At 47.0% G+C, this 71,455-nt stretch overlaps 2 long non-coding RNA genes across 2 annotated transcripts; one reads left to right on the top strand and one right to left on the bottom strand.

Annotated features, from left to right (window-relative positions):
- The first annotated feature begins 21,412 nt into the window (after positions 1-21,412).
- Positions 21,413-69,483, top strand: LOC117974501 (uncharacterized). The gene is made up of 6 exons (XR_008619882.2): positions 21,413-25,584; positions 35,963-36,067; positions 36,240-36,360; positions 37,322-37,450; positions 38,923-40,320; positions 68,049-69,483. It is a non-coding gene; the product is annotated as an uncharacterized LOC117974501 (long non-coding RNA).
- LOC129393181 (uncharacterized) lies at positions 24,980-31,896 on the bottom strand. The gene is made up of 4 exons (XR_008619883.1): positions 31,771-31,896; positions 29,259-29,405; positions 26,032-26,199; positions 24,980-25,852 (listed from the first exon to the last, which is right to left on the bottom strand). It is a non-coding gene; the product is annotated as an uncharacterized LOC129393181 (long non-coding RNA).
- Positions 69,484-71,455: the final 1,972 nt, after the last annotated feature.

Below are 71,455 nucleotides of genomic sequence, written 5' to 3'. Positions count from 1 at the left end.
TTAGGGTAGGGAGAGAGGGAAGTAGATCTAATTGTAAACAGGGGAATTTTTAGTCTAGAAGGGAAATAATACAGCTCGTGGAGGGTGGGGTAGAAAAATGCAGTGTGGCTGCCATCCTAAAGCCTTAGGTGACCCTGTTAGAAGCCATGTATTCACGGGGTCCGCCCATCAATACACAGTTACTCACCAGCTGCTATTGACTAAGGGCTATGTGCTAAGGGCAGGGGACTCGGGGCTCCTGACCTGAGCCCGGCGGGAAACCTGGAGACAGCACCCCACACTGCAGTTGCTCTCTCCTTTCAAAGGCAGGACTTCCAGGGTCTGGAGCCTCAAGGCCTCTGTGGAGGGGACAAAGGGCTCTTGAGGTCACTGGAGAGGCCAGAAGGCGGCTCATTAAGTGGCTGGCATCACTTTCCTGCAACCCCTGCCCTGTTCTAGGGGCACAGAGCGGGGACAGCAGCCTGGAATCTTGGAGAACCAAGAGGACACATGCTGGAATACAGGAACCCTTCAGAGGTGCATTGATTTTAAAAAGTAACACGCTCGCTCAGGATACCAACAAAGGGTCTTGTTTTTGAAACTCCTGCAAGTAGAGAAAAGAAGACCCACTAGAGCCAGCCAGTAAGTTACGAACAAATGATGAATGAAAACTATCATCTCCCGGGATCCCAGGTTCTCCCCGCTTTTTTTTTTTTTTTTTTTGCCTTTTCATCTTTTCTCCTTTTTTTCTAGCTTTTAATCTTTCTCTCTCTCTCCCACTTTTTTTTTTTGGCTCCTCAGGCCAGACCTTTTTGTCCCATTTATTTCTCTCTGCCCCAGAAAACAGACACTGTGTCACCCCGGCTGGTTTTTCTGCTGTTCTCAGATTACTTCACTCGAAGAACTTTGTGTGAGCTGCTTCTTCCCGTGTTTGCTGGAAAGTGGATCCTAATTCCTATCTGGGCTTTGCAGCTCAGAAGATTCTGGGTGCCCCGGCCCTGCAGCCCCGTGGTAGTGAGACAGACAGACCACCGAGATCCTTCTCTCTGCAGAGCCAGTATCTTCGCTCAGGCTGCTGTAAAGCAAAATACCACAAGCCGAGTGGCTTCAACAATGGAAATTTATTGTCTCTCAGTTCTGGAGGCCAGAAGTCCAAGGTCAAGGGGTCAGCAGCGCGGGGAGGAGAGGACCCGTTCTAGGCCTCTCTCCTCGGCTTGTAAATGGCCGTCTTCTCCCTTTGTCTCTTCTCATGGTCTTCCTTCTGTGCATGTCTTTGTGTCCAAATGTTCCCTTTTTTATAAGGACACCAGTCATGTTGGATCCAAGCCACTCTAATGACCTCATTTTAACTTGATTATCTCTTTACAGACCCTATCCACAAATAACCGCAGGTTCTGAGGGACTGGAGGTTAGCACTTCATCATATGGATTTAGGGGGAGGAGAAGACACAATTCAATCCGTAACAGCCAGTAAGACTTACAACTTTGGCTGGGTGCGGTGGCTCACGCCTGTAATCACAGCACTTTGGGAGGCTGAGGCAGGTGGATCATGAGGTGAGGAGTTCAAGACGGTGAAACCCCTTCTCTACTAAAAACACAAAAATTAGCTGGGTGTTGTGGCATGTGCATGTAATCCCAGCTACTCGGGAGGATGAGGCAGAGAATTGCTTGAACCCGGGAGGTGGAGGTTGCAGTGAGCCAAGATCACACCACTGCACTCCAGGCTGGGTGGCAGGGTGAGACTACGTCTTAAAAAGAAAAAAAACCTTAAAACTTCAGTGTTCCAATGGCTTACATGGAGGCTTGCCAAAAATAGAGATACAAGGCCGAGCGCAGTGGCTCACACCTCTAATCCCAGCACTTTGGAGACCAAGGTGGGGAAATCACTTGAGCCCAAGAGTTTGAGTTCAGCCTGGGCAACATAGCGAGACCCCATCTCTACAAAAAATACAAAAATCAGCCAGGTGTTGTGGTGCACAGCCATGGACCCAGCTACTCGAGCGGCTGAAGGATGGGAGGATTGCTTGAGCCCAGGAGGTTGAGGCTGCAGTGAGCCGAGATGGCACCACTGAACTCCAGCCTGGGCAACAGAGAGAGACTGTGTCTCAAAAACCAAACAAGGCCCGGTGTGTTGGCTCACGTGTGTAATCCCAACACTTTGGGAGGCTGAAGCAGGCAGATCACTTGAGGTCAGGAGTTCGAGACCAGCCTGGGCAACATGGTGAAACCCTGTCTCTACTGAAAGTACAAAAATTAGCTGGGTGTGGTGGCACACGCCTGTAGTCCCAGCTACTCAGGAGACTGAGGCATGAGAATCACTTGAAGCCGGGAGGTGGAGGCTGAGGCTGCAGTGAGCTGAGATGATGCCACTACACTCTAGCCTGGGCAACAGAGCAGAACCCTGTCTCAGAAAAACAAAACAAAACAAAAACTAGAGGTACCAGTGGCCCTCCCACAGATTCTGATTTAATAGGTCTGGGGTGGAGGCCAGGACTCTGATTTTTAAAAGCACCCTGGGATAAGTGTGATGGAACAACCCACCCGAACTGCTCTAAGGCAGTTCCCCCCAAACCCCCCATTTGATGCTGCGAATCACCACATGGCCTGTAGAAGGGCCTATAACACGAACGTTGTGCTTACACTCTCCTGCTGCAAAGAAAAGACGGGTCCTCTTGTGCCTAGCTTTTCCTTAGTCCCTGCTCAGATTTCCCTGCAGGGATCCTGGTGGCATCTGCAGGCCTCCAGGGGACCCTCCTGGCCAAACTGCTTGTCGGTCACTGGCTCGGTGGGTGGCAGGCAGGCAGCAGGACAGGTCAGCTTTTGGAGTCTGAGGCCTGGCTCTGCCATTTCATGGCTGATTAACTTTGGATGGATCACTTGGCCTCTGCAGGGCTGAGCTTTTTTGCCTTTGCAATATGGGACTTCCTTGTCTGTCTCAGAGGGCTGCCATAAGGACTGAATGAAATGATGTTTGTCAAAGGTGTGTGACATAGTGCCAGGTACTAAGAAGGGATAGGGTGAGTGGTGGCTCAAGCCACTCACTGGCTCCCAGCACTTTGGGAGGCCAAGGTGGGCAGATCACTTGAGGTCAGGAGTTGGAGACTAGCCTGGCCAACGTGGTGAAAATACAATCTCTACTAAAAATACAAAAATTAGCCAGGCGTGGTGGTGTGCCCATGTAATCCCAGCTACTCGGGAGGCTGAGGCAGGAGAATCGCTTGAACCCAGGAGGTGGAGGTTGCAGTGAGCCGAGATCGCACCACTGCACTCCAGCCTGGGCGACAGAGCGAGACTCTATCTTAAAAACAAGGAAAGCGTGGGGGATAGATATTAATTACTATTATTATCCTCCACTCCCGTCAGATGGCAAACCCAGGTTTAATGCACTCCTGCAACCTCAGTGCACCAAGGAGGAACAAGGAGAGACTCGATCCTAAAGGGAGCAGAGGCTGTCTGACTGTTCTGAGGATGAAGAGATAGCCTTGCCTTTGAATTCCGCAGTCACCGTGTGGGCAAGTGGGATCTGTCAGGCATGCTGTGGAAACCTAGATTCGAGTTGCATTACCCTGATGTCTGCCTTCTTGCTTTAAAGAAACCTGCCCACTCCGTCTCCAGAGTAGAAAATGGATGTGTTGCTGAATCGATGCTTTTTTTTTTTTCTTTCTCTCCCCAGGATGGTGTAATGGTTCCCAGGGCAGAGTCTGGAACCAGACTGCCTGGCTCTGAGAGTTCAGCACCCTCAGCTCCTAGCTGTGCTGCCTTTTGTAAGTCACTCAACTTCTCTGTGCCTTAGTTCTCTTCTTTGTAAAACAGGGAAATAATACTACCTACCTCACAGTGAAAATGACATGACTTTTTGATGAACGCAACCCAGAGAAGTGCCCAGCACAGAGTTAACTGTCTGTGTTAGCCTTTATCATTAGCTATAGTTTTATTATATTTCATTTCCCCTTTATGCCTCATCCTCAATTCCATTCCCTTTTTTCTCAAAATCACCCATTGTGCTTTGAATCCACGTCCATACTTGTCCTCTAACGTATGTAAATATATAGTGTTTGTTGTTTTGTGAATGCTTTCAAAAGATTTTTTTAGAAGATATTGTGCTAGCTGGGCGTGATAGCATGCACCTGTGGTCCTGGCTACTTGAGAGGCTGAGGTGGGAGGATCACTTGAGCCCAGGAGGTTGAGACTGCAGTGAGCCGTGATTGTGCCACTGTACTCTAGCTTGGGCAAGAGAGCAAGACCTTGTCTCAAAAAAAAAAAAAAAAGCATTATGCTATAACAAATCTTATTTTAGTTTTATATTCATTGCTATTAGGTGTTTGTTTGAGACGGAGTCTCGCTTTGTCACCCAGGCTGGAATGCAGTGGCACTATCTCAGTTCACTGCAACCTCCGCCTCCCGGGTTAAAGTGATTCTGCTGCCTCAGCCTCCCGAGTAGCTGGGATTACAGGCATGTGCCACCACGCCTGGCTAATTTTTGTGTTTTTAGTAGAGATGGGGTTTCACCATACTGGCCAGGCTGGTCTTGAACTCCTGGCCTCATGTCATCTGCCCACATTCTCTCCCAAAGGGCTGGGATTATAGGCATGAGCCACCACACCTGGCTGCTATTAGGTTTTTGCCTTCAAACATGTTGCTATAGATCATTCTAGTTCATTCCTTTTGTCACCTACATAGTATTCCGTTGCGTGCCCATACTACATTTTACTTACCCATTCCCCTAATGACGGACACATAGGTTACTCCAAACTCTGCTACCATGAATGGCACTACACAAGGATCATCCTTAGACAGGCCACCTGTGCCTGTGTGCAAAGCTCCTCTGGGGACAGATAACCTTTGCACCATCCTCACATTCGGTCATCAGCCATTGCCTCTTCCTATATCTCTTCCAAAATATTTAGTGACCCAGTCAATGTTATCCCAGAAAATACATGTGGAGATAAGATCTGAAGCCAACACTCCCTGTTTTCTTCATAACGTGTTATTTCATCTTGTGGCCTGTGAGTTTAATAAGTGGAAGAAGATAGTCACCACCTCACTGTGTCCTCACGTGCTCTTTCCTCTGTGTGTGCCCCTGGTGTCTGTGTGTGTCCAAATCTTCTCTTCTTACCAGGACACCAGTCAGACTGGATTAGGGCCCACCCTAACTGCCCCATTTTAACTTTCTCCCCTCTGTGAAGGCCCTGGCTCCAAATACAGCCACATTCTGATGTACTGGGGTTTAGGACTCTAACGTATGAATTTTGGGGAGACATAGTTCAATCCATAACAGCCTTTTGCTTTTTTTTTTGTTTTTTTTTTTTGAGACACAGTCTCACTCTGTCACCCAGGCGCTGGAGTTCAGTGGCACAATCTTGGCTCACTGCAACCTCCACCTCCCGGGTTCAAGTGAATCTCCTGCCTCAGCCTCCCGAGTAGCTGGGGTTACAGGCACCACCATCAGGCCCGGCTAATATTTGTATTGTTAGTAGACACAGGATCTCGCCATGTTGCCCAGGCTGGTCTCGAACTCCTGACTTCAGGTGATCAGTCCGCCTCAGCCTCCCAAAGTGCTGCGATTACAGGTGTGAGCCACTGCGCCCAGGCACGCCTCTTGCTTTTTATCCTCTTCCTGTCTGATCTCTCTGGGTTAGAGCTTGAACTGGTCTGCAAACAAAAGACTTCTAGAAGGTGAGTGATTAGGCCATGTGGTCCCTCCAGTTTCAGCGTGGGCTCCCGGGAACCCAACCGCATATCATCTGCTGCCCCGTGCCCCAGAGGCCAATGGCATGGTGGTTAAAATAGAACGAGCTCTGGAGTCCAACAATCTGAGTTAGTGTCTCCGATCCTGACATTTATTCACGTATGACCCTGGTGAGTTTATCTTGCTGAGCCTTTTTTTCCCATCAGCAAATTGAGATGATCGGCTACCTTGTACAGTTGTTTTAAAAATTAAATTAAGGAACTAGAAGAACAAGACTACTTCCCTGCTCAATGCCACTTTTGGACAGAGGCCTGGAGGGAAGACGACCACTGACTCTCAAGTTACTCTGACCCTTACAAAGAAGTACTTCTACATTGTAGCAGAATATCCTAGTCTGGCTGCATCTAATCCAGTAGTCACTAGGCCTGTTCTTGATTTATAGCAGGTACAGGAGCTTGACTGACATGGAGCAGGGAGGAAACAGAATGTGTGGCCTGCTCCACTGTGAAAGGCAATACTGTAAATTATGGGGGCCCTTAGGAAAATGTCACTTCCTCATTGTGGGTTTCCACGTATTACTTCTGAGAATTAATATTTGTCATTAGAGATGTGTTTGGGTAAAACCCTGATTTTCAATGCAAGCTGCACATTAAAATAACCTAGGAAATGTAAAGAAAAAGATACTGATGTTCAGACCTCACCACCAGATATTCTATTTGTTATTGTTGTCCTAGAGGTCAGGGTTTTGTTTTGTTTTGTTTTGTTTCGAGACAGGGTCACACTCTGTCACAGGCTGCAGTGCAGTGGTATGATCACAGCTCACTGAAGCCTTGACCTCCCTGGCTCAAGCAATCCTCCTGCCTTGGCATTCCAAAATGTTGAGATTACAGGCATGAGCCACCATGCCTGGCCTGAAGTCAGTTAAAAAAAAAAAAATCCCCTTGACTGGGCATGAAGGCTCATGCCTATAATCCCGGCATTTTGGGAGGCTGAGATGGCAGGATCAATTGAGCCCAGGAGTTCGAGACCAACCTGGGTAACATATCCAGACTCCATCTCTACATAACAACAATTTTCCTAGGTGATGGCACCGTGTAGCTAGGGCTAGAGAACCGTTCATCCTAAGTTCATACCAACAGCTTCCCATACATTCAGTAACTCAGCCAACAAATACTTATTGTGTGCCTACTGTGTGCCAGGCACAGTTCTGGGCTCTGGGATACAGCAGTGAAGATGTCAGGCAAAATCCCTGTCTTTATGGAGGACTTACTAGAATTTAAGAGGAGATCCTCAATAAACAAAACAAGTACATGACGTAGCATGTTATTTACTTTCCAAATGATGAGTGCTTACAAAAAAATTAAGTGGGAAAAGGAAATAAGGAGTGGGGTGGGGGCAGGTGTCACCCAGGTGCCAACTGAGCAGAGGCTAGCAGGTGAGATTAAGTCATGTCGCCATCTAGAGGAAGACAGGGAGTCCCAGGCAGAGGGCGCTGCCCATGCAAAGGCCCTGAGGTGAGCATGCATCCTGTGTGTTTGAGTGATGCAAGGAGGCCACTGCGGATAAAACAAGGGAGCAGGGGCAGCAGAGCAGAAGATGAGTTCATGATACTGTAGACTGCATTTTACTCTGAGGGAGATGAGAAGCCACTGGCAGATGTGGGCAGAGCAGTGAGAAGTTCTGACCTGCATTTTCAAAGGATTGCTCTGGCAGTTTTCTTGAAAATGAACTTAGGAGGGAAAAGGTGGAAGGAAGCAGGGAGACCAGTCAAGAGGCTGTTGCACATTTTGCTAAGGGAAATTAGCCAGAGGCAAAAGGGCAACTATTGCACGATTCCATTTATATGAGGTATGTACCCACAACAGGCCAATCCATGGAGACAGAAAGCAGAAGCATCTTACCAGGGCATGGGGAGGGGAGAATGGGAGGTTAATGTTTAATGGGTACAGAGTTTCTGTTTGAAAAGATGAGAAAGTACTAGAAATAGGAGTGATGTTTGCCCAACACTGTGAATGTACTTAATGCCACTGAACTGTATACTTCAAAATGGCTAAAATTGTAAATCTTATGTTATTTATTTTACTGCAGTAAAAAATTAAATTTAAAAAGGAGGACTGGGTATGGTGACTCATGCCTGTAATCGTAACACTTTGGGAGGCCAAGGTGAGTGATCACTTGAGGTCAGGAGTTCGAGACCAGCCTTGCCAACATGGCAAAGCCCTGACTCTACTAAAAATTAAAAAAAAATGAGCCGGCCGTGGTGACAGGCACCTGTAATCCCAGCTACTCAAGAAGTCGAGGCAGGAGAATTGCTTGAACCTGGGGGGCAGAGGTTGCAGATCGATCCACTGCACTCCAGCCTAGGAGACAGAGTAAGACTCAAAAAAAAAAAAAAAAAAAAAAAAAAAAGAGGCTATTGTAACTACCCAAGTGAGAGATTATGGAGGCTTGGAACAGGATGTTGGCAAGAAGCCGGAGGTGGTGGGGGTGGTGGATATGGTAAGGGTGCTGCTATGTTTTGCAGGCAGCACACACAGAATTTGCTGATGCGTTTGGAGGCAGGGTGTGGGGAGAGGAGTCAAGTTCAAGGCCGAGGTTTTGGACCTGAACAACCAGAAGGATGAAGGGTACATTCACTGAGAAAAGTAAGGCTGGGAGTACAGCAGGTGTCATTGGTGGGGAGATGAGGAGTCTGGTCTTGGTCGTGGTAAGCTTGCGATGTCAAGTTGACCATCCACAAGGACAGGCTGGAGTGGCAACTGAGCCCTGGGTAGAGGCTGGCTGGCTGGAGATGTTCTTTGGGGAGTGACCTGTGTGTGGATGGTGTTCAAGGCATAAAAGGACTCTCAAGCGTTAGGCTCTGGGGACAGACCTAAGATACAGGGAGGAGAGAAATTAGCAAGGACAGAAGGATGGGGTAGAGAGAGAAAGGTGAAGGCAGAGAGCGTAGTAGCCTGGGAGTCAATTGTAGAAAGTGTTTCAGGCTGGGCGGGGTGGATCATGCCTGTAATCCCAGCACTTTGGGAAGCCAAGGAGGGCAGATCACTTGAGGTCAGGAATTGGAGACCACCCTGGCCAGTATGGTGAAACCCTGTCTCTACTAAAAATATGAAAATTACCTGGACATGGTGGCATGTGCCTGTAGTCCCAGCTACTCGGGAGGCTGAGGCAGGAGAATCGCTTGAACCTGGGAGGCGGACGTTGCAGTAAGTCGAGATCATGCCACTGCACTCCAGCCTGGGCGACAGCCTGGGTGACAAAAAAAAAAAAAAAAGAAAGAAAGAAGGAAAGTGTTTCAAGGATCTATTGGGTGAAACACTGCGGATAGGCCAAGTGAGATGAAGACTGAGAGTTGACCATTGGTTCTGCAACCAAGAGGCTGTAGTTTAAATGACGTGCAGAGCAGGTGAGGGCAGAGCCTGGCTGGAGTGAGCGTAGGAGACAATTGTAAGAATAACGAAGTGTGTTGGGGCCCATACTCATGGAAAGATCCCAAAGGGGACAGGACCAAGTGTGACTGCGGCCACTCTGCACTGTTCTGGCTTGGAATGTCTTGCTGGAGCCTGGGGTATTATTAAAAATGGAGTAACTCCCATTTGAGGGAAGTATACTAGCTTGGGGGATGCTGAGCCCAGGAGAAGACCACTGTGCGTTGGTGGAGTAGGGAGGATTTTACCAAGAGAGGGAGAAAGGTCATACGCTGGAATCTGTGAGAAGTGGATCCTCTTGTAGAAAGGGTCCCTGCCAGTAGGCAACAAGCCAGAACTGCAGCCCAGGGGGACATGTTCATTTCCTCTTGCTCTGTAACAAATTACCACAGGTTTAGTGGCTTCAAACAACACTCATTTATAATTCTGTAGGTTAGAAGTCCAGACAGCTGGGCTGGGTAGGTGGCTGAGGGTCTCCCAGCCTGAAATCAAGGTGTTGACTCTGCTGGGCTTTGATCTGAAGGCTCTGGGGAGAAGCTACTTCTAGGCTCATGGCAATTCTTGGCAGAATTCAATTCTGTGCACTGTGTTCCTTCTCCTGTGGACTCTGCCATTCTCAAGCTAGCAGTGGCACATGCAAGCCTTCTTGCGCTTTGAATTTCTCTGATTTCCTCTTCTGCCTCTGCCTTATCTGGGTGGGCCAGTATAACACAACAACATAATATATTGGGCCCACCCAGATAATCCAGGATAATCTCCCTATTTGAAGTTCAACTGATTACATCTGCAAAGTCCCTTTTGCCCCATTAAAGTAACATGTTCGGGGCACCACAGCATATTGACAGTCCCAGAAATTAGGGCGTGGAATTTCCTTGGCGGGGGCCATACACCTGGCTACAACAACGGTATTCCTTAAAGACCCTCCCCCTGGATCACTGGACAAGGCATATTTTACAAACATACAATGTTCCTTTCATGTTGTCATTAGGCTTTGTTTGCTCCACTCCCCAGCGAAATCTAGTAACTCGTGTTGTGGATGACAAAGCTGAGCTCCCCGACATCTGTGTCAAGCTGCCTTTGTGGCCCAAGTCTTGTAGCAACCACGTGGTTCCGGGTGAGGCCGAGATTCTACCACCACCCTCCAGCTCCGGAAAGGGGTCATTGTTTTTCTGAGCCAATCAGGGTGGTCCCACTCTATCCACAGCCACACTGATTGGTTCAGAGATGAACATGTGACCAAAGATGGTCCAATCAGAGGCATGCTGAGGACTTCTGACTCAGATGGGAAAAGGCTATTCTTCTAGCTTAATCTACAAGACGCTAGTGGCCATCTTGTAACCAAAGAGGTGAGAGAGCCTTTGAAGGAAACCGATACCAGGAAAACAGGGACAAGAGATGGAAAGAAAGGTGAGTTCCTATCCCACTCTCCATGATGTGATTATTACGCATTGCATCCTTGTATCAAAAGCGCCTCATGTTGGCCTGGCGCTGTGGCTCACCCCTGTAATCCCAGCACTTTGGGAGGCCGACCGAGGCAGATTGATCACCTGAGGTCAGGAGTTTAAGACCAGCCTGGCCAACATGGCAAAACCCCATCTCTACAAAAATACAAAAATTAGCCGGGCATGATGGCGGGTGCCTGTAATCCCAGCTACTCGGGAGGCTGAGGTGGGAGAATGGCTTCAACCCGGGAGGTGGAGGTTGCAGTGAGTGGAGATCCGCCTCTGCACTCCAGCCTGGGCGACAGTGCGAGACTCTGTCTCAAACAAACAAACAAACCAAAAAACACCTCATGTACTCCAGAAATATACATACCTACAACGTACCCACAAAATTAAAATTTTTTTTAAAAAGCAAAAGGAGCAAAAACTTATAGTTGATGAAAAAATAGTTTTTCATCAATAAATAATACTTTTTTAAATGTGAAGATTAAAGACATTTTCACATTAGAAAACAAAAAAGATGGCCGAGCTTGGTCGCTCACGCCTGTAATCCCAGCACTTTGGGAGGCCAAGGTGGGCGGATCACGAGTTCAGGAGATTGAGACCATCCTGGCTAACACAGTGAAACCCCGTCTCTACTGAAAATACAAAAAATTAGCTGGGCGTGGTGGTGCGCGCCTGCAGTCCCAGCTACTTGGGAGGCTGACGCAGCAGAACGGCGTGAACCCGGGAGGCAGAGCTTGCAGTGAGCCTAGATCAAGCCACTGTACTCCAGCCTGAGTGACAGAGCGAGACTCCGTCTCAAAAAAAAAAAAAATGAGTTCCTAGTGGCATTGCTGAACGGCTGTATCAACTGTTGCCTAAAGCCCACTCCATCTGCAGGCTTTTCATTTATGTCAGCCAATACATTCCTCTTATTATTGAAGCCACTTTGAGTTCGATTTGCTCTTACTTGCCATCAAAATTACCCCAACAGACAGAACTTGTTTAACAAGGTGATGATTTTACAGAGCGGAGTCATGGATGAGGCCACAAAGACAGGTGTGGTCTGCCCTATTTCCATCTCCCCCTCTGCAAAGCCTTCTAAAAAAGCAGGCATATGGTACTAAGGGGACTTCAGCCCAGGGTTTCTCTGGATCATGGTCAACAGCAAAGCAAAGAGTGGCCCTGGCAGAGCAGGAGGAACAGCTGGTGTGAGGAGGAGCGGTAAGATAGGGACCTTGGGAATGGTTGTGGGATAACCTATCGCCCTTTCTCAAACACGCTGAAGAGAGGTGACATGTAAGAGAAGAGGAAAGACTGATGTCAGCAAATATATGCGAAGTGCTGAACAGTGACCGGCACATGGTAGCCCTCAATACAGAGTACCACTTTGTGACCAGGCCCTTCGAGGTGAGAATGAACCCCTGAGTGGGAGATGAATCACTAGAGGATAAATGTGTGTTTCTTCTCTTCTTTAGCAAAGGCTGTGCTTGAAAATAACCTTCACTCATTGTTATGGCCTGAATTGGGTCCCACCTAAAGTCATAGATTGAGGTCCTAACCCCCTAGCACCTCAGAATGTGACTTTATTTGGAGGTAGGGTCTTCACAGAGGTAATCAAGTTATACTGAGGTCATTAGGCCAGACCCTTGTTCAATATGACTGGTGTCCTTGTAAGAAGAGGAAATGTTTGCTGGGTACGGTGGCTCACACCTGTAGTCCCAGCACTTTGGGAGGCTGAGGCAGGAGGATTACTTAAGCTCAGAAGTTCAAGACCAGCCTGGGCAACATGGCAAGACTCCATCTCTACAAATAATAAAAAAATTAGCAGGGGCATGGTGGCATGAGCCTATAGTCCCAGCTATTCAGGAGGCTGAGGTGGGAGGATCACTTGTGCCCAGGAGAGATTGAATCTGCAGTGAGCCATGATCGTGCCACTGTACTCCAGTCCGGGTGACAGAACAAGAACCTGTCTCTTAAAAAGAGAGAGAGAGAAAAAAATGGGGCAGACAGAGAGACAGCAGGGGTATACATCCACAGAGCCCACAGAGGAAAGGCCACGTGAGGACACAGGGAGAAGGTGACGACCTGCAAGACAAAGAAGAAACCAAATCTGCCAACACCTTGATCGTGGACTTTTAGCTTCCAGAACTGTGAAAAGATAAATGTCTGTTATTTAAGCCCCCCATTCTGTGGCATTTTGTCACATCAGCCAGAGCAGACTGGGACACCTGGGTTGAATGGTGCCCCCTCCTAGAAGATCTGTCCACCAGCACCTGTGAATGGTCCCTGATTTGGAACAAGTGTCTTTGCAGATGTAATTACATTTAGGATCTCAAGATGAGAACATTCTGGGTGAACTGAGTGGGCCCTAAACTCAATGACAACTGTCCATATAAGACACAGAAGAGAAGAGGAGAAACAGAGAAGGCCAGGTGAAGAGGGAGGCTGAAACTGGAATGAGGAAGATTGCCAGTGGCCACCAGAAGCCAGGATAGAGGCAAGGGATGGAGCCTCCTCAGAGACCCCAGAAGGGGCCGGCCCTGCCCACATCTTGATTCCACACCTCTGGCCTTGAGAACTGCAAGAAAATTAATTTCTGTCGTTTTGGCCGAGTACAGTGGCTCACGCCTGTAATCCCAGCACTCTGCGAGGCCGAGGCGGGTGGATCACCTGAGGTCAGGAGCTCAAGACCAGCCTGGCCAACATGGTGAAACCCCTTCTCTACTAAAAATACAAAAATTAGCCAGGCATGGTGGCAGGTGCCTGTGATCCCAGCTACTCGGGAGGCTGAGGCAGGAGAATCACTTGAACCAGGGAGGCAGAAGTTGCAGTGAGCCAAGATCACGCCACTGCACTCCAGCCTGGGTGACAGAGTGAGACCCTGTCTCTAAAAAAATACAAAATAAAAATAAAGTGAGATGCGACCATATGCGCCCGTCGGAAGGAGCATCTCCTACTGGCTGCACAGGGCCGGACCTGCCTGGGTATGTCTGTGTCTGTGTCTGTGTCTGGCAGCTGCCTCTGAAAGTGGAGATTCTGTACATCTCTGTTTCTGTGACCACCTCTCAGACAAAGCCTTATTCCTACGCAGAAATTCTGCTGCTTAAAATAAAACAGTTATAATTTAAGCCAGAGATGGAGCGGTGGAATACAGTGGTGTCCCCTCCTGCAGCCCCCACCGCACGCGCCCTCCCTGAGAGCCCTGAGCCCTGAGCCCCACACATGCCACATGTGCAGAGCCGGGTGGCTCCCAGGGTGGCAGGTGGAGGAGCCACGGCTTGTTACAGGAGCACCTGCGGCAGCGAGTCAGCTGAGGAATTCCTTCCATCTCTGGCAGACGGGAGTGGGGTTGCCAAATAGCAGCTCTCCTTCTTTCCAGCCTTCCCTCCGGCTCCCAAAGTGTGACAGCCCCAGGTCTGTTCAGCAAATTCTTCCTTGGCTGTCTCTGCTCCCATTCCCAATTTGGGAATCCGCGATAAGCCTCTAGAAGCGGAGGCCCGGTGCCCAGAAAGGCTGGCGCCTACCCAGCCACACACAGGAGGAGGCTGAGAGCCTTCCTTGGAAAGTGGAAAGTCCAAATCAGGGCAGGGAGGCTGTGTTTTGCCACAGTAACGCCACACTGTAGAGGGGGCCGAGTTTTGAAATAACGATTTTCAAAGATTGTGCATAGTTGTCAGTTGACTCCCAAAGAAATACCCTACCATGCTTCTCCCCAGCCTGTGACCATCCTGAGGGGAGCTCTCTGGTTGGGGTGGCAAGGGAACCCCTGTCCCCGAGTCAGCCACTTTGGATGTCAGGGTGCTTGAAAAGCGTTTTGCCCATGCAGGGGCCACTCACACCTCACCGTGCTCTTCCACGGACTCGAGGGCACTCTTTCACTCTTTGTTTTTGTTTTTGATTTTTGAGATGGAGTCTTGCTCCGTTGCCCAGGCTGGAGTGCAGTGGCACAATCTCAGTTCACTGCAACGTCCGCCTCCTGGGTTCAAATGATTCTTCTGCCTCAGCCTCCCAAGTAGCTTGGATTACAGGCACCCACCACCCTGCCTGGCTAATTTTTGTATTTTTAGTAGAGATAGGGTTTCACCATTTTGGCCAGGTTGGCCTGGAAGTCCTGACCTCAAGTGATCTGCCCACCTCGGCCTCCCAAAGTGCTGGGATTACAGGCGTGAGCCACCGTGTCCAGCCACTCTTTGTTTATTTATGTTCAGACACAGGGTCTTGCTCTGTCGCCCAGACCGGAGTGCAGTGGTGCAGTCACGACTCACGGCAGCCTCAAACTCTCAGACTAGCTTCCCACCTCAGCCTTCTGAGTACCTGGGACTACAGGTGTGCACTGCCACACCCAGCTAACTTTCTAAATTTTTTGTAGAGATAAGGGTCTTGCTATGTTGCCCAGGCTGGTTTTGAATTCCCGACCCCAAGCAATCATCCCACCTGGGCCTCCCAAAGCACTAAGATTACAAGTGTGAGCCACTGCACCTGGCCCCCAAAGGTACTCTTCATATTCCTACTCCTAGATGCCAAAGTCAGGAGTTACTGTCTTGGGAAACGATTCTATCTGAGAGGAGATAGACTCCTGAGTGCCTGGAGAAGGGAATGGCAGAGAAATCAGGGAATGTGGGTTCCTTACAAGGTCACACGGAGGGGACGGCCAGTGAAGTCAGTCCTGTGGGTTGAGTGTGCGGCGAGAGATTAGCGGTCAGGGCGGAGGCTTCTAAAAGAAATAAAGGGACTTCTTATTCTCCAGTGTAAATTCCACTGAAACCTGGGCCTGTATCTTCTGGCTCTGGCTGAGGGCGAAGTCCAAGGCTATCTCCAGGCGGGTGAGGAAAGGCTGGTGAAGGAGTTGTGTGGATGGCTGAGCCGCTCGCTCCTCCAGAAACACGAGGCAACCCCACAGCCTGCTGCTGCCCACGTTCTACCAGGCAACGCTGGCTGCTGTATCCATGCGCCTGTATTTTCTCAAGAGTAAATAACGCCAGAGCACAGCTCTCTCTCTCCTCAAAGCCGAAATCATTCAGCGAAACATGGTCATGTCCAGCAAAGAAAATCACTGTCAGCGGCCAAACATGGAAACAAGTACAAGCCCACGTTAAAAATGTTGAAAATCGGTCTGGCGCGGTGGCTCACGCCTGTAATCCCAGCACTTTGGGAAGCCAAGGTGGGAGGATCCCGTGAGCCCAGGAGTTTGAGACCAGCGTGGGCAACATGGCGAAACCCCGTCTACAAAACTTACAGAATATTAGCTGGGTGTGGTGGCACATGCCTGTAGTTCCAGCTACTCGTGGGCTTGAGTCCAGGAGGTCGAGGCTGCAGTGAGCTATGTTTGTGCCACTGCACTCCAGCCTGGGTGACAAAACGAGATCCTGTCTAAAAAAAAAAAAAAAAAAAAAAAAAAAAAAAAAAAAAATTGAAAAGTGTTGTCGAAGAAAGAAACACGACTCTGGCATAACCCAAAGCAGCTCCGGACTCCGCTTTCATCACCTGCCTCCGATAAAGCAGGACTATATACAGGAAGGTTAAACCCCCACTCCAATAAAGGAAGGTTAATCCATAAAATCCCGAGATTTCTCACAAACTCTCTGGAACAAATGAGGCAGCCTCAGGAGATAGGAAATATCATAGGGTAAAAGCTCCGACATACCCCCAGGCTCTCAGGATCCTGGCCCTTTTCCAGAGTTCCACAAAATGTAAAGCAGTGACTGGAAGACTTGAGGCCTCCATATGGCAGGAAGAATGCCCTAATTAAGTAGAGTGAAATCTGGAACAAGACGTTTCACAAAGTCTCAGCCGAGAAGGCAGGACGCAGCTTCTCCAGCAAAGGCAACGCCAGCCTCCAGCTGAATCTCTCTCTGAGATTTCTTCCTGCCAAGTTACTAGGTACAGGAAAGTGGCTCTAACTTCAAAATCCCTGTCCCCAAACTGTCGTTCAGAAGGGTAAGCACAAAAGCAACAAGATAAGGAGTGAAGTATGTCAAGGAGAATCCAACCTCCCTCTAAGACAGAAACAGAAGGTTGGGACCCCACTGCAGACCTGCAGGCATAATAATGAGAAAAAGGGCCGGTGCCGTGGCTCCTGCCTGTAATCCCAGCACTTTGAGTGGCCAAGGCCGGTGGATCACTTGAGCCCAGGGGTTTGAGACCAGCCTGGCCAACATGGCAAAACTGTCTTGACTAAAAATACAAATATTAGCCAGATGTGGTGGCAGGCACCTATAATCCCACCTACTCAGAAGGCTGAGGCAGGAGAATCTCTTGAGCCCAGGAGGCGGAGGGTGCAGTGAGCCGAGATTGTGCCACTGCACTTCAGCCTGGGCAACAGAGTGAGACTCTGTTGAAAGGAAGGTAGGAAGGAAGGAAGGAAGGAAGGGAGGGAGGGAAGGAAGAAGGAAGGAAGAAAGAAACACCTGTGCTAGTGGCAGATGCAGACACCCGCCTGGAGGAAAACCTGACCCTGAAGTCACTTGCAGTGCCCTATGATGTGTCACGCTGCAACAGATACTGCTGACCCCCAGATCTCCTTGGACAGGCAGCATTGCTGCTGACAACTCAGCTGCCCACCTGCCTGGGAGGCTGGGAGGCGTCCCTGCCACAGGGGCATTCTGCAGCCAAGGATGGCTGAGGGCAGACGGCTGGCCCCTGGCCTGAAGGCGGGACCGACCCTATAACATGGCTCAGGCCCTAAGTGCTAAGCTGTGGGGTCTGCAACTTGGGGAACCACTTTGTGAGCAAGCTAGAGGAGGAAATAGAAAAGATTGTTCCTACAGCTCATCTATTTCTCGTTCTTTCCCCACCCAAGATAAAATATTTCAGAGGCCCTGGTGTGGCTGTCCAGGGAGGCATTTCTGCCCAGGAATTGGGTCTCACTGAGACTTTTCCTTGGCCTGCCCTCCAAGCAGCTGCAGGCAGTGGGCAGGTGGAACTGGTTCTCCAGGCAAGGCTGGTGATGAGACATCTTCCTGTGTGTTTACATGGCACAAGCCCAGAACACCTGCCGACGGGGCCACGTCGGATGCCTTCTGATGCCATTTTCTATCCCCAAATACTCCCGTTGACCCTATGTCTGGATTGTTTTTGGAGGGGAGACTTCTTTTCTGTGAGTCAGAGCCCTCCCCCTTCCAACCTAGAGCACTACTGAGGCCACATCGGAGAGCTGGCAGCGGTCGGGGTCACTCTTGTCCACTAGATAAGTAGTTGATCAAAAGGGTTTAAGGAGACGGATCCACGGCCTTGAACAGCGGTTTCTCCTGAGCAGCTTATCTACCCGCGGCACTGGGCCTGGTCTCACATGTGGCTCACATTGGGCCTCATTGTGACTTCATTCTGTATCTTTCTTCCCCATCAAAAAGTGAGGTTTTGCCCAGTGCCTCCCTTCCTTCTGACATCTGAAATTCCAGTTAGAGCGCATTCCACATCCTGAAGGCTTGGTCAACCAGCAAGACGCAGCTGCTACTCAGAGAGGCATGGCCACATTCCTCCTCAGTGTCTGGTTTCTAGGAGGACACAGGGCTGGGAGGACCTGTGGAAAGAAGGAAAGAGTGAGACAGTGACCAGGGAGGGAGGGCTGAGGAAGCTAAAGGTCGCTTCATCTGCTTTACAGTTTGGCCCTGGACTTTCATCCTGCTTTGGGCCAGATGTGGGAAAGAGGGTGACTAGAAACAGGGGTCCACAAGGACCCTCTGCTCCTCTTCCCCTGCATATGCCAAGTCTAAACCTCACTTTAAATATTAGATCAAAATAAGACGTCACTTCTCTGTGGAGTCTAAAATAGTCAAACGCATAGAAGCAGGGTGTCAAATGGTGGTCACCAGAGGGTGGGGCAATGGTTAAATGATACAAAGCTTCAGTTATGCAACATAAACAAGTTGTAGGGATTTACTATACAGTATAGTTCCTAGAGCTAACCCTCCTGTATTGCATACGTAAATGTGCAGAGGGTAGATCTTATGTTGCGTTCTTTTTTTTTTTTCGTTTTTTTTTTGAGATGGGGTCTCCCTCTGTCGCCAGGCTGAAGTGCAGTGGCACAATCTTGGCTCACTGCAACCTCTGCCTCCCGGGTTTAAGCGATTCTCCTGCCTCAGCCTCCTGAGTAGCTGGGACTACAGGCACCCACCACCACGTCCAGCTAATTTTTGTATTTTTAGTAGAGATGGGGTTTCACCGTGTTGGCCAGGGTGGTCTTGATCTCTTGACCTCATGATCCATCCGCCTCGGCCTTCCAAAGTGCTGGGATTACAGGCCTCAGCCACCACACCTGGCCCTGTGTTCTTTCTTTTTTGGAGACAGGGTCTTGCTTGGTTGCCCAGGCTGGAGTACAGTGGTGCAATCATAACTCACTGCAGTCTCAAACTCTTGGGCTGAAGCGATCCTCCCATCTCAGCCTCCCGAGTAGCAGGGACTACATGTGTGCACCACCAAGCCCAGCTAATTTTCATATTTTTTTTTTAGCAATAGGATATTGTCTAGGCAGGTCTCGAACTCCTGAGCTCAAGTGATCCTCCCACCTCGGCCTCCCAAAGCACTGAGATTACAGGCATGACCCACTGTGCCCAGCCTTGTGCTGTGTTTTTAACACAAACAGAGATGTGTGCACACACAAATAATAATAAACAGGGCAGGAGGAATCTTTGGGAGGTGATGGATGTGTTTATAGATTTGAGGTGGTAATGGTTTCACCATTGTATACTTTATCCCCAAACTCGTTGAAATGTAGACATTAAATATATACAGCTTTTTTTTTAACATGCCAACCATACTTCATAAAGTTGTTTTAAAAAATAAGATCAACCCAATGGTAAACGTGGTGAACCCAACCCCCGCCTCTCTAACTTGTTGAGCTACAAAAGAGGAAGAAGCCAGGAGCACAGCCGCTGTTGGCTCCGTGCCTAATGACTGAAGCCTTCTATGAGTTGGGTTTGTTATCATGTTTGGCTCCTGGACTGGATTGTTTTCTTTCCTTTTTAAGACGTTTGAAGTCCTTTGATGAGCTGGTGTTTATAGTTCATGTTCTTTCATGCCAAACGAGCACTTCTTATTATCTAGAATTACAAAAGCATTTGGTGTTTTCCAAGCTTAGGTGGCCAGCTTCAGAATCCAAGAAGGAATTACTTTATACCATACAGGGGGGTTGGAAAAAGTCAGATGTAAATCAGATTTCTGACAGTTTAGTAATATTTAAAATTTATTAGAGAAGACACTAAAAGGAAACTTCTGATGAATTTTCTTTGTTTTCTTGGTAAAATGAAATCATTCACATTCTGCCATGAGTATAATTGCCTCTATTCTAGGCAATTTCTGTATTGTAAATTGGGACTTTGTGTTGGTGATTTTAGAGTAAGGCATGCCTGTTACATAAATGCGTTCTTGCTTTGGATCCTCTGCACAGTTTTCGTGTCTTTTCCTTCGATTCTTTTTCCTTGGCCACTTTTATTTTAATTGAACAGTGACTCATAAAGCAAGTGCATTCGAAGCTAGACCAAGATATTCAGGGACTGTCCCAAGAAACCCGGGCTGGCAGCCTCCCCAGTTGTAGGGGAAGCCATCGGTTTCCATAACCAGTCCAACTGGCAAAAGGTATTCATAGTCTGCAGTGCTTTTTAACTCACTGGTGCGGTGAGAACGGGTTGTACATCCCTTTTTTGCCAGCCCTGAGCAAATGAAACAATCACTGTTCACAGCCTCATCCTACAGAGCATTCAGAAACCACTTCCCCTAGAGATCTTTAAAAATAGACCTGAAAACAGGCCTCTGCCGCCTTGAGGGCTTTGGGGTGGGTCCTGCCTCGAAGCCGAGGAGGCTCTGACGGAGCCGGGGGCTTCTCTATCCTGGACTGCAGTCTCGGAACTCTGCCTTCAAGATTCCATCAGATCCTGAGGGCAGCTGGAGTCACTGAATCCTGAATGACTTGGTGGGAGAAGCGATGACTCATGACTCGTAAGATTAGGCAGGACTTAAAGATGTGAGGCTGTTGGCTCATTGAGATGAAAGGTGGCCTTCTTCTCTCTCCTCTGAGAGGTTTCACGTGGGCCTCCGGTGCCCGGAAGAACAAGGTGCACCGGCTGTAGATCCGGCTTGCGTGCTGCTTGAGCAAATGGCCAGGCAGGGCCACTCCCGGGTCTCGGGGCCCAGCCCTCCCCACAGCCTTGTCCCGATGGTCACTAAGGATGTGCCTCTCCAGCAATCAGGCAGGCCTGGAATATCAAAGGCAGATTCTTTTTTTTTGGGGGGGGGGTGTTTCTTTAAAGTAATATGTACAGGATGTGCAGGTTTGTTACATAGGTAAATGTGTGTCATGGTGGTTTGCTGCACCTGTCAACCCATCACCTAGGTATGAAGCCTGCCATGCATTAGCTGTTTTCCCTAATGCTCTCCCCGTCCTTGCACTCCCTCAACAGGCCCCAGTGTGTGATGTTCCCCTCCCTGTGTCCATGTGTTCTCATTGTTCAGCTCCCACTTACAAGAGAACATGTGGTGTTTGGCTTCCTGTTCCTGAGTTGGTTTGCTGAGGATGATGGCTTCTAGCTTCATCCATGTCCCTGCAAAGGACATGATCTCGTTCCTTTTTATGGCTGGATAGTATACCGTGGTGTATATGTACTACAGTTTCTTTATCTAGTCTATCATTGACAGACATTTGGGTTGATTCTATGTCTTTGCTATCGTGAATAGTGCTGCAGTGAACCTATGTGTGCATGTCTCTGTGGCAATTCCTCAAAGACTGAGAACCGGAAATACCATTTGACCCAGCAGTGCCATTACTGGGTATATACCCCAAGGCAGATTCTTTTCCTTGTGTGATTCTGGGAGGCGCCAAGCAGAGGGGCTCTGATCGGAGGGTTCTAGAAGTGAGGCAGCTTCTGGATTTCCACGCAGGAGATGAACATGAAGGAAGGCTTACCAGGGACCCCATTCTGGAGCCAGGGGACATTTGGGGCCCTGGGATCCAACCTTCCACACCTTCCTAGCCCACCATGCCTCAGTGTTTATCTTCTACCATTCAGGTTCTCGTTTCCACGTTTCCAGGGCCCCACTGAGAAAGGCAGGGGCCACTCCCATAGCAAATTGACAATTAAAGGGGAACCGAAGTTCACATTCCTGTTCAGAGGTGGATGTCATTTCTGCTTCTCTGTGCATTGTCACCCACGAATGCATTTACTCAGCAAACACCTATTAAACAACTACTGTGTGTACAGCCCAGACTCTGCCTGGGCAGGTGGCTGGGAGTCCACACCCCGCCACTGGATGTGTGCGTGTGTGTGTGTGTGTCTATCTGTCTAAGAGAGAGAGAGAGGAGAGAGGAGGGGTGTGCAATAAATGCACCATTTTAATCTGGTTTTAGAGGCAGTGAGTGCTGCCTACAAATAGTGTGGGTTCAAGTAAGTCCCCCGGGCACATCCCTTCCTTGGCTGACAGTTGAAGTTGGAGGTCGCCATAGACACCGCTGCCTTTGGAAAGGAAGAAGCCCCTGAAGGACGCAGCATATTTAGAAGTTGCATGTGGAACACAGTGGGGCGCTGGGGATTCTTTAAGGATTTATTGTACAAATTTACCTACCTAGGTCCGTGGACATGTTTCTGTGTGTACACCGAGCTCTAAAGGAGTCTTTCTCAGTAGCAATAAATAGCAACACCTCCCTGTTTAGTCCCAGGGCCTCCGGGATCCCCTGGAAGCGGGGCCAGAGCCGGGGCTAAGGGAACAGAGCTCTGTCCTGGGAACGGAGCTTGTTCCATCTGGCTGTGACGTACGTTTTAATAACTCTGTTTCCTGCTGTCCTCAATCCAGTAGGTTAGGCTTCCCCCGTGGGCTGCCTGTCCTACATGGAAGCGCCTTCTACCTCGTTCTAGGCAGTATTTCAGGCTTAAATATCACCCTTCGCAAAGAATGTAAATGCTAGCGTGAGAGGGCGCAGAGTTAGACAGATTGTGGATTTAAGTAGTGATTATACCACTTCTCAGAAATGCCTGCACAATGATTAGTACCACATATATATCGTATGGGGGTGGCTTAAATCTCTTTGGAAGAGAGAGACATCAAATGCAGCGGCACTGGTTTTAAAGCAAGCTGAATTTAATGTCTAAGGGCCCATTCTATCACCAGGATGTCAGTGCTATTGTGACATGGATTGAACCATTTAACCCTAAAGTCATGGGCAGACACTTTTTCTATTTCTAGAATGATGGAAAAGGAGAAGGAGGAGAAGGAAGAGGAGGGAGAGGAGGAGAAGGAGGAGGAGGGAGAGGAGGAGAAGGAGGAGGAGGGAGAGGAGGAGAAGGAGGAGGAGGGAGAGGAGGAGAAGGAGGAGGAGGGAGAGGAGGAGAAGGAGGAGGAGGGAGAGGAGGAGAAGGAGGAGGAGGGAGAGGAGGAGAGGAGGAGGGGGAGGGGGATGAGGAAGAAGAAAGAAGAAGAAAAATCACACAAGGCCCTGTGACTGTTTTGCGAGGAGGAAAGAACTTCCCTTGGCCTCTTTATACCCTCTAGCTGAGCCCAGAAGAGACAGAGCTCTCCGGAATAGGGTCCTCTGTGCTGGCTCACATTTTGTTTAAAGTCCCACCCTAGCTGGGATTTCATTTGCAATGTATGTCGCCCCTAATGTGGTAATAAATGCCTCAAAGTCATAACACCTGTTCCCACGATATTTTTTCCCTCCGTTCTTTTTTTTTTTTTTTTTTTTGAGACAGAGTCTTGCTCTGTCGCCCAGGCTGGAGTGCAATGATGTGATCACAGCTCACTGCAACCTCTCCATGCTAGGCTCAAGCCACCCTCCCACCCCGGGCCTCACGAGTAGCTGGGACCACAGGCCCACATCACCACATCCATCTAGTTTTTTTGTATTTTTGCTAGAGACAGGATCTTGCTATATTGCCCAGGCTGGTCTCGGACTCCTGAGCTCAAGCAATCTACCCGCCTTGGCCTTCCAAAGTGCTGGGATTACTAGGCATGAGCCACCATGCCCAGCCTTCCCCGGTATTCTTTATTCTGCCTGGTGTCTGCTTTGGGAAGTTCACGGACTGATGGGACAAACATGCACAATCATACAAGGAAGCTGGGGGTGCCAGGAGGGCTGCACTAAGGCCCTGAGACCCCCCTACATCGGGGGTCTGCCCAGACCCTGCATGGCCTCCGACTGGGTGGGTAAATCCAATCTGGGGTTGGTATTAGGAAACCACTTGTTTGCAGGTATTATATGCCACATTCTCCAATATCAATTTTGTAAGAAATAGAGCTGATGCATTTGGTCTCCATCTGCCTAGATTCTTTGTCTCATTTCTCAATGGGCTCAGAACTTACAGCGGCAGGGTGCTCTTTTGGGGGCCATATTGAACTCCAGTAGTGACAGTTAGGTCAGCCCTAATGTCTGACAGTTAAAAGAAAAAGAATGTCAGGCCAATGCTATGTATCCAAAATGGTGGTCTCTGAAGTTGGGGAGCAGTGGGTGAACTTTCCTGGCACAGGGAACCGAAAACACAAGAGGCTTAGAAGTGGGAAGGCACAAGAGTGTCTGAAGACTGTGAAACCCTGAAGCTGCTGGAATACCAGGTGAGGAAAGAGGGGTTGAGAAGAAGCTAGAGAAATAGCCAGACCAATTCAAGCAGGGGTTGCAACGCTACAGAAAAGTGTGCATTGTATTCTAAATGCTATGGGAAGTCGCTGAAGGATCTTAAGCAGGGCAATGATGCGGGTTTATTCACTCCTTCAGAAGTCATTCTTTTTAGCTCTGTAGAGAATGGTCTGGCTGTGGCCCCTGAGAATAGATGAAGAGAGAAGACTCAGGAGACTTTTGCACTAGTCCAGGGCAAGTCTAGATGATGCTCACCTAGACCACGATAGAAGCAATAAACCACTGTAGGGAAAGCCTCAGATGGGAGAGATCACTGGGAGAGCGAAGCCCCGGAATCTGCTGATGAATTGGATGTCGGGGGAGAGGGAAGAATTGGGGATGAATCCTAAGTTCTGGCTTGATGAGTGGATGGGTGTTGACGCCATTTATAGGGCTGTGAAGACCGGGAGGAGCCTGGGGAAGACCTTTACATTTCAGGTGTTTTAAGACTTCTTGGAGGCAATGTCAGGTAAGCAGTTGGATACAGGAGCTGACTCTCAGAGGGTCTTGAGGAACCCTGGCATTGAGAGGCATGTGTGGGAGGACATCCACGCAGAGGGGACAAGCGACCACATCCATGTCATCCTGCCTGGACAGTTATTTGGCTAGAGGACACTAATGACACAGCTATCGTGTATTATTCAGCAGGGCTTGGGGCTGGATGATATAGACAGCTTCCTTTGGAAAATTCTGTCTAGCAAGCCTAGCATTATAAAGGATTATTGCATGATTTCATTTTGGGGAAATTTTCATAACTTCTAGGATATTTTTTCTTCTCTATACGATACGTAGTTGTCAGTCATTTTCTCATTGAGGGCAAAAGTCGCAAAAGGCTTTTTATTCATTATTATTAATGTCCTTTGAAAAAAGACCCTTTAATTAATGTTCCTATTGGGCACAGAGCTTTTTAAAGACACCATTCCCTCCCTAACACACACAGCTGTGTTTTATAGACTAATTGTCACCTAGCCAAGGGACCCCACAGGGATCTGCAGTTTGTCCCACCTCTGCCCTGCCACACTTCCCTGCAACGCTCCTAACTGCTGAATCCCATTCAGCCTCATGAAAGTGGTGGCCGATATTTAAAGTTCATTTCAGGAAGGCTTCATAATAACTGGGGAAAATAACATAATCTCGTTTTAAAACATTTCCTTCCTCTGTTCTGCTGATAGAATCAAACAATCCAGAGTTCCATCTGTCCTGTCACAGGTCCAGATTTTAGGATGTGGTTTTGAAGTTACTTGTTTTCTGTGTTTCAGGGCACCTCTGGTGGGATTCCCTCCCCTTCTGGATGGGTGCAGGCTGTACCACTTGTCCCTTGGATTTGCAATTCCAGGAGGAAAATAATGAGCCAGCACTGTGGGAAAATGTCACTCTGCCCCAGTGATCAGTCTCTAAGACTGGGGAGGGAAGTCAAGCTTGAAACGGCAGAGTGGATTTTCTCTTCAAGGAGCACTTTTAAAGGTAATAGAGGCCAGGTGCAGTGGTTCATGCCTGTAATTCCAGCACTTTGGGAGGCCGAGGCAGGTGGATCACTTGAGGTCAGGAGTTCGAGACCAGCCTTACCAACATGGCGAAAACCCAACTCTACTAAAAATACAAAAATTAGCCAGGCATGGTGGCAGGCATCTGTGATCCCAGCTACTCAGGAGGCTGAGGCAGGAGAATCGCTTGAACCTGGGAGGCAGAGGTTGCAGTAAGCCGAGATCACACCACTTCACTCCACTCCAGCCTGGGTGACAGAGCGAGACTTTGTCTCAAAATAAATAAATAAATAAATAAATACATAGATAGATAGATAAATGTAATAAGGAAACACACAAACATACAATAGAGCAACAACCACAATAAAAATCCAAATGCACATCTGTAAGTAACGTGCCAACATGCACTGCGGTTTGTCGGTCTTACCCCTCTGGTCCTCTGAACAACACAGGGCTTTTGTATGACATGATCTCAGTCCTGGGTGAAGGTGGAAAGGGATTGCTCCCTGCAGCTCTGTCAATTTCTCCTTTCCTGGTTTCCAACAAGCCCATCTCTTTCCCTCCTGCTTCCGGTGCAAGGGTAGGCAAACTTTTTCTGAAAGGAGCCAGATAGAAAATATTTTATTTTATTTTATTTTGAGACAGGGTCTCACTCTGTCACCCAGGCTGGAGTGCAGTGGCACAATCGTAGCTCACTGCAGCCTCAACCTTTGGGCGTGAGCCATCCTCTCACCTCAGTCCTCTGTGTAGCTGGGATTACAGGAATGCACCACCATGCCCAGCTAATTAAAAAAAATTTTTTTGGTCCAGCCTGGCCAACATGGCAAAACCCCATCTCTATTAAAAAATACAAGAATTAGCTGGGCATGATGGCATGCACCTGTAGTCCCTGCTACTTGGGAGGCTGAGGCAGGAGAATCACTTGAACCCAGGAGGTGGAGGCTGCATTGAGCTGAGATCGCACCACTGCACTCCAGCCTGGGTGACAGAGCAAGACTCTGTCTCAAAAAAAAAAAAAAAAAAAAAGAATGGCCAAGCATGGTGGCTCACGCCTGTAATCCCAGCACTTTGGGAGGCCCAGGCGGGCGGATCACAAGGTCACAAGGTCAAGAGATCAAGACCATCCTGGCCACCATGGTGAAACCCCACCTCAACTAAATATACAAAAATTAGCTGGGTGTGGTGGCACATGCCTGTAGTCCCAGCTACTCAAGAGGCTGAGGCAGGAGAATCGCTTGAACCCAGGAGGCAGAGGTTGCAGTGAGCTGAGATCGCGCCATTGCACTCCGTCCTGGCGACAGGGCAAGACTTTGTCTCAAAAAAAAAAAAAATTTTTTTTTTGTAGAGATGAAATCTTGCTGTGTTGCCTAGGCTGGTCTTGAACTCCTGGGCTCAAATGATCCTCCCTCCTCAGTCTCCCAAAGTGCTTAAGTTACAGGTGTGAGCCATGGCGCCCAGCCAGGAAATATTTTAGACTCTGTGGACCACACAGTCTCTTTCACGCTGACTCAACTCCGTCCTGCAGCCTGAAAGCAGCCACAGACAACATGTGAACAGCTGAGGGTGACTGCACTCCAGTGAAACTATTTCTGGATGTTGAAATTTGAATTTCAAATAATTTTCACATGTCATGAAGTAGTGTTCTTCTTTTGCTTTTTGTTTTTAACCATTTCAAAATGTAAAAACATTCTAAGCCCATGTGTTGCACAAAACCGGGCAGCAGGCAGGATGGACCTGGCTCATGGGCTGCGGTTTCCCGACCCTAATTTTTTTTTTTTTTTTTTTTTTTTGAGACAGAGTCTCACTCTGTCGCCCAGGCTGGAGTGCAGTGGCGCAATCTCAGCTCCCTGCAATCCTGCTTCCTGGGTTCAAGCAATTCTCCTGTCTCAGCCTCTTGAGTAGCTGGGATTACAGGCGCGCGCCACCACACCTGGTTAATTTTTGTATTTTTAGTAGAAACAGGGTTTCACCATGTTGGCCAGGCTAGTGTCAAACTCCTGGCCTCAAGTGATCCTCCTGTCTCGACCTCCCAAAGTGTTGGGATTACAGGCATGAGCCACCGCGCCTGGCCCTGACTCTTCTTAGTTTGTGGCTTTCGTGCGAATTTCCCCCTAGCAACTGGGTTCTCGTGGCTTCATCTTTGCCACCTGATCAAAATCCCGTCTCTACCAGAGTCTGGCTCTGTAGCCCAGGCTGGAGTGGGGTGGTGCGATCTCTGCTCACTGCAGCCTCCGCCTCCCGGGTTCACGCAGGGATGTGAGGGCTAGTTTCTATCTGAGTGTGATAGAAAAGGGGGAAGGACCCTTCTCATTCCTATTTTTTTATTCTTCATTGATTTCCTCCACTGCTTCTGCGCTCATCTCCTCTGCTAGATGGTTCCATTTTCTTTTATGTTCCCCATCTTCCCTGTGAGCTCTAAATGCCCTTACAAGGTGTCTCATGAGACCTCACGGTTAGCCAGGCTTTGTGGCTCAGGCCTGTAATACCAGCACTTTGGGAGGCCAAGGCAGGAGGATTGCTTGAGGCAGGAGTTCAAGTCCAGCCTGGGCAACATAGTGAGACCTCATCTCTACAAAAATTAAAAAAAATAGCCAGGTGTGGTGGTGCACACCTCTGGCCCCAGCTATCTGGGAGGCAGAGGCAGAAAGATCCCTTGAGCCCAGGGGTTTGAGGCTGCAGTGAGCCATGACTGTGCCACTGCACTGCAGTCTAGGCAACAGAGTGAGATTCTGTCTCTAAAAAACAAACAAAAGAACTCACACTTTTGTTCCCGCCATGTCTCAAACCCATGGTGGCCAAATGCAACCCAAACTGTCTGTGGGATACAAGTTTTACAGGTTTGCAGCAAAATGAGATAAATGGGGATGATGGAGGAAGTTTTCCATAAGGCTAAATTTACTGTCTTTGAAGGAGGACCTTTTATTCTAAGATGATGCCTTTTATACCTTTTGGGAATTACAGTGTCTGGTTCTTTGTGAAAGCAGATGGTGGTAATTCACAAACAAAAAGTTACTCGTGCAAATTGCTTTTTTTCTTTTGATAATTTTACTAAATTTTGAAATCCAAAAGACTGAGAACATCATTATGATTTTGACTCCCAAGTCTGCATTTCCAACCCTAACTTCTCTCCTGGGTTCCAGACCCATAGATCTTAACTACCCAGTGGACATCTTACCTGGATACGCGGTAAGCACTTCCAATGCAGCATAGCTAACTTGAAATATTTTATTTTCCTGGTCCTCCTTCATCTCATCTCTCCTTCCCACCCCTCCTTGAAATAAACCCAGATTTCCCTCTTCTTCCTGAATCTCCCAGCAAGGTCCAGAACATTGCTCTGCCCTTAATCACTCAGGCTAGAACCATGGAGTTTTATTTCACTCTTTCTGCTTTCTCTCTATGTCTGATCCGTTGCTGGGTTCTGTTGATTTGACCTCAGATAAGTCTATTGTATTTGTTCTCTCCACTGTATCTCCACCACCTCTTCCTCTTTCAGTGTTTAATGGTTTCTTCCCAAGTGCTCTCTGCTCTATCAGCTTTCTCTCCAGTGGCCAATCCACTATCATCAGTAGTCATTGTATTAGTCTGTTCTCACACTGCTATAAAGAAATACCTGAGACTGGGTAGTTTATAAGAAGAGAGGTTTAATTGGCTCACGGTTCTGCAGGCTGTACAGGAAGCATGGCAGCATCTGCTTCTGGTGAGGCCTCAGGAAGCTTCCAATCATGGTGGAAGGAAAATGAGGAGCCAGCACTTCACATGGCCGGAACAGGAGGAAGAGAGCGAGGCAGGAGGTGCCACACGCTTTTAAACAAGCAGATCTCATGAAAACTCATTCGCTATCACCAAGACAATCCCCAAGAGGGTGGCACTAGGACATTCATGAGAAATCTGCCCTCACGATCCAATTACCTCCCACCAGGCCCCACCTCCAGCATTGGGGATTACATTTCAACATGAGATTTGATGGGGGGACACAGATCCAAACCATATCAGTCATCTTCCTAAAAGAGACTTGGTATGTCAATCACCTGCTCAAAGAAACCATCAAATTCGATAGAATGGAGCTATGGTTTCCTTATCCTAGTACTCAAGGCCCTCTGTGATTCTCCCCCAGCCACCTTGCTATGCTCATTTTAGATTCCTTCTCCCCTGACGTTCCCTAATCCTATCATTCAAGATAGTTTCATCATTGAATATCCTTGGCTGCCATCTTTCTTCCTTAGCTAATGCATTTCTCTTATTTAGAATTCCCTTACTCTCTCCAAGTAACTGAATCCTTCTCCATCTTCAAGACCTAACCTAAATGTCACTTCTATGCAATGTTCCTTGAATTTGTACAGACCTGTCTCTTCCCCGAACAACAATCAAAGCAATCTTTTCCCAATACTAAGTGGAGTATTTCTTGCCTTGTCTTGAAGCCCTGTACTGGCTACCCGTTGCTCTTATAATAAAGATAAACACTCTTAGCATTGCCTGCAAGGCCCTGGTACATCTGCCTACATTGCACTTTCCAACCTCATTCCTCACCACCCCTGTGATGGTTAATTTTTTGTGTCAACTTGACTGGGCCTGGATATTTGATCAAATATGATTTCTGGTGTGTCTGCAAGGGTATTTTTGCATGAGATTAATTTTTTTTTTTTTTTTTTTTTTTTTTTTTTTTGAGGCAGAGTCTTGCTCTGTCTCCCAGGCTGGAGTGCAGTGGTGGGATCTCGGCACATTGCAACCTCCGCCTCCTGGGTTCAAGTGATTCTCCTGCCTCAGCCTCCCAAGTAGCTAGGATTACAGGCACCTGCCACCATGCCTGGTTATTTTTTGTATTTTTAGTAGAGACAGGGTTTCACCGTGTTAGCCAGGCTGGTCTTTAACTCTTGGCCTCATGTGATCCACCCACCTCAGCCTCCCAAGTGCTGGGATTACAGGCATGAGCTACCGTGCCTGGCCTGAAATTACTTTTTTAATGCCTGTCTCTTTCCAGACTCTAAACTTCTTGAGGGCAGGGTCCTTGACTGTCTTTTTCCTCCCTGTAGCCTCAGCACACAGCAAAGGGCCATGAATGTGATTCAAGGATTTTTGCTCCTTAGTTCAGCTTAATCTGGGTTCTTGTCTCACAGCCAGGAAAAAGTAGGCACGCGGACACATTGAAGGGTGAGGAGGGCCGAATTGATTAAGCAAAAGAAAAGCTCTCAGTTAAAGGAAGGGTCCTGCCTGCAGGCTTCTGCCTCACAAATTGAATGCCAGGCTGCCACCCATGAGTCCAAAAGGCCAGGCTCCTCCCCTGCCTAAGGGGAATTCCTCGTGGGTCCACCCCATTCTTCCAGTAGGCAGGTGGGCCCTTAGTCTGAGCCACTCCACATTGGTTTATTTCCCTTACTGCGCAGGTGTGAAGGGATGGAATTTTTGACTGTGGGCTTGTTTAGATAAGCCCCCTGTGCACAATGACCTGGGCGGGTCGGGGGTTCTCTGGGGACCCTTCCCTATTGGCCTGGCCATTTGGCTGGCTCCTGCTTCTATCAAATGGGGGAACGAATGAGTGACTAGATTCCGATGCTTGTGGCTGGAATGACACTGAAGGGATTCTGTTCTGCAGAAGATAACCAAATCGGCAGGGTAAGAAGAGACGTCAACTGCCTGCCTGCTGTAATCTGTGTTAAGAAATGTCAATCCTGAAGAAAAAGATGTTTTTCATCTGTTCCTTCCAGTTAAAAAAAAAATCACTGTTGCTCTATCACAGCTAAGATAACATTCAATCTAATTAAGGCGACAAGGTGTTTCCGGTTGGGTAATCTTGCTCATCGTGGTTCCTAAAGTGTGTGCCCAGCCGGATGGTAATAAATGACTAAGAATCAGGGCAGATAAAATCCTAATTTTTGTTTCTTCATGTCTATTTGTCTCCCACTTTCCATAATGACTTCCATATGGTGATAAACATGATTTATAGCTGTGTTTTTTAGTTAATATGTGCGAATTGTGGCTCTCTGACACGTCTCCTTGTTTTTACTTTGCAATCTTTCATAGGAAGCGTGTTGTTCTCTGGCACTGAGCACCCCCCAAACGCTGGGCAAAATGAGGCTGAATTCACAGCCGCTGAGTTTCCCACAGGCCAACCACACCATTGCTCCAAAAGACCTTGAAGTTCCCTCCTTCCACCTCCTCCACCTCTTACCTTCCTTCTTCCTCTCACACGCTGACTTGGCCAGTTTCCATCAGAGGTTTGGAATGGGATATTTCTCTCATTCAGCTACAGCGTAAGAAGTTCTGTTTGCAGTATTACAAAGGACACCAGATGAACTTAACTGCAGAAGTGGGCCCCCAGATAGGAGGCTTTGTTCCTTCCTGTAGCCTCAGCACACAGCACAGGGCCACATAGGAGGCCATCGACTTGTTGACAAATGTATCTTGTGGGTCTTCCTGAGATCTGTGCTATGGTAGATGCTAGAGAGCTACAGAGGCTCAGCATCGTCTGGCTGTCTCTAATGAATGAATATTTAGTGGATACTTGTCATGTGCAATGCAGAAAACAGCCGAGGGAGCTGGAAAACTCATCCATTGAAGTGGGGCATATTGGGAAGAAAGGGAGAACGGAAGGAAGAAAGGAAGAAAGGAAGGAAGGAGGGAGGAAGGGAGGGAAGGAAGGAGGAAGGCAGAGAAGCCAGGTAGGAAACTTGCTGTTCTTTGGTGTGAGCATGGTGTTCACATTGACAAATTGTAAAGAAAACACGAAACCCTCACAGGACCCTTTTCTGCTTGTGGTCCCTGTGCCTGGCTGCCCAGATGTCTCGGGGAGCACTGTTCCCCCAATATCTTCAGTGCCTACTCCCTTACCTTCTTCAGGTCTTTCCTCAAATATTACCTCTTCCATTAAGCCTCTCTGATTATGCTATTTAAAGTTGCAATCCGGCTGGGCGTGGTGGCTCACGCCTGTGATCCGAAAACTTAGGGAGGCCGAGGCGGGCAGATCGCTTGAGGCCAGGAGTTCAAGACCAGTCTGACCAACATGGTGAAATACTGTCCCTACTAAAAATGCAAAAATCAGCCAGGCTTGGTGGTGTGCACCTGTAGTCCCAGCTCCTCGGGAGACTGAGGCAGGAGAATGGCTTGAGCCCGGGAGGCAGAGGTTGCAGTGAGCCAAGATTGTGCCACTGCACTCCACCCTGGACGACAGAGCGAGACTCCATCTAAAAAAAAAAAAAAAAAAAAAAAAAAAGTGCAATCCCCACCCCAAAACCTTTCCTGCTTTGCATTTGCAAATCCTCTTTGACCTTCCCAACTCTTTCTTCTTTTATAGACTTAACATCTTCCCACATACCACAGGCACACCTAGTTGTTTTTTTTTTGTTTTGATTTTTTTTTTTTTTTTGAGACAGAGTCTCGCTCTGTCACCCAGGCTGGAGTGCAGTGGCGCGATCTTGACTCACTGCAACCTCTGCCTCCCGGGTTCAAGCAATTCTCCTGCCTCAGCCTCCCTAGTACCTGGGACTACAGGCACACGCCACCACGCCCGGCTAATTTTTTGTATTTTAGTAGAGATGGGGTTTCACCGTGTTGCCCAGGCTGGTCGCGAACTCCTGAGATTAGGCAATCCACCCACCTCAGCCTCCCAAAGTGCTGGGATTACAGGCGTGAGCCACCATGCCTGGCCAGGCCCACCTCGTTTTATTGTGCATCCCTTTATTGTGCTTTGCAGATATTGCACTTTTTACAAAATGGAAGGTTTGTGGCAGTCCTGCATGGGGCAAGCCTGTTGGTGCTGTTTTTCCAAGACCCATGTGCTCACTTCGTGTCCCTGTGTCCCATTTTGGTAATTGTCACGGTATTTTAAGCTTTTTCGTTATTGTTATATCTCTGATGGTGGTCTGTGATCTTCGCTGTTACTATAGTAATTGTTTCGGGGCACCAAGAATTGTGCTCATAAAATGGGGAACTTAATCGATAAATGTTGTGTGTGTTCTGACTGTTCCACTGATGGCCACTCCCTGTCTCTCTCCCTCTCCTTACACCTGCCTATTCCTGAGATACAGAAATATCGAATCAGGCCAATTAGTGCCCTACGATGCCTCTAAGTGTTCAAGCGAAAGGAAGAGCGTTGTACATGTCTCACTTTAAATCGCAAGCTGGACATGATGAAGCGTAGTGAGGAAGGCATGTCCAAAGCCAAGACAGGCTGAAAGCTAGGCCTCTTGAACCAGTTAGCTGAGTTATGAATGAAAAAAAGTTCTTGGGGCTGGGTGTGATGGCTCACGCCTGTAACCCCAGCACTTTGGGAGGCCGAGGTGGCCTTGAGGCCAGGAGTTTGAGACCAGCCTGGCCAACATAGTGAAACCCCCATTTCTACTGAAAATACAAAAATTAGCTGGGTATGGTGGCACGTGCCTATAGTCCCAGCTACTCAGGAGGCTGAGGCAGGAAAATCACTTGAATCTGGGAGGCAGAGGCTGCAGTGAACCGAGATTGTACCACTGCACTCCAGTCTGGGCGACAGAGTAAGACTCCGTCTCAAAAAAAAAAAAAAGTGCTTGAAGGAAATTAAAAGTGCTACTCCAGTGAACCCATGAATGATCAGAAAGCAAAACAACCTTATTGCCGATTATGGAGAAATTGGTAATCAGTTGGTAGCTGTCAACATCGAGCCACAGCCCTCCACCAGCTGAAAGAGTTGCTGAAGGCTTAGATGATGGTTAGCTTTTTTTTGTTTGTTTTTTAGCAATAAGGTATTTTAAAAACTAACTTAGTAGGTACATTGTTTTTTAAACATAATACTATTGCACACTTAATAGACTCTGGTAAAACATCAACATAATTCTTATATGCACTGGGAAACCAAAAAAATTGAGTGGCTTGCTTTATCGTGATAATTCACTATTGCAGTGGCCTAGAACTGCAATATCTCCGAGGTCTGCTTGTATATAATACACTTATTTATTGTGGATATGAGTTAGGTTTGCTCCCATCCCCACTAGAGTGTAAGCTCTGCAAAGTTTATCTGTCTTATTCGCTGATGTATCTTAAGTGCCTAGAACAGTGCCTGGCATGTGATAGATGCCATTTGCATTCAAGTGGCAGGAGTTTGGATGATTGCGGTCTGGACTTCCGATGCCGAAACCAGGGAATGAATGGAGGAAGTGAGACTCTGGATGAAACAGGAGCAGGTCAAATTTAGACAACGGAAGGCCATAGGGATCCATACCCCCGGTGGGGTGCCCCACAGGCAGAGGCGCAAATAAAACGTCGGTGAGAAGCCCAGCCCGTGGGTCCTGGAGAACTAGGATGAAGTGGGAGGGAGGGGCGGGAGGCTGAGAACCGGGAAAGCTGGGCAGGGGCGTGCGGACTCTTTGTGGTGAGCCTCGAAGAGACTTAGGAGTGGCAAGATAAAAGCTTTGTTTTAGAAGAGCTACGCGGCTGCCAAATATAGGCTGGACTGCAAAGCGGAGTCACGGAAAGCCAGAGACATCTGCTGGGAAGTTGTTAGCCAGTGGCCAGGGAAGGTCTGAACAAGGCGATCATAAAAGATCATCTAAAACAGATTTTGGAAGAAGAAACAGATTTTTTTCTAATTTTTTATTATGAAAAGTTTCAAGCATACAAAAATATGTAATAATTATCACCATACATATACATATGTGTGTATATACATATTTGTATGTGGATTCAACAGCTCCAACAACTGAATTTTAATTGGATTTTATGTCATTTACCAAGAACCTACAAATGGTGGGTCACAGTAGGTACATTCTAATACAGAAAACATTTTTCCAATTGTTACAAGACCTAGGATTCAACGTCGCATCATATTTTCTTATTATAATTTCAATAGAGTCAAGACTATAATAGCATTTTAAGCATTCTAGGTCCTTGAATATGAACCTCTGTGCAAAGTCACCATTCATTAAATTACTGGTGAAGGGAATGGGATGCTGTTTGGCTTAGTGTGCCTGTGATTGTAATTTTTGTCAGCAAAATAGGTTTTGTTGGTTGCTGTTTTTTGAGATGGGGTCTCTGCTTGTCACCCAAGCTGGAGTGCAATGGCACAATCTCAGCTCACTGTATCCTCGACCTCCCAGGCTCAAGGGATCCTTCTACTGCAGCCTCCTGAATAGCTGGGAACACAGGCATGCACCACCATGCTGGCTGATTTTGTTTATTTTTTGCAGAGACCAGGTCTCGCTGTATTGCCTAGGCTGTTCTTCAGTGCCTGAGCTCAAGCGATCCTCCCACCTCAGCCTCCCGAAGTGCTGGGATTACAGGCAGGAGACGCTGAACCTGGCCATAGCCACTGTGCTCGGCCAAGCAAAATAGTTTTTAAACATTCATGTTCGCTGCAGAGAGATGAAAAAATATTGTTTTGTTCCCCTCTACAGAAAACAAAGGCTTCTGTGATCAATATTTTATGTCAAACATCCTGTGAGAATGAAGGGCCCTTCTATGCTTCACCATTTTAACCTCTCATTTGGAAAAGCAAAAAGGTGAGAGAGTGAACTGTGAAAGCGAAACTGCTGAGGAAAATGATACTCAGCCTGACATGTTGTTACTTCTTATTTCCAGCTTTCTTCCTTTCCCTAGTCTTCTGGTTTGTTTGTTTGTTTGTTTGTTTGTTTTCTCAGCCTGACCCAGTGTTACTTTCTATGTCAATTCTAGGCCTGAGAGAAGCTGCGTTCGCAAAATCTCTCCTGGATGACTTGTTCAGAAGCCAATTCAGTAAATTCAAACTGTTCCAGAGTCCCCTTTTGAAAACCACAGATGCCGTGGACCCACTAAGGTTGAGCTGTGCTGCGGTGAAGTGTTTTGTGTTCTTTGTGTAATGAAACTCCCCAGATAAAGGACTTGGAATTGAGCTTTTGAACTACAGATGGTCGTGTTCCAGTGAGGGTCCTGGCTACTTAGTTCCCAGAATCCTTGACCCTGGGCCTGTGAATTCCTCATTCTGAGAGGGTCTGGATGATGTTAGTGGATACTACGCTGTTTCCAAGTAGATAGCTGGAGCCTCCAGCTGATAGACCCAAGGGTCAAATGGTCTGGAAGTGGAGTGCGTGAGGGAGAGGACTGGCCCATTCTTTGGGAAGAAGTTCCATCCTTCCCCACTTACAATCCCTCAGTCATTCTATCTATTTATTTGTCTGGCTCATGAGAGGACAGATGTTCTTGTTCCTTTTTCCCATTCTTTTAAAATTCATTTTTAATTGAACGTTTAACACATGAATACACTCTCGTAAAAAAAAAATTCATTGCAGATAAAGACAAAAATCTCCCTTGATTCTTGCTGTGGTCTGAAACTGTCCCCCAAGGTTCTTATGTAGAAACTTTTTTTTTGGGGGGGGGGACAAGGTCTTGCTCTGTTGTCCAGGCTGGAATGCAGTGGCTCAATCATGGCTTAGTACAGCCTTGAACTCCTGGGCTCAAGCGATCCTCCCACCTTAGCCTCCAAAGTAGCTGGGACCACGGGCATGCACCACCTGGTGCCTGGGTAATTTTTAAAATTTTCTGTAGAGACAGGGTCTCCCTATGTTGCCCAGGCTGGTCTCAGCAGTCCTCCTGCCTCAGCCTCCCAAAGTGCTGGGATTACAGGTGTGAGCCACTGTGCTCATGTCTTATGTAGAAACTTACTAGCCAATGTGATAGTATTAAAAGTTGGGGCCTTTAGGAGGTGATTCGATCATTTAGGGCCCTTATAAAAGGGTGTGAAGGAGTGGATTCATTCCCTTTTCCATCCCTTCTTCCAGGTGAGGACGCAGTGTTTGTCCCCTCCAGGAGACACAGTGTTCAAGGCGCCATCTTGGAAGCAGAGACCAAGCCCTTGCCATACTAAAACGGCTAGCACTGTGATCTTGGACTTGTCAGCCTCCACAATGGTAAGAAATAAATTTCTATTGTTTATAATTTACCCATTCTGTGGTATTTTGCTGTAGCAGCTCAAATGGACTCAGACACTTCCCCAGCCACCAGCCCACTTCCTCCTAATTCTATTTTCAGTTTGGTTTAATCTGTCCAGATTTTCTTGTCTGCATTTACATGACCATATTTATATACAGATGTATATAGTTTTCTGCAGACATTTACATAAATAATGTCATGCTTTCTGTGGTGTTCTACAACGTACAGCTTTCAGTTAATGATATGTCTTTCCCTAAAACCATTTATGTGGTCTTTTCCATCTAAATCTTCATTTTTTTTTTTTTTTTTTGACATGGAGTCTGTCTCTGTCACGAGGCTGGAGTGCAGTGGCGTGATCTTGGCTCCCTGCAACCTCCGCCTCCCAGGTACAAGCAATTCTCCTGCCTCAGCCTCCCGAGTAGCTGGGACTACAGGTGCCCGCCACCACACCTGGCTAATTTTTGTATTTTTAGCAGAGACAGGGTTTCACCATGTTGGCCAGGATGGTCTTGATCTCTTGACCTCATGATCTGCCTGCCTCAGCCTCCCAAAGTGCTGGGATTACAGGCGTAAGCCACCGTGGCTGGCCAAATTTTCATTCTTTATTTTACTGCTGGAATTTAACCAGTCTCCCTAATGATGGCTATGTAAATTGTTTCTATTTTTGTTTGTATTTTAAACATTGTTGTAATAAACATTTTTTGCTGGTTTGTGCACATACCTGAGTAGCTCTCTAGGACAGATGGAAACCAGGACAGATACCTGGTAGTGAATTGCTGGTTAAAGGCATGGACTTTTAATAAAGATGGATAGTGCCCAGTTGCCATCCAAAACAAGTGGTATAAGTATAGATCAACAGTGCATAGGAGAGAACATATTTCTCTACCTTGGATATGGACAGTCTTGAAATCTTTACCACTCTGCTTTGGACAGACATCATATCCCATTATTTACTATAATTGGCATTTCCATGGGAATTAGTGGGATTGAACAACTGCATTCACCATTAGTATTTTCTCGTGTGAATTGCCATGATATTCTTAAATCTGTGTTGACTTTCAAACACACATCCCCTCTATATTTTATTTCTCACTAAGATTGCCTGTTTTTTTTATTTCAACAAATGTGTGCACGCATAATTACAGAAATATGTGTGTTGTTTGAGGGAGTTGAAACGGAAATGCTTCTAGGACCAGCCCCCTCCTAAAAGGTGCTTTTTACCTGGGTGTCTCACCAAGGGTAAATTCTGATGGGGCCAGGAGACACAAAACCAGTGTCCTGCCCCGCAGGCTGAGGGCATGTTTCATTTAGACCTGATGCCTCTTTTTTGGGTTCTAGACTACAGTGGAACTGGGGGTCCTGTCCCTGATCTAAAATGGTTTGGAAAGCTTGTAGTCATTAACCACGAAATAGGATGACTTTTGCTATCCTTTTTCTCTTTGTTTTTCAGTTTGGGAGGTTTCTATCACCATGTCCTCAAGTTCAGAGATTCTTCCCTTGGCTGTGTCCATTCTACTCACGAGCCCATCCAAGGCAGTCTTCATGTCTGTTTTGGTGTCTTTGATCTCTAGTATTTCCTTTTGGTGGTTTTCCAGATTTTTCCATCACTCTGCTTACATTACCATCTGTTCTTCCATGTTGTCTACTTTTTTCCATTAGAGCCCTTTGCATATTAATCCTAGTGGTTTTAAATTCCTGGTGTGATAATTCCAACATTACTGCCATATCTGACTCTGGTTCTGTTGCTTGTTCAGTCTCTTCAGGCTGTGTTTGTTAGTTTGATCTTTTGGGATGCCTCATGATTTTTGGTTGAGAGGTGGACATGATGTAAAGGAACTTGGATAAATGGGCATTTAGTAATGCAATGGTAAGGTGTTAAAGAGGGGAAGTTGTCTGTATAGTCCTATATGGGGTCTTGGTCTTTTGGTGAGCCTATGTCCCTGGACTTTACAAGTGTTTTTCAGTTTGGGTTGTCCCCCCAGCCTTAAAGGGGACAGGTTGCTAGAAGGGGCTGGACTTGGGTATTTCCCTTCCTCTAGGTAGGTTAGGCTCTGGCTATCTAGTTTCTCCTAAGGGCAGATGTTGTTAAGAACAGAATGCAGCTGGGTGTGGTGCCTCATACCTATAATCCTTGCATTTTGGGTGGCCCAGGCAGGAGGGTCGCTTGAGGCCTGGAATTTGAGACCAGCTGGGGCAACATAATCAGACCCCATTTCTTTAAAAAAGTTAAAAAATTAGCTAGGTTTGGAGGTGCATGGCTATGGTCCCAGCTACCTGGGAGGCTAAGGTGGGAGGATTCCTTGAGCCCAGGATGTTGAGGCTGCAGTGAGCTATGAAGAAGAGCAAGACCTTGTCTAAAGGAAGAAGAAGAAGAAGGAGAAGGAGAGGAAGAAAGAAGAAAGAAGAAGGAAGAAGAAGAAAGAAGAAGCAGAAGGAGAAGAAGAAGGAGGAGGAGGAGGAGGAAGAGAAGGAGGAGGCCGGGCATGGTGGCTCACACCTGTAATCCCAACACTTTGGGAGGCTGAGGCGGGTGGATCACGAGGTCAGGAGTTGGAGACCAGCCTGGCCAACATGGTGAAACCCTGTCTTTACTAAAAATACAAAAATTAGCCAGGCATGGTGGTACATGCCTGTAATCCCAGCTACTCAGGAGACTGAAGCAGGAGAGTTGCTTAAACCCGGAAGGCGGAGATTGCAGTGAGCCAAGATCGTGCCATTGCACTCAAGCCTGGGCAACAGAGCGACTCTGTCTCTGTCTCAAAAAGACAGAGACTCTGTCTCAAAAAAAAAAAAAGAAGAAGAAGAAGAAGAGAATGAAGAAGAAGGGGAAGAAGAAGTCGCAGTTCTGGTGAGTTTCAGAATGACTCCTTTTTCCCTCTCCCTGCTGGAAGCATGAGGACATTTTCTCTAATATTCACTGTGACAACCTCGCCACGCTCCAGGAAGTAAACTCACAAAAGTGTGGGGATTCCCTGGGACCGGGTCCCCAGAGCTTGAACCCTTAGGCTTGTCCATGCCCAGCCTCCAGCAATTCATCAATCACGGTTTCGGTTTTCCTCCTTCTGCTCCTGGGCTTCTGCAATGGTCAATTGCAATTCTCTGTATTCTCCCGTCTCTCCAATTTTGGGGCAGTGGTTTGCCCTGCCACCTTACTTTTCTTACAGATCTAAGAAGAGCTGCTGCTTTTTTGATGGTTTTTTAATGACAGAATTCCCTTTTGCTTTGAGGCGGGATGATGGTAAGTCAGGTTTCACCACTCACCCCAATCCCTTTCACAAGGCCAGATTCTAAAGGAAAGTCAGCGCACTGCTCAGCAGCAGTCTAGAGCACTCAGGTCCCCTTCTGTGTGGTTTTCATTCACCTGTAGAAATGCCAAGGGCTTCCCTGAGGTCTTCTCCTCCTCCAGAGCAGATCTAAGGATGTGTTCTCCCCTGTGCCTTTGATGCTGTCATTTGCCAGCCCTCCCTCTGAGCAGAACAGGCCGTCATGCCCTGCCCTCTTGCCTTCCAGTCGGAATGTTTTCACCCTTACCTAGACCCTCTGCTCGCCCACTCACACCAACCACAAGTCTTCTAGAACCCACTTACGTCTCCGAGCACAGTGGGATGGCTTGAGAAAACCCTTGGGTTGGAGGCGTGGGTGGGGTGCCCACAACAGCTGCTCTCCGCGCTGTCCCCTTTCTGTCTCTTGGGCAGGGGCCCTCTTTGCTTGCTGTTCTCTCCTGGCCACACCCTTGCCACCTGTTCTCTGCCTCCTCCCACTCCAGTCCAGCTGTTTACCCCTAAACCTCCTCCCTCCTTTCTGCAGCCTAACCCCCAACCGCAGCCTTCTCTGCCTGGGGATCTTCTCAGAGGTGTGGGGAGTATCGTGCTTGAGCCCGAGCGGCCCTAGGAAACCCAACAGCTACCCCTGCCTGGTGTGTTCTTCCCTGGCTCCCCACCCCTAAAATGCTCTGACATTGATCAGGTAAATGCTTCAGTGTCTAGTCACTGGGATGCTTTAAGTTCCCATATGTTCTCGTTATGTCCTGAACCTGTTTGTCCAGGTGACTGTTGTCTACCTTACAAGGGAGAGTCTTGAAAGCCAGAGAGAGAGAGACCGAGACCAGTTCTACACAGTTCTATTTATACAGTGATTAGCACAGAACCATGAGCAATTAGGTACCTAATAAATGCTTCCTGGTGGTGTAATCCTACAGGAAATCATTCCTTCATGTGTTTCTTGTACTTATCCCTTGAACTTGGTGAAAGATGGGTGGAGTAGGGGTGAGATTAAATTGAAGGTATTTTTTAAAACCTTTTCAGAGGTTGAACGTTTAATTTTTCGTGGGCATGATTCCTTAGTAGATCTGAGTTGATGGATAGTGCTGGAAATGCAGATCCTATTTACAAAGCCAGGTAGGTCACTATGAGTCCTTAATGAGTTGCCATCGCACATATCTGAATGAATAGGAGTGAAGTCACCCCTTTAGTGGTGTCGAGTCATCACAGTTCTGTTTGGGAGACTTGTCATCCAAAACCAAATAAAACATTAAGAGTGAAGCGTCTTTTCCCATCCCTGGGCCCTCCTGGACTCTCAAGTCTTTATATGGCCAGTGCACCCTGCTTCATGTCAGAGTTTTCTTTTAAAAGAGTGAATTTACACCATTTAGAGTTCCTTTGTAAGAAAAAAGTCTGGGCCGGGTGCGGTGGCTCATGCCTATAATACCAGCACTTTGGGAGGCCAAGGCAGGAGGATCACTTGAGGTCAGGAGTGTGAGACCAGCCTGGCCAACATGAGGAAACCCCCATCTCTAGTAAAAATTCCAAAAAAAAAAAAGAATTAGCCAGTTATGGTGGTGCTGGCATGCACCTGTGATCCCAGCTACTAGGGAGGCTGAGGCAGGAGAGTTGCCTGAATCCAGGAGGTGGAGGTTGCAGTGAATCAAGATCGTGCCACTGCACTCCAGCCTGGGTGACAGAGCCAGACTCCATCTCAAAATAATAAAAAAAAAAAAAAAAAGAAAGAAAAAAGAGAGAAGTCTGAGTAGACAATTCTGTTACCTTTTGTAGCCTGATGTTCTTCCTCCAAGCCCTTCACAAGACACTATCAAAGTGTCACCCTGACAATTCCCCGTGTCTGTTTGATAAGGCCTGGGTCAGGGGACTGACTGAGACATAGGTACTCCATCCAGCCTGACCCAGGGACTCACTTTGTGACTGGGAGATTCTGGAGACAAGGACACGTGGGTTTCCCCGTTCAAGTTTCAGCATCATAAGATGGGAATCTGCACCAGTGAGCATGAGGTCTGCCAGGCTGAGCAACCCGGAAGAACAAGTTGCTGCATGAATACAGGTGGGAAGTGGGCCCTGGGTTTAGAGGATCTGCCCCAGACCACATGTCAGAGGTGAAAAATAGAGCTCAGACTTCCTGCCTCAGGGTCTCGGGCCCCGGCCAGCTGTGTGTTGGGGGCAGGAGGGAGGAAGTGGAAGGAGCCGGCTTCAAGACACTGTCTGTCCTTGCAAGTCACCAAGTGTCCTGTGCCAAGGAGCTTTTCCCAGTAGCGCTGTGAAGCTTTTCTTTCTTTCTTTCTTTCCTTTCTTTTCTTTCTTTCTTTCTTTCCTTCCTTTCTTTCTTTTTCTTTCTTTCTCTTTCTTTCTTTCTCTTTCTTTCTTTCTTTCTTTCTCTCTCTCTCTCTCTCTTTCTTTCTTTCTTTTCTTTCTGAATCTCTGTCACCCAGGCTGGAATGCAGCATGCAATCTCTTTGTATTTATTTATTTTTTTTTAGCAGAGATGGGGTTTCACCATGTTGCCCAGGCTGCTCTTGAACTCCTGACCCCAGGTGATCCACAGGCCTCGGCCTCCCAAAGTGCTGGGATTACAGGTGTGAGCCACTGCACCCAGCAATGTTTTGTTTTGTTTTGTTTTTTTTGATACCTAGTCTTGCTCTGTCGCCCAGAGTGCAGTGGGGCAATCTCAGCTCACTGCAATCTCTGCCTCCCAGGTTCAAGTGATTCTCCTGCCTCAGCCGCTTGAGTAGCTGGGACCACAGGTGCTCATCACCATGCCTGGCTGATTTTTTTTTTTTTTAATGTTTAGTAGAGACAGGGTTTTGCCCTGAAAGGTGCTTTCTTGCTGGCTGCATTCATGAATCACCCCATCTTTGGGCTGCCGGCCCTTGTGTTGGGGTGCTTGGACAGGTGCTGGGTGTTGGTGGTGGTGGAAGCTTGTGCCAGTCCCCAGGGCCACTGCTGACCCGCTGTGTGGGTTTTCGAGGCTGTGATGTCCTGAGCTTGTCAATCGGAACGAGGGAGGTGGGCTCTCTGGGAAGATCGCATGGGTGGTCCCTGGTGGACAGGAAGGGTCAGGGCCAGAATAGGGGTAATGAGTGGGGAGTGAGGGGCGGAGAGAGAATGGAGGAGAGGAGAGGGGTGAAGAAGCTTGTGTGTATTGGGAAGGAAAAAAAGAGAAGAGGCCAGGAGAAAGAGAGTGGGCTTCCTCATCCAGTTTCATTTTTATTTCAAAATGATTTTTCCTGCCACTCTGTCCCTGGCTGCTGCTTCTGCACTGCTTCCTGGTGTCTGACGGCTCACTCTGGTGTGTTTGATTTCATTGTTGGCTCTTCCCTTTGTCCATTTTCTACTTTTGCAGCATTGAGCATTGAGCTAGGCTTTCCTTTTCTCCCCGCTGCTCCTGCTGGTGCCTGCAATTTCCAGAACATACTTTAGACGCAGCTCTCTTCTTAGGAACTGGGTGAGAAGCCTCATTTTCGCAAGAACGTTTTTTCCCTTTCTCTGCTTTCTCTAAGTCTCACAGTTCATTTCCTCTTCCCACCGACTTCTTCCTTTCCCTCTTTCCCCTCAGCCAGAGGTATTTTTGTGTGTAACAGCTTTTTTGAGATAAAAGTCACATACCTTATATTCACCATTTAAAGTGCACAATTTGACTGGTGCAGTGGCTCACACCTGTGATCCCAGCACTTTGGGAGGCCAAGGCGGGCAGATCACTTGAGGTCAGGAGTTTGAGACCAGCCTGACTGACATGGCGAAACCCCATCTCTACTAAAAATACAAAAAAATTAGCTGGGCATGGTGGTGGGCACCTGTAATCCCAGCTACTCGGGAGGCTGAGACGGGAGAATCACTTGAACTTGGGAGGCAGAGGTTGCAGTGAGCTGAGATCACGCCACTGCACTCCAACCCCGGGCGTCAGAGTGAGACTCCATCTCAAAAAAAAAAAAAAAAGATAAAGTCCACAATTAAACAGTTTTTACTGTATTCACAAGATTGTGCAACCATCATCACAATCAATTTTAGAACATTTTTATCACCCCAAAAAGGCATCCTGTCCCCGTTAGCAGTCACCTTCCCATTCCTCCCCTCCCTCAGCCCCTGGCAACTACCAATCTGTTTTCTGTCTCTATGGATTTGCCCATTCTGGACATTTCATATCAGTGTAATCATATAATATTCAGTCTTTTGTGTCTGCCTTCTTTCACATAGCCTAATGTTTGCAAGAGTCACCGTGTTGCAGCGTATGCCAGTATGCCAGTCCTTTTTAGTAACAAAACCTGGAGATTTTGTGTGTTCAGAAGCACAGATCTGGGTTGGGGCAAGAGTCAGATGTGATGAACAGGAACATGTGGCACATAGAGAAGGATGCAAAGTGATATGTTATTGAAATGCAATGTGGTGTTTTTGCCACAATAGCACTGCAATCATATTGAAGAACATCAGCTATACCTTGGAGGAGACACGGCAAATCCAGAATGCAGGAGGATCCCTGTCCAGAAAGTTCCTTCCATGCAAATCTCAATGACCCCAAACACCGTCCGCTTGTCCCAGTCCCCTTCCATCACTCTAGTCGCTCTGTGGGAAGAGCAGCTCCATCCTGTGTGAAATGGTGTGCTTGGGTACCATGCCCATTAAGTTGAGCCCAGGCATGAGTATTTCAGTGTGAGTCTTGGTCAACAAGGAGGGAAATAATTTCATTACTGGAAATTTAAAACAGCCCAAGTGAGAAAGTAAGAGGCAAGAGGTAGATGGAGTTGGCTTTTTAAAATAAAAAAAAAGATATTATCAAGTCAGCAGGAGATGAAAAGAGGTCCAAGTCATTGATAAGAGAGAGCTTTGAGACTACTTGACATTGAAGCCTGATGCTATAACAAAATCAAAGGAGAACCAGCAAGCACAGACATCCGGAGTGCATTTGGGTAAGGTGTGTGTGGTGAGGTATCATAATTAGGGTCTCTAAGTTTGCCTTCATTACCCCGACAGAGGTCAGAAACCTTCCTGAGTGCCTACCAGATACCACTCATTTTGCAAACCAGGTAATGATATTACAACAGAAACAGCTGACCATGTTTGAAGTCAAGAATTATAAACCACTGGCATCAATACGAACCATGAGCTAAGAAAGGAATACATGAGTGGAATGCAAAGTTCTCCTCTTGCAGAGATATCTCAACAATTAGATTAACAGTTACAAAATCGATTAAAGTTAAATATAGTGAATTTGATGAATGCAGCTCCAAAATATGAATATAGGAAAATGGAGAAAAGCCGTTGCAGAGCTTCAAAATGGCTGACATTAGGATAGGCTGAGGTGGTTGAAAGGACAAGAAAAGCCAGGGAATGCTTTGCCATGACCTACAACCAAGGGGATTTGCTGCTGTGAATTCTGAAGTTCTGAGACTCAAAAGCGAAACCTGAATAGCTGTCATCTCCCTGGTATGTTCTCTAAGGGCTGTAAAGTGGTGTTGCCTACGCCCTAGAGTTTTACAGAATTCACAGCAGCAGTTATTTTATTTACAATCTTCTATAACCCTAAGATCCAGACACGCTTCCACGGTGCTGGATAGAAACATACCATGCTGAACTCCATTCATTCAAATACTGGATGAGCAGGTATGACTGCTCGGGTGATGAAGCCAGGTCCTGGCGACAAAGCCATGCATCCAATAGTCACGATCCTGCTCATGGAATTTTCAGTCTATGGGTGAACAGGTATCACATGTATTTATTTGTGATTGCAGAAATGCTGTGAAGATTTTAAAGGTGTTTGAGGGTGTATCACAGGAGACCCTATGTGAATTGGAAAATTGCTCTCATCCTCTGAGCAAGACTTTGCTCCTTGATCAGGCTCATGGCACCCACGTCTTTCTTCCTTTAAAATGAGTTCTCAGCCCTTTTGCAAGTAAACCTCTTTCAGGCCACCACACCATTTTTCCAGACCTGCCCAAATATGCCCTGTCACAGGACATGGTCATAGTCTGAACTCAAGCTGAGATCCCTTCATTGTGTGACAGGAATTTCAAAACCTTTTTCTTTTTCTTTTGTCTTTCTTTATCTTGAGACAGGGTCCTGCTCTGTCACCCAGGCTGGAGTGCAGTGGCAAGATCTCAGCTCACCGCAGCCTCCACCTCTCAGGCTCAAACGATCCCCCACCCCAGCCTCCAGAGTAGCTGGGCCCCCAGGCATGCACCACCACACCCAGCTAATTTTCCTATTTTTTGTAGAGACAGGGTTTCGCCATATTGCCCGGGCTGGTCTTGAACTCTGGGCTCAATCTACCTTCCTTAGCTCCCCAAAGTGCTGGGATTACAGACGTGAGGCACCAAGCCTGGCCTTTTTTTCTTTTTTATTGTGGTAAATATATTATGTAAAATGTAAATATACTAAAATTCACCATCTTAGTATTTTTTTTTTTTTTTTTTTTTGAGACAGAGTCTTGCTCTGTCACCCAGGCTGGATGCGGTGGCATGATCTCAGCTCACTGCAACTTCCACCTCCTGGGTTCAAGCGATTCTCCTGCCTCAGCCTCCCGAGTAGCTGGGACTATAGGCGTGCACAACTATGCCTGGCTAATTTTCGTATTTTTAGTAGAAATGGGGCTTTGCCATTTTGGCCAGGCTGGTCTCGAACTCCTGACCTCAGATGATCCACCCGCCTAGGCCTCCCAATGTGTTGGGATTACAGGTGTGAGCCACCATGCCCAGCCTCCACCAGACAAAGGTTCTGCTGTTCTTTGTGGCTGGCCTCTTTTTTGCTGGCGTAGATTCTCATTGAGTCTTATTGGACACACATACACAGCAAACTCATGGTGGCAAGGGTTAAAAGACCGGCCTTCTGGCAATAGACAATACCCACAGACACAGACCCTCCAGTCTCGGGCACTTCTAACAGGTGTTTCTCTATGTGAATGTATTCACAGCTGAAAGAACACTGTCAGGCATTTCTGACAAGAGTGCAAAATGGTACAGCTTCTATGGAGGAGAATTTGGCAATATTTAACAAAACAAATGCAAACGAGTCTCCCTGGACTAAAATCAAGGTGTCAGTAGGGTTGTATTCCTTTTGATTCTGCAATCCAATGTCAATTATTATTATTATTTTTTTGAGATGGAGTTTCGTTCTTGTCACCCAGGCTGGAGTGCAGCGGCACCATCTTGACTCACTGCAACCTCTGCCTCCTGAATTCAAGCGATTCTCCTGCCTCAGCTTCCTGAGTAGCTGGGATTACAGGTGCCTGCCACCACGCCCAGCTAATTTTTGTATTTTTAGTAGAGATGGGGTTTCAGCATGTTGGCCAGGCTGGTCTTGAACTCCTGACCTCAGATGATCCACCTGCCTCGGCCTCCCAAAGTGCTGGGATTACAGCCGTGAGCCACCGTGCCTGGCCTCAGTGAATTTATTATAAAGAAATGCCCTCTAAAATGCAAAACAACATCTCAAAAAGTGATTGATTTGGTGGTTTTTCTTTTTTTTTTTTCGAGACAGGAGAGCATGAAGCCAAGCAGAAAGTTTTCCTAAGTGCAGGATGTTGTGCCTTTGCACAGGGTCACAAGCCCATGAAGCTAGGCCTGACGATAGGAGATGTGTTAAAAGTTCAGAGGAGCCAGGTTGGGCACAGTGGCTCACGCCTGTAAACCAGCACTTTGGGAGGCCGAGGCAGGCAGATCACTCGTGGCCATGAGTTCAAGATGAACCTGGCCAACACAGAGAAACCCTGTCTCTACTAAAAATATAAAAAATTATCTGGGTGTGATGGCGCACACCTATAATCCCAGCTACTCGGGAGTCTGAGGCATGAGAATCACTTGAACCCAGGAGGCAGAGGTTGCAGTGAGCCGAGATCACGCCGCTGCACTCCAGCCTGGGTGACAGAGCGAGACTTTGTCTCAATGACAACAACAACAACAAAAGTTCAGAGGAGACTGCTTGTGGGGACTCTGCTGGCTAATTTCGGGACAATTTGATTACCAAAAAACAATAAATGACAGTGGTTTATAACACACTGAATAAAACAGGGATCCATGAGTTTTTAGGGATACTTTATACAGTGATACTACACTGCTATAGATACTATGTAGTAATACTTAAAGAAAAAAAGTTAATTAAAAAAAAAAACTTCTTTTTTTTTTTGAGACAGTCTCACTCTGTCACCCAGGCTGGAGTGCAAGTGGCACGATCTCAGCTCACAGCAACCTCTGCTTCCCAGGTTCAAGTGATTCTCCTGCCTCAGCCTCCTGTTTATATATATATGTATATATTTAATTACTTTTTCCCCCTTTTCCCACAGAAAGAACTTGATAGTAATACTTTGTAAAGGTAGTTATGCAGGGGAGGGAAAACTTCTTTATGAAGGGTGCTAGATAATGAATGTAGACAGAGTGGTAGAATTAGAAAAATTACATTTTGCAGCCATTTAGTAATAATGATAAAACCACTGGCAATATTTAACAAAACAAGTGCAAATGAGTCTCACTGGACTAAAATCAAGGTGTCAGTAGGGAAGATTGCTGGGAAATAGGACAGTCACATGATTTATAAAGTCTCACTTTATCACTCAAGTGATCTTGGCATGACCAAGAGTGAGACAGTCTGTTATTCTTTGCTCCCTGCTGTGGTGGAGTGGGAAGTACACTGTGTCATATTTTGCCAAAAATGTTTAACTCAAATCTAGACATGAGGAAACAATTAAACAAATATGGATTCTGGGGGCATTCTACAAGGCAGCTGGCCTAAACTCTTCAAAAATGTCATTTAAAAAACAAAAACGAAAAAGGGAGAATGTTCTAGATAAAAGAAAGCTAAAGAAACATGAGAACCAAGTGAGCTGTAAGAGCCTTGATTGGTCTTAGACTGAAAAAGACCATGAGAAGCATTTAGTGGACAGGGAAGGAAGCTGGAATGTGGACTGCATGTTAGGGAGTGTTACTGTACCATGTTCTGTGTCTCGGATGTGATGGTGCTGGTGATGGTTTTGGCCAGGGTTTTGTAGCTGAACGTCTTTGTTTTCAGAAGATACAGGCAGAAGGTTACAGGGTGAAATGCTCTGGTGTCTTGCAACTTAGTTTCAAATGTGGGGGTGGAGACAGAGCCAGAGGGAAAGGGAGGGAACAAATGATACACAATGGTAACAATTATTTGAACCTGGATGAGGGGTATAAAGCTATCCTTGTACTTTATTTTTTTTTTGAGACGGAGTTTCCCTATCCCAGGCTGCAGTGCAATGGTGCGATCTCCCCGGCTCACTGCAACCTCTGCCTCCCGGGTTTAAGTGATTCTCATTACTCAGACTCCCAAGTTCAAGATTCTCCTGCCTCAGCCTCCCAAGTAGCTGGGATTATAGGCGCACACCACCAAGCCCAGCTAATTTCTGTATTTTAGTAGAGATGAGTTTTCACCATGTTGGCCAGGCTGGTCTCAAACTCCTGTCCTCAGGTGATCTGCCCACCTCGGCCTCCTAAAGTGCTGGGATTACAAGCATGAGCCACTACACCTGGCCCCTTGTACTATTCTTTAGCTTCTCTCTAGAAAGCCATTTTTTAAAAATAAAAAGTTAGAGGGGGAAAAAAGTTTTCCTAGCTAAAGTCACATGTCAAGGAGGCATGCAGTGGCACATGAAAGCAGACAAGCCTCTCGGGCTGATTGGCAGTTCCCCCCAGAGCAGCAGAGACGCCACCTAGCACTTCAACATCATTAGCTCCATGTCCCTGTCTGTGTGTACCGCACAAGCCATCATGGTGAGCACAGCAGCCAGCAGGCACCGCAGTGTGAGATTGGCGCCTGTCCTGGTGCGCCATAATGAGAAGAGCCGAGGCTGGCATTCATGGACCAGCTAGCCAGGCGCTGAGGTTTCCTCTGTGCTGAGAGAAGGCAGGGAGTTTGGTGTCAGTTCAGGCTTGGACAACTTCTGTGGGTCTTATTTGAAAATGGGGGAAAATATACCTAGCTTTATTTATGCAATATAGGTCAAATATTATATGAGACAATATCTTTATTTTGTAGATATGTCTTATTTTGTAGATGATCTCATTATATTTTATGGAGTAATATTCTGAAAATAGAGATAGGTTTTTTCACATATGGGCTATTACAGATGTACTTGCTGTTGGTAGGTCTACTAGTTTGTGTCCTAGAAACCCAGAATTTAGAATGATTCTGTTTCTTATTATTCCTGTCAAAAGAGAGAGAGAAAAAAGCAGTGCATCTGAAATGGTCTCTGCTGTGTTACTGACTACTCCTGACACGAGAGGACTTCTTTCTTATTGGGCTTCAGTGAAAACGGATTGCACATCTCCCTTCCTCCCTTCCCTCCCTCCCTCTCTCCTGCCTTCCCTTCCTTCCTTCCTTCCTTCCTTCCTTCCTTCCTTCCTTCCTTCCTTCCTTCCTTCCTTCCTTCCTCTCTCTCCTCCTCCTCCTTTTTCTTCTTCTTCTGTTAGAGATGGGATCTTACTGTGTTACCCAAGCTGGTCTCCAACTCCTGGCTTCAAGCAATCCTCCCCACTCAGCCTCCCAAAGTGCTGGGATTACCACCACTTTGGGAGCCACCGCACCTTCCTCATTGCACATTTCAAACTTGCTTTTCTTCTACTCCCTGAATATCTTTGGTCCTCGGTGCAATAGGTCACGTGATGGCATGGCATGCCTTCTGGTCCTGCACCCTTGTGTCACAAAGCAGGGTGCATCACCCTCATGCACAGTAGGGACATTTCTGGAAGACATTCTTACACCAAGATGGCTGGTAATAATCATAGACAGAGGGATTGCGAACCACGTGGATACATGTGGCCAAACACAGTAAGATGCATCCCTAACTTAACTTCCCCTTAGCTGGAATCCAAAATGACACAGTCATTCCAATGGTACCTGTTCCAGGGGAAGTATGATGGAGAGAAAATCCGAGAGGAAAGAGATAGCAGTCTGTAATTAAAATATCCACTTTTGCAAAACAAGAGGGGAAAAAAAGAAGGAAGGCGGGAGGGAAAGAGGGAAGGGATTCTAGGGCTTTTTAGGAGCAAGTTCAAGGGCGGAGGGCTGGGGGCTGAAGCTTAGGTTCCGTTAGCATCATGAGAAATCTGCTTCTGGATATGTTATACCGGAGGTAGAGATGACCACTGGGCAATCAGAAGTGTGGGTTTGAAGAAATGGTGGGTGCTGGTGTAGAGTTTAGGGAGTCATTCCACAGTAAGTACAGCTGTGTGAGCAGATGAGTTCCCCCAAAGGAAAGTGCAAAAGGAAGAAGAAAAGAGGGCGGGGCACGGTGGCTCCCTCCTGCAATTCCAGCACTTGGGGAGGCTGAGGTGGGCGGATCACTTGAGCCCAGGAGTTTGAGACCAGCCTGGGCATCATGGCGAAACCCCATCTCTACAAAAAATTTAGCTGGGCATGGTGGTGTGACCTATAGTCCTAGCTACTTGGGAGGCTTGGGAGGCTTAGGTGGGAGGATCGCCTGAGCCTAGGGAGGTGGAGGCTTCAGTGAGCCATGATTGCACCACTGCACTCCAGCTTGAGTCTCAAAAAAAAAAAAAAGAAAAGAAAAGAAAAGAAAAGAGGACTGAGAACAGAATCTTGGGTTATATTTAGTTATGGGGTGTAGGTAAGGAGATGGCTACAAAGTTTTGGGTCAAGAAACTGATTAGAGCCAGGATATAAAGGTGGGGTGTGAGGAATGACCACAACCAGGTTGGTTTGAGATTTTTGTCACTTAAAACTGAAAGAATTCTGATAATACCTGTATTTAAATATTCAAAACCAAATATAAGCTTAGGCTTGTGGCTCTTGGACAACCGTAAAATCAAAACATATTAAGTACCAGCATAATTGCAAAACTCATAAAACAAATTAGCATTTAGTATGACAGATGCTATTGTTTTGCTGGAATAAAATCACTTCTATTGGCATTTATAGTAGAAAAATTACTTCTATGGTTGAGACTTCACTTGTTGGTTTGGTGATTTTGATTTTGAGTGTCATGTCCGTCATAATGTTTGTCATTATCTCTGTTGATAATTTTCCTTTTTAGCAAAGATGATTTTATATCATCTATTTATTATTTAGAAGAGACCATCTAATAGTACATTCCAAAGATGATGGCAAAAAACTTTAAAAATATCATTTGATGGGGTACAGCGGCTCATGCCTGTAATCCCAGCACTTTGGGATGCTGAGGTAGGTGGTTCACTTGAGGTCGGGAGTTCGAGACCATCCTGGCCAACATGGTTAAACTCTGTCTCTACTAAAAACACAAAAATTAGCCAGGCATGGTGGTGCACGCCTGTAATCCCAGCTACTTGGGAGGCTGAGGCAGCAGAATCACTTGAACCTGGGAGGCAGAGGTTGCAGTGAGCAGTGAGCCGAGATTATGTCACTGCACTCCAGCCTGGGTGACAGAGTGAGACTCTGTCTCCAAAAAATAATTAATTAATTAATTAATTTAACAGAGTTTATTAATTGAATTGATTGTTGCTTGTGCCCATTCATGATCTGTTGTAAGCTGCTGCGTGTTCCCACCCTGGGATTCTTACACTACACTCACTCACCATGTGAGTATGGATTTGAAGGGTGGAACACAGTCTTTTGAGTTTTGTATGCTTATACCACCCTGTGTATTTTTTTTTTTTTTTTTTTTTTTTTGAGACGGAGGCTCTCTCTGTCGCCCAGGCTGGAGTGCAGTGGCGCGATCTCGGCTCACTGCAGGCTCTGCCTCCCGGGTTCAGGCCATTCTCCTGCCTCAGCCTCCCAAGTAGCTGGGATTACAGGCACCTGCAACCATGCCCGGCTAATTTTTTGTATTTTTAGTAGAGATGGGGTTTCACCGTGTTAGCTAGGACAATCTCGATCTCCTGACCTCGTGATCCTCCGGCCTCGGCCTCCCAAAGTGCTGGGATTACAGGCGTGAGCCACAGTGCCTGGCCCACCCTGTGTATTTTGATAACTCAGTTTCCCACCTTTTTTCTCCAATCAGAGTCCCGCAAGAGCTTTATTCCTATGCTGCAATTTCAAATGACCTACAAATTCTTGGAAGTGTAAAGAACTAAAAATATGTAACCAACTAAAATTGGGTTGTGGGAGGCTGGAGAAAGCAGAGAGAGACTAATTCACCATTGCTCAAAATAAAGTGTCAATACTGTCTAAAGAATGTGCTCTCCAAACTTCACATCAAACTTTTTTGGGATGCAGTGCGATGTGGTACAGAGAGTAACAGGTTTTGGAGTCAGATGGCTCTGAATTGGTTGACACTCTTACTAACTTGGACATTCAAAAGTTATGTAATCACTTATTTTCCTCATCTGTAGAGAAAGGTTACAGTGGTGAAATGAGATCATGAAGCTAAAATGCCCAAAGGTAGGCCTGGGGCACAGTTGGTTATCATTAATAATAGTTATTATCAGTTGTAGAAACTTAGGAGGACTAGAATAAATATGGAACTCAATATCCTAGTAGATGAGTAAGAGAGGGTTCGCAGACCTCGTGGGTGTGAACGTAGGGAGTGTTGTATGGAGTCAGACCAACCAAACAAAGGGAGTTGGCATTTGGGGTCACTCAGATTGTATGCAGCCAGGTTACTACTGGCTCTGGATGGTTGACACCCAGTGTGATGTTTCACTGCATTTGTATCAAGATAATGCCGCAACCATCCCCCCAAAATCCAGCATTATTCATAATCGCATCTTTCATCATCAATTTGGGGAAAGTCTTTGGTACACAGTCAATTCCTGGGGATGCAAATGATGATTTCTTCCTTTTTTTTTTTTGAGACGGAGCTTTGCTCTTGTTGCCCAGGCTGGAGTGCAGTGGCACTATATCGGCTCCCCACAACCTCCGCCTCTGGGGTTCAAGCGATTCTCCTGCCTCAGTCTCTCGAGTAGCTGGGATTACAGGCATGTGCCACCATGCCCGGCTAATTTTGTATTTTTTTAGTAGAGATGAGGTTTCTCCATGTTGGTCAGACTGGTCTCAAACTCTCGACCTCAGGTGATCCGCCCACCTAAGCCTCCCAAAGTGCTGGGATTACAGGTGTGAGCCACTGAGCCTGGCCTATTTCTTCCGTTTTTAAGTATTCACATCTTTTTTTTTTTTTTTGTGATGGTGTCTCGCTCTATCACCCAAGCTGGAGTGTGGTGGTGAGATCTTGGCTCACTGCAACCTCTGCCTCCCAGTTCGCTCTATTCTCCTGCCTCAGCCTCCTGAGTAGCTGGAATTACAGGCACGAGCCACCACACTTCGCACTTTTCTGTTTGAAATTTTCAAGCTGGGCACAGTGGCTCACGCCTGTTATCCCAACACTTTGGGAGGCCAAGGCAGCTGGATCACCCTGAGGTCAGATGTTCAAGACCAGCCTGGCCGACATGGTGAAACCCTGTCTCTACTAAAAATACAAAAAAATTAGCCAGGCGTGGTGGCGGGCACCTGTAATCCCAGCTACTCAGGAGGCTGAGGCAGGAGAATCACTTGAACCTGAGAGGTGGAGGTTGTAGTGAGCCGAGATTGCACCACTGCACTCCAGCCTGAGCGACAGAGCGAGACTGCATCTCAAAAAAAAAAAAAAAAAAAAAAAAGGAAATAACAATGGAATGATTCACCTCAAACTCTTCACAGTAAATTCCTATGGGAGAAGGGAGCTGTGCTCTTTCAGCTTGGAACTAAAGTGGGACCTTAATGTTTCATTCTCCATACCACTGTATTGTATGACAATAAGCATATTCTAAATTATTACATCTGGTGATGTTGGTAACATCCTGTGTCCTTTTGATGCCACTGTTGCTTTTTCTTATTTAACTCTCATGGTGGGGATAAATAACCTATGGCTTATGTCTCTGGTTTGATAAGATGGAGTTAGGACATGAGACCAGGGCATGGTGGTGGCAGAGGACAGCAGGCAGAAGTGAGGAAATGGGTGAGAAACGTGTTTCTCATCTGGGCCCCAGGCCCAACAGCCCTGTGAGCTCACACTTCAAAAAAGGGCCCACCACCTGCTGACCTGTGAAGTAGAGAAGTAACTCTCAGTCCAGAGATGGAGTTGGGGACACTTGGACCTGGGAGGTCCTGGAGACCCTCAGCTTCCTCTTTCCTTTAACAGGGAAGATAGAAGAGAAGCTGTTCTTAAGATAGAAGCTGTTCTTCTGCACCCCACCCTGCCGTCATTTCCAAATGAAAGTGGAGTCAAAGGCTTCAAGTATGAAATACAACTTTTTTCTTTCTGAGACGGAGTTTCGCTCTTGTTACCCAGGCTGGAGTGCAACAGCGTGATCTTGATTCACTGCAACCTCCGCCTCCTGGATTCAAGGGATCCTCCTGCCTCAGCCTCCCAAGTAACTGGGATTACAGGTGTGTGCCACCATGCCCGGTTTTAGTATTTTTGGTACAGACGGGGTTTCACCGTGTTAGCCAGGCTGTTCTCGAGCTCCTGACCTCAAGTGATCCGCCCACCTCGGCCTCCTAAAGTGCCGGGATTACCGGCATGAACCACTGTGCCTGGACAGAAATACAGCTTTAAATTGGTTCAACTGGAATGTGTCCATCCCCTTATTCAAAGCCCACCTCCCCTCATTCATTGACTGGCTGCACTTTTACCTTTGTAGGCCTCTGTCAGATAAAACATGTAACAGAGTAGGCTTCATTCACCATCAACCAGCAAAGGCTTAGAGTTCTGCATCCACATCTCAAAAATGTACAAACAATGGAGATGAAAATGAGAGTAACACATATAATGAAGGAAATGGAAAGTTTGATGTGTGCTAAAACAATAAACTGTACAGATGTATAATAAACTGTACAGAAATAATATACAAGATGCAAAGACTAGAAATAGAAAAACAGGCCGGGTGTGGTGGCTCACGCCTGTCATCCTAGCATTTTAGGAGGTCGAGGCAGGCAGATCACGAGTCAAGAGATTGAGACCATCCTGGCCAACAACGTCTCTACTAAAAATAAAAAAATTAGCTGGGCATGGTGGCAGGCGCCTGTAATCCCAGCTACTTGGGAGGCTGAGGCAGGAGAATTGCTTGAACCCAGGCGGCAGAGGTTGCAGTGAGCCGAGATCGCGCCACTGCATTCTGGCCCAGATGACAGACTGAGACTCTGTCTTAAAAAAAAAAAAAAAAAGACTTGGTTGATCACTTGCCTGTCATATTTGTAAAATATCACATTTTATATTTGTGTTGTATGAAACTCAAGCTACTACCAAGATGCCCTTTTGTTTTGGGGTTTGTTACAAACAACATTTGTTCAAGATTTAGCCTAAGAGATTGCTTTTTCCTCTCAATCCACAAACATGTTGCTTAGGGCAGGAAATGTACATTCAATGAATGATACGTTGAAAATACAATGCATAAAAGAATAGGCACACTTTACTTTTTTTTTCTGTTGTGTAGAATTAAATCGCTGGAAGGAAGCCGAGGAAGTTACACATCTAACCTCCTGTTTCTGGCAGAACAGCCCTTAATTTGTTGGTATTTGGTAATCAGGCTGTTTTGGACCTTAGATGTTATGGATTGATTTCTTTATTTTCCAGCCAACCCATTTTAATTTTTTCATATTTCCATAAGGAAATGAGATAAAGTGCTTTTATATAGATTATAAATGTATTCTACTTTTTATTAAAAATTGTGAATAAATATTCTTTTTTATTATCTACCTGAACATCAGTGTACCTCCTGCTATACATAGGCGTATGTTGATTTTTATTTAAGGCATATCTGTCCAACCAAGTCACGGCACAGAATGAATCTTTTGTTTCCTTCATGTTTTTTGGAATGTAGTAGAATTTTCATTTTACTGAGTCTTAGTTTCTTCATCTGTAAGATACAAGCATTTGCTGTTAAGAGTCACATGTATACATTATATACATTATCCTATAAACACACCCATAGAGAGATGAAAACACTTTGTCTATAAAGTGCCAGAAAAATGTTAGCTACTTTGTTCCCAATTCAATATAAGGGGTTGAATTTTTTTTTCAAAATATAGGTTAGGATAAGTGTGTACATATAAGAAAGCATATGCAGCCAGGCACGGTGGCTCACGCCTGTAATCCCAGCACTTTGGGAGGTGGGTGGATCACCTGAAGTCAGGAGCTTGAGAACAGCCTGGCCAACATGGTGAAACCCCATCTCTACTAAAAATACAAAAGTTAGCCGGGTGTGGTGGCGCACACCTGTAATCCCAGTTACTTGGGAGGCTGAGGCAGCAGAATTGCTTGAACCCGGGAGGCGGATGTTGCAGTGAGCTGAGATCGTGCCGCTGCACTCCAGCTTGGGAGACAGAACAAGACTCTCTGTTTAAAAAAAAAAAAAAAAAAGGAAAGAAAGCAAGCATATCCATTCTAACTCAGAAAAGTGGAAAGTGAAGATGTTGAATGGCCAATTGGTTGTGTGGTTGTTAGACTCAGGATAGAGGTCTGAGCTGGAGAAAAGAGATTTGGGAGTTATCAGCCCATCTATGGAGTTGAAGCCAAAGGTGTGGATCAGGTCACATAAGGATAGTGTGGAGAAGCAGAAGTGATGAAGATGACCTGGAGCTGAATCCAAACACATACTAGCTGTTTAAGGCAGAGGCCTTGAAACTGGGGTCAAGCACTTTTAGGCACGTCCGAAGACTGCAAGGCATAGGCGAGCATGCAGGTTTCAAGAATCCATTTCGAGATTCTCACTTCTGTTTGTAACTTCCCTCCACTTGCTCTGCCTGGGAGCACGCCTGTGCTGGGGAGGTGGGGAGTGGGGTGGTATGTCCGTTCTTATCCATTCAATATTGCCTTTCTTCCACTTTCCAAGAGAAAGGCAATACTCTTCGTAGCACCATATTGCATTTTGCTGGACTGTGGAAAACCTCTGGGGCCCCAAACAAAGCAGCAATTAGGAACATTGATATTGGTTCTGAGACAGCAAATGACTCCAGTGCCAGGTGACAGACCCTCTGTCAGCCAAGTGGCCTCCAGCTCTGCATTCAACAAAGCTGAAGTAGGACCTTATTAAATTGTCAGCTGTTAAATCCCTATAGATTGCTTGTGCTTATAGATCACTCTGTGATTTTGGGCTTAAATGCAAAAGGAATTCAAAGAATCGAAAGAAATTGCTATAAAAAAATCTTCCTTTCCCTTCCACTATGTGAATAAAGTATCTCAGAGCTTACATCTATAAAAATGAAAAATAGGAATAAAATTGATGCTGAATCCTGCTTCACTCTAGCAAAAGGTCATATTTACCAACAGATAACTAAACTATAAGGGAAAAGACATATGTATTTCCAGCCTCATCTATTAAATGATACATTTCCAATAAAAATTTTTTATGGCAAAACTAAAGTGACAGAAACCAGATCAGTGATTGCTTGGAACTAGGTATTAGGGGATTGCTTGCAAAGAGGCAAGAGGAAAATTTGGGGTTGAGGAAATGTTTTATATCTTGCTTTTATTTTTTTTTCTTTGAGACAGAGTCTCACTCTGTAGCCCAGGCTGGAGTGCAGTGGGTGATCTCAGCCCACTGCAAACCCCGTCTCCCGGGTTCAAGCGATTCTCCTGCCTCAGCCTCCCAAGTGGTGGGGATTACAATCGCGTGCCAACATGCCTGGCTCATTTTTGTACTTTTTGTAGAAACAGGGTTTCGCCATGTTGGCCAGGCTGGTCTCAAACTCCTGGCCTCAAGTGATCTGCCTGCCTTGGCTTCTCAAAGGGCTGGGATTACAGGCATGAGCCACTGTGCCCAGCAAACATCTTGATTTTGATTGTGGTTTTGGTTACATAACTGAACACAGTTGCCCAAACTCATCAAAACGTACACTTAAAATGGGTGAATTTGGGGGTGATGTAAATTACACCTCAATAAAGCTGAGGCGAAGCCTTGTTTAATAATTATGTACTAAATTTATATTTAATCAATTGTGTACCAATAATCATTGTAATAACAACACAATCCTGAGGAAGTCTTTGATACTTAGAGGCCTGTAGCTATGGGAAGTGCAGACAATTTTAATTTATACCTATTTTCAGAGAAGTAAAGGTAGTGATTAATAAAAGACTATAAAGCATAAAACATATTACATAAGGGTTTAATTCTGTGGGAAAATAAATAGGATATCAAAGAGAAAAATAAACTATATATTAATAAAATGCCAACTATTAAAAACATTTTTAAAATATGCAGTAGGCTATAACTAACAAACCACCATGTATTTTAGCTTTAATTACATCTATTTTGAAGAATGATATGATAGTTTTTTTGTGTGTGTGTGACAGAGTCTTGCTCTGTCACCCTGGCCGGGGTGCAGTGGTGCGATCTCAGCTCACTGCAACCTCCACCTCCCGGGTTCAAGTGATTCTCCTGCCTCAACCTCCTGAGTAGGTGGGATTACAGGTGTGTGCTACCATGACCGGCTAATTTTTGTATTTTTAGTAGAGACGGGGTTTCACCATGTTAGTCAGGATGGTCTCGATCTCCTGACCTTGTGATCCTCCCGCCTCGGCCTCCCAAAGTGCTGGGATTACAGGCATGAGCCACCGCGCCCAACTGATTGTTTTATTTTAAATATTGGTACTGGCCAGGCGCAGTGGCTCATGCTTGTCATTCCAACACTTGGGGAGGCTGAGGCAGGAGGATCGCTTGGGCCCAAGAGTTTGAGACCATACTCAACAACAAAAAGCTGGGCATGGTGGTGCATGTCTGTAGTTCCATCTATTTGGGAGGCTGAGGAGCACTTGAGCTCAAGAGTTCGAGGCTGTAGTGAGCTATGGTCACACCACTGCACACCAGCCTGGGCAACACAGCAAGACCCTGTCTCTAAAATGAAATAAAATAAAATAGAATGTTGATACTTATAATATACTATAAAATTTATTCTTTGCAGCTATTTAGACATAGGTTACTTTTTATATCAACTTAAAAAATGTACAAGGAGAATACATATTTGTTCAAAATAATTTTGGGAATAAAAAAACAAGAGGTCTAAGAAAGAATAACCAGAAAGAGGCTGGGCATGGTGGCTCACACCTGTAATCCCAGCACTTTGGGAGGCCGAGGCTGGCGGGTCACAAGGTCAGGAGTTCGAGAACATCCTGGCCAACATGGTGAAACCCCGTCTCTAATAAAAATACAAAAATTAGCTGGGCATGGTGGCAGACACCTGTAATCCCAGCTGCTCAGGAGGCTGAGGCAGGAGAATCACTTGAACCCGGGAGGCGGAGGTTGCAGTGAGCCAAGATAGCGCCACTGTACTCCAGCCTGGACGACGGAGTGAGACTCTGTCTCAAAAAAATAAATAAAATAAAATAACCAGAAAGAAAGAAAGAAAACGAACTCAGAGAGAATGTTCATATAATTCTCAGAAGAGGAGCCGCGCAATGAAGGTACATCGTTTCAAGCCTCAGAGAGATCAAGGTAAGAGCCCCAAGATAACCTACTGAGGCTTTAATTTATGAGTGAATGTGTTGGGAGAGATAGTCTCACCTTTCCGCAGACCAAGAAGAGATTTTCAGTTTGGAGAAGAAAGATTCCCTTGGCCTCCGGGACCTCAAAAAAAAAAAAAAGCTGAATTGCTCAAAGGCAAAAAAGACATCCAAGGAGATTGCAAAATTGGGAGTGAGATAGTGAGAGAAGAGTGTTTTAGAGAATGGGGAAATGGCCGGGTGCGGTGGCTCGCACCTGTAATCCCAGCACTTTGGGAGGCCGAGGCGGGTGGATCACTTGAGGTCAGGAGTTGGAGAACAGCCTGGCCAACATGGGGAAACCCAGTCTCTACCAAAAATACAAAAATTAGCTGGGCATGGTGGTAGATGCTTGTAATCCCAGCTACTGGGGAGGTTGAGGCAGGAGAATTGCTTGAACCCGAGAGGCAGAGGTTGCAGTGAGCCGAGATCACACCACTGTACTCCAGCCTGGGTGACAGAGCATGACTCTGTCTCAAAAAGAAGAAAAAGAATGTGGAAATGAATGGAGGCCTGTGGATTCTCCTGATAACCCCCTGGGTAGGTGGCAGTGCTGTGTCTATCCAGGGAGGCACCAGGCTTTCCAGCCTACATAGTGCCTGGCTTAGAACAGATGAAGGAGAGCCACTCACTTCCAAGGGAAGCAAATGGCTGGACAAGAAGCATATCACTCCAGCCTTTCATGCACCAAAGACCCAGCGGCCTCCGATGTTCCATGCCGTCTAAAGCCTTCCTGAACCTTGCATGGCCCTGGGCCTGGGACGGAAGCCTCTGTAATGGCTGAGATGGGATTTCCTCCTTACCCAGGGGGACAGGAAGCTCGGAAGCAGATGAATGTTTTAGGAAACGTAGACATGTAATATTTTTTGAAGTCTGTTGTTGCATATTAAAAGCCACGCCATAAGGACTGAAAAGTGTTAGGTTGGATTTGATAGCCGGGAGGTCACAGGCGCAGTTTCAGTAGGGTGTGGGGTATGATCTAGATTCTATGAAGCAAGGAATGAGTGGGAGAAGAGGAAGTGGAGCAATACACGCAGACTTCTATTTCAAGGAGCTTGGCTATGAATAGAAGGTGAGATGAAGGGCAGATACGGAGTGGAAGTTTCAGCCGGGGCTGCTGACAGCAATTTTGTGATGTGCAAGGCTGGACCAGAGACCAACCTGTCTGGGCATCTTTTGGTTGTTTTCTTGGTGTTTATAAAGGTAATTGTAAAGTCAGGCAAGCCGTTGCAATAGCTGACCCCCCAAATCTCAGCAGCTGCCTGCCACACGAGAGTTTTATTTCTCATGAAGATAAAGTCCAAGTGGTTGATCCTGCTCAGTGATCACGTTCAGCAGCAGAGATACAAAGACCCAAGCTAATCCCATCCATGCCATCTTCCACACGTGGCTCCCAAAGTTGCTCTGGAAAGGGGAAAGAGCATAGAGGATGGCCTTTGGGAGGTTTACCTGGTTGTGGACTGGAAGTGGTGCACATCACTTCTGCCCACTTTGAGCAGAACTCAGTCCCATGACCACACCTGCCTGCAAAGGATCTGGAAATGAGACGTAGCTGTGCGCCTGGTCAGGACAGGAGGTAAATCTGATGGATGCATAGCTAGTCTCTGCCACATCATTCTACCCACTCATTACTATGACCCAATTAGCTTGTATCTTAGCCTCGAGATCCTACCCTCAGTTTAGATGGTATCTTGACGATGTTACTGTTCAGATACCTGTTCTAAGCTGTTTCCTGCTTGATATATTCAAGTCTGGACTTCTTGTAGAAACTGTAAGGGAAACATCCCTGTTTATGACACAAGTCACAAAACCCCTAAATTCTTAGCTTGGGAAGGATCAGAGGGGAGGGTTTACGGGGTTGGGGGTATGGCAGGCAATAGGACCAGTCTCCCCGAAACACTTCTTTTTTTGGGGTTTCCTTTGGGGTTCTCCACTGTGATGACCATTGGCTCCAGGGACTTTCTCCAGTAACCATGTACCCCCAATGTAAACAGTGTCCCTCCCACATCTGTGCAGGATGGCGTTTTCAAAAAGACTTACTAAGTTCTAAGGGAGGACAGATGAAAAATTAAGAGGTATTATATGTAAGCCAGAGGACTCTAGTCACACACAGCCGTAGAATTGCTCACTGTTGGCCAGGTGCGGTGGCTCACACCTGTAATCCCAGCACTTTGGGAGGTCGAGGCAGGCGGATCACCTGAGGTCAGGAGTTCCAGACCAGCTTGGTCAACACGGTGAAACCCCGTTTCTACTAAAAATACAAAAAAACTGGCAGGGCGTGATGGCTCACACCTGTAATCCCAGTACTTTGGGAGGCTGAGGCGGGCAGATGACAAGGTCAAGAGATTGAGACCATCCTGGCTAAGCCAACATGGTGAAACCTCGTCTCTACTAAAAATACAAAAATTAACTGGGCGTGGTGGCACACGCCTATAGACCCAGCTACTTGGGAGGCTGAGGCAGAAAAATCACTTGAACCCGGGAGGCGGAGGTTGCAGTGAGCTGAGATCGCGCCACTGCACTCCAGCCTGGGCAACAGATCAAGACTCTGTCTCATAAAAAAAAAAAAAAATTACTCACTGTCTGTCTACTGTCTCTCTCTTTTTTTTTTGAGATGGAGTCTCAGTCTGTCATCCAGGCTGGAGTGCAGTGACATGATCTCGGCTCACTGCAGCCTTCAGCTGCTGGGTTCAAGTGATTCTCCTGCCTCAGCCTCCTGAGCAGGTGGGATTACAGGCACACACCGCCATATCCAGCTATGTTTTTTTTGTATTTTTAGTACAGACAGGTTTCACCACGTTGGCCAGGCTGCTCTTGAACTCCTGACCTCAGGTGATCCACCCGCCTTGGCCTCCTAAAGTGCTGGGATTACAGGCGTGAGCCACTGCCCCCAGCTTGTCTCCTTTTTAAGTGCTGTCCCTAGTGACTTGCAGGACTTCTTAATGTGGACAGTTGGATTTGTCCCTGGCTTGAGACACTCTTCTAGACTTGGATATTTGACTCTTCATCTCAGTGTTGTATCAGCTGGACTTACTGATGTGCCATCTTGCTTAGTCAGTTTGGACTGCCTCTGATGCCCTGGGTTTTGGAATGTGTTTCTTGGCCCTGGGCCTTGGTGTGTGTTTGTATGTGGATGTGTATTTGTGATAGTTCCAATCTGGACTATGTTTTTTGCTTTGGCCACTGAGCTTGTACCATAGCTAGACCTACCCGGTGCTTCAAGCCTCCTTGTGTTCCTCCAAGTTACTCTTTTGACAGCCTATCTACAGACACCACAGCAGGACCCAACCCCCAGTTTCCTCTCCTGTACTTTTAGTTCCTGAGTGACCCAGTTCTATCTTGGGTAATTAGCAGACCAGGGACTGACCTCAACCTTCAAATGAGCTTAATCTCTCTATAACGAGAGTGTAGAATTATGCAACGTTTGAACAACACACACAAATTGTGTTTACCCTGGTATTTAGCAAGCCCACAAGAGAGCCGGAAATCCACAAGGAAAGTTATCTTAATGGAAGGGAGAGACAAAGGGCACATGGTGGTCAAAGACAATGGGCTCTAGGAATTGAATGTTTGTGTGCCTCACAAATTCATATGTTGAAGTCCTTACCCCTAATTGATGGTCTTAGGAGATGGGGCCTTTGGGAGACAATTAGGTCATGAAGACAGAGCTCTCATGAATAGGAGTAGTGCCCTTATAAAAGGGAACCCAGAGAGCTCTCTCTGCACTTTTTGCCACATGAGGACAGAGCAAGAAGGCGGCCATGTGCAACCCGGAAGAGAGCCCTCACTAGAACCCAATGATGCTGCTGCCCTGATCTGGGATTTCCAGACTCCAGAACTGTGAGGAAGAAGTTTCTGCTGTTTATCGTAGACCCAGTCTATGATACTCTGTTAGAGCCGCCCACGCTGACTAACACGATGGGCGAGTGGGCGTGACTCCAGTGCTCATTCCGTCACCTTGCCTCTGGCTTGGCTCTCAGAGGTTCTTGCATGGGCCCTAAGAAGAAGGGACTCTAATAAAAAAGCACAATAAAAGGAGTGTTTTACAAAATTTCCTTGGCTCATTAGGGGGCCCAGGTGACATTTCAGGGGAGGGATATTCCAGGGCAGCTGGACCCTGGGAGGAATATTGTGGGTACCAGGCTGTAGATGAAAGAGGATAAGACATGGGGGAGTGGTGCCATTTGGGGAGGGCTGGAGTTTCTGTAATTCCAAGTGACGTGGCTTGTGGAGATATGGGTTGCACATATCCTGGTATGCACATCTGCACACACACATTTATACATACAGGACTTTAAAAGGTGAGGCAGCAGAATGCTATTCTGGATGCTTTTTTTCTTCTGTATTACCGAAGCCGGAACAGAATTCTGGAATGTCATCAAGAAGATTTCATCTCAGATTAAGCCAGATAACAATACTTAGAGTAAACAGATAAACAGAAACTTGAATTAGAATAAGAATATGATCAAGATGTGAGGTTTTCTTGCAGGAAATGCTTTTCTATTTATGAAAAATATTAATAAGTGATCTAAATGTATAAGGTTTTAACCTATGAATATGAGAGGGAGAGACAGAATCTGTCCATTGAAGAATCTCCCAGGCTACATGAAAAAATCAAGATAATGCCTGTATGAGCTTTAAAAAAAAATCAACTTATACATAAGACCTTGAAATGAAAAGCAAGCTCTGGAATCCATTTCTCCACACCTTACTGGCCCCCATCTTCTACCATTTCTGGTATTTTTCCCATAGCTCTAAATAATATGCATGTACAGTGATTTCTTGATTTATAAATGTTAGGCACTGTATTTTGACTTCCTTATATCATAGTGAAGTATGTAACTTAAGATTAGCATCCTCTCCCATTTTCTTTCCAGTACAGTTAGAAAAAAATCTTCCATTTCTCTCTCTTAATTTCTATTTCCAAGCTAAAACATGATACCCAACCCTCTATTTTTTATTTTATAGATGGTATCTTTCAATTCCTCACTTAGGCAGATGAACATCTTGCCTCTTGTTCTTTTTTTGTTACTACTCATCATTATAATCCTTTTCTTCTTCCCATCCCTATCAGCTGCATCTTTATCATTTTATTGTGAATGCTAATATTTAAACTCTGATCAAGTTAGCTGTAGTTAACTTTCCTTTGATTTGTCGATAGATTGATTATAAAAGTTGGTAATCAATGTGCAATCAATATTTCTTTTTTGCTATCTAGAATTTGAAATTTTTCATGTATTTGAGGCATTTTCCACCTAATGAGTCCTGGGGGAGGCAGAGCTCTTCTACTATTACAGAAAATAGAAAATGCAAATACTTAAGCCTCCCAGCTTCCCTTGCTGGTATTGGGTAGGTATTTAACCTAGGCAGAGCCAATTTTATGCATCCGTATGTTTTAAATTGGGAGCAGCTCATGAAAAGAGTCATGGATGCTGAGAATTTCTGGGGCAGTGGTGGTGGTGGCAACGACAACCAGGTTCAGGGATGGGAGAAAGGCGAGGAAGAGACTCAGTGGTGCAGTACAACACCCACTGTCCAATGTGATTGGTTGGACGGCATCAACTATGTCATCTGTTGCTTAGCAATGGTGGCAATAGTGGGGTTCTCCCTGGACAGCCTCATTATGGCCGTGGGCCCCACTCGCTAACTTCTGAGCCGCCAGTAGTTCCCAGAGTCACTGATACCTTTCAAGAAATTCTTTTTCTGTTCAGATCAGTTAGGGTTGATTTTCACAGTTTCTGATTATGAGTCTTGATTAATGAACAATTGAAGAACTATCTTCTTATGGTTGTGAAAGTGTAGGCCGGGCGCGGTGGCTCACGCCTGTAATCCCAGCACTTTGGGAGGCCGAGGTGGGCGGATCACAAGGTCAGGATATTGAGACCATCCTGGCTAACATGGTGAAACCCTGTCTCTACTAAAAAGACAAAAAAATTAGCCAGGCGTGGTGGTGGACGCCTATAGTCCCAGCTACTCGGGAGGCTGAGGCAGGAGAATGGTGTGAACCCGGGAGGTGGAGCTTGCAGTGAGCCGAGATCGCGCCACTGCACTCCAGCCTGGGTGACAGAGTGAGACTCTGTCTCAAAAAAAAAAAAAAAATGTTATTCACTGTCAATTTATGTTCATTTCTTTGTCTATGGATTTAATATTACATATCTATGTCATTCTTTAGAGAAAGTTCCAGTCATGAAGTTCAAATGCATTTTCTGGCTGGGCACAGTGGCTCACACCTATAGTCCCAGCACTTTGGGAGGCTGAGGCAGGACAATCACTTGAGCCCAAGAATTCGAGACCAGTCTGGGCAACATAGGGAGATCGCATCTTTACTAAAAATAAAAAATTAGGTATGGTGGCATGCACCTGTGATGCCAGCTATTTGGGAAGCTGAGGTGGGAAGATGACTTGAGCCTGGGAGGTCAAGGCTGCAGTGAGCTGTGATCATGCCACTGCACTCCAGCCTGAGTGACAGAGCGTTACCCTGTCTCAACAACACAACAACAACAACACAAATGCATATCCTCAAGTATATCCAAACTTGAAGTCTCCCATCTATTCCATCCTCTCCCTTCTACTGTCAAGGACTTGCCCTGTGGGAACTTGGCTTGTTCCTGCCCCACGGGCTGCTTGCTCCCCAGGTCTGCGGAACAGCTCTGAGCCTGCACCTCCCATTCACTGTCCCCTGATTTGGATTCACTATTTCTAGATCCTGCATTTCTTTCTTTCTTGGTTTCCTTCTTTGCTTGATTGAATTTCATCTTTAATTAGCTTCCTAAGAGAGACTACATGGAAATAAAAAGTCTTTCTTCTAAATGTCCATTTGATTGATGGTTTGACTGTAGATAGAATTCTAGAATGTGGCAGCTATTCATGAAACCCATTTTCTTCTCTTCCTAGGCTCACAGTTAGACTACATTCCTAGCCTCCTGAAGAGTTAGGTACAGCTGTGTGACTGAATTCCTGCCAATGAAATGTGGTGAGAACCACTTCCAGGCCTGGCCCACAAAAACCTCCCATAGACAATTCTTCATCCTCTTTCCTTTTGCATCAGGCCTGATACAGAAGAGCATGACAACTTTGGAACCCCTGCGTAGAAAGCGGAGAAGCCACAAGCTGAGGAGCCTCTGGATTCTTCCAATTTTAGCAGTCCTTCCAATTTTAGCTCTGGATTTTGTTCAAATGAGAAACAAATCCCAACATTTCCAAAGCAAGTAACACTGTACAATCATAAGTCATTTCAAAATCACAGAGAAAAGTAGCAATCTTCCCAAAGAATTAAGAAAGTCTGCTAGGCCATGAAACAAGTGTTAATACATTTGAAAAACTGAAATTATACATCATATCTTTTCTAATCACAGTGAACTGGAACTAGAAATTAATAACAGAAGGAAAGCTGGAAAATCCACAAATATGTGGAAATTAAACAATACACTCTCAAACAACCAATAGGTTAAAGAAGAAATCATAAAAGAAATTAGAAGATATCTTGAGATAAATGAAAAAGAGAACACAACATAACAAAACTTATGGGATGCAGTAAAGGCAGTGCTAAGAGGGCAATTTAGAGCTGTAAATGCTTACACCAGAAAGGGAGAAAGACCTGAAATCAACAAGTTCACTTTACACCTTATGGATCTAGAAAAAGAAGAACAAACTAACCTCAAAGCTAGCAGAAGGAAGGAAATAATGAGAAAAGGACAGAGATAAACAAAGTAGAGACTAGAAAAACAGTAGAGAAAACGAATGAAACCAAGAGTCGTTTCTCTGAAAAAATCAACAAAATTGACCAACCTTTATCTACAATAACTTAGGAAAAAAAAGAAAAAAAGAAAGAGAAGACTCAAATGAATCAGAAACGAAAGAGGGACATTACAACCAATTTCACAGAAATAGACAGTCTTTTAAGAGAATACTGTGATCAGCTGTGTGCCAAAAATTTCAATAACCTGAATGAAATGGATAAATTCTAGAAACACACAAACTATCAAGACTGAATAATGAACATATAGAAAATCTGAACAGACCTTAATAAAGAGATTGAATCAGTATCAAAAAAGCTTCCAAAAAAGAAAAGCCCAGGACCAAATGCCTTCCCTGGTGAATTCAACCAAACAATTAAAGAAGAATTAACACCAACTCTCCTCAAACTCTGCAAAGAAAAATTGAACGGGAAGGAAACCTTCCACACTTATTCCACGAGGGCCTCAATACCCTGATACCAAGGGCAAACAAAGACACTACAAGAAAAGAAAGCTATAGGAAACATTTGCTAGACTGTGTGGTAGATAGAGCTCCCTCTCCCCTCTCCCCTCTCCCCTCTCCCCTCTCCCCTCCCCCCTCCCCCCTCCCCCCTCCCCCCTCTCCCCTCTCCCCTCTTTCCACGGTCTCCCTCTGATGCCGAGCGGAAGCTGGACGGTACTGCTGCCATCTCAGCTCACTGCAACCTCCCTGCCCGATTCTCCTGCCTCAGCCTGCCGAGTGCCTGCGATTGCAGGCGCGCGCCGCCACGCCTGACTGGTTTTCGTATTTTTTTGGTGGAGACGGGGTTTCGATGTGTCGGCTGGGCTGGTCTCCAGCTCCTAACCGCGAGTGATCCGCCAGCCTCGGCCTCCTGAGGTGCCGGGATTGCAGACGGAGTCTCGTTAACTCAGTGCTCAATGGCACCCAGGCTGGAGTGCAGTGGCGTGATCTCGGCTCGCTACAACCACCTCCCAGCCGCCTGCCTTGGCCTCCCTAAGTGCCGAGATTGCAGCCTCTGCCTGGCAGCCACCCCGTCTGGGAAGTGAGGAGCGTCTCTGCCTGGCCGCCCATCGTCTGGGATGTGAGGAGCCCCTCTGCCTGGCTGCCCAGTCTGGAAAGTGAGGAGCGTCTCTGCCCGGCCGCCATCCCATCTAGGAAGTGAGGAGCGCCTCTTCCCGGCCGCCATCACATCTGGGAAGTGAGGAGCGTCTCTGCCCGGCCGCCCATCGTCTGAGATGTGGGGAGCACCTCTGCCCTGCCGCCCCGTCCGGGATGTGAGGAGCGTCTCTGCCCGGCCGCCCTGTCTGAGAAGTGAGGAGACCCTCTGCCTGGCAACCGCCCCGTCTGAGAAGTGAGGAGCCCCTCCGCCCGGCAGCCACCCCGTCTGAGAAGTGAGGAGCGTCCTCCCTCCACGTCCGGGAGGGAGGTGGGGGGATCAGCCCCCCGCCTGGCCAGCCGCCCCATCCGGGAGGGAGGTGGGGGGATCAGCCCCCTGCCTGGCCAGCCGCCCTGTCCAGGAGGTGGGGGGGCGCCTCTGCCCGGCCGCCCCTACTGGGAAGTGAGGAGCCCCTCTGCCCGGCCAGCCGCCCCGTCTGGGAGGGAGGTGGGGGGGTTAGCCCCCCGCCTGGCCAGCCGCCCCGTCCGGGAGGTGAGGGGCGCCTCTGCCCGGCCGCCCCTTCTGGGAAGTGAGGAGCCCCTCTGCCTGGCCAGCCGCTCTGTCCGGGAGGGAGGTGGGGGGGTCAGCCCCCCGCCCGGCCAGCAGCCCCGTCCGGGAGGGAGGTGGGGGGGTCAGCCCCCCGCCCGGCCAGCCGCCCCGTCCGGGAGGGAGGTGGGGGGGTCAGCCCCCCGCCCGGCCAGCCGCCCTGTCCGGGAGGTGAGGGGCGCCTCTGCCCGGCCGCCCCTACTGGGAAGTGAGGAGCCCCTCTGCCCTGCCAGCCGCCCCGTCCGGGAGGGAGGTGGGGGGGTCAGCCCCCCGCCGGGCCAGCCGCCCCGTCGGGGAAGTGAGGGGCGCCTCTGCCCGGCCGCCCCTACTGGGAAGTGAGGAGCCCCTCTGCCCCGCCAGCCGCCCCGTCGGGGAAGTGAGGGGCGCCTCTGCCCGGCCGCCCCTACTGGGAAGTGAGGAGTCCCTCTGCCCAGCCAGCCGCCCTGTCCGGGAGGGAGGTGGGGGTCAGCCCCCCGCCCGGCCAGCCGCCCCGTCCGGGAGGGAGGTGGGGGGGGTCAGCCCCCCGCCCGGCCAGCCGCCCCATCCGGGAGGTGAGGGGCGCTTCTGCCCGGCCGCCCCTACTGGGAAGTGAGGAGCTCTTCTGCCCGGCCACCACCCCATCTGGGAGGTGTACTCAACAGCTCATTGAGAACGGGCCATGAAGACAATGGCGGTTTTGTGGAATAGAAAGGGGGGAAAGGTGGGGAAAAGATTGAGAAATCGGATGGTTGCCGTGTCTGTGTAGAAAGAGGTAGACATGGGAGACTTTTCATTTTGTTCTGTACTAAGAAAAATTCTTCTGCCTTGGGATCCTGTTGATCTGTGACCTTACCCCCAACCCTGTGCTCTCTGAAACGTGCTG

Source organism: Pan paniscus, chromosome 8 (assembly GCF_029289425.2).
Source record: "Pan paniscus chromosome 8, NHGRI_mPanPan1-v2.0_pri, whole genome shotgun sequence".
Taxonomy (NCBI): Eukaryota; Metazoa; Chordata; class Mammalia; order Primates; family Hominidae; genus Pan; species Pan paniscus.
This window is presented reverse-complemented; position numbering and strand designations above follow the sequence as displayed.